At 32.8% G+C, this 71,445-nt stretch overlaps 1 protein-coding gene across 1 annotated transcript; it reads right to left on the minus strand.

Annotated features, from left to right (window-relative positions):
* Positions 1–28,640: 28,640 nt before the first annotated feature.
* On the minus strand, positions 28,641–60,045 carry LOC127870368 (prolactin-releasing peptide receptor-like). The gene is made up of 3 exons (XM_052412989.1): positions 58,846–60,045; positions 30,718–30,921; positions 28,641–29,869 (listed from the first exon to the last, which is right to left on the minus strand). Exons 1-3 carry the CDS (start codon positions 59,656–59,658, stop codon positions 29,483–29,485), a joined length of 1,404 nt encoding a protein of 467 aa, XP_052268949.1. The 5' UTR covers positions 59,659–60,045; the 3' UTR covers positions 28,641–29,482.
* Positions 60,046–71,445: the final 11,400 nt, after the last annotated feature.

A 71,445-nucleotide genomic window follows, 5' to 3' on the forward strand; every position in this document is an offset into this window, starting at 1 on the left:
ACAACACTGAACAATGATACAGGTGACACTCTTTGGTGTTATATAAGAAATAGTAAACTTCCCTTCGGTCCCAATGGCATTATAGTGACCAGCCAGGCAGCAAAAAGGGGGTTTACTATTTCTTAATTAAACAATCATGTTTTTTGGCGTTTAATAACCTTCAAGACAGCCCTAAAACAGCTAGAGGACATTATCCTTTAGCCTCGGCCCGCGTTATGTTTGATAGCTTATTGGTCGATCACTAAAACAGCGGGAGACCTTTAGTGGATTGTATTAGTTCTCAAGTAGTATATTCTTCATAGGTACGTTTGTTTCGAAAAAGAAATATATCAAAGAATCAAAGGCCAACATACTATCAGTCATTCGTAAAACATGATCAATCAACGCGCAACATAAGAGGTTTATGGTCAGGAAGTGTTCATTACATTAGATAAATATTTGTTAAATGAAACATTCCAACAGAAGAATAACCATGTAATAGAGTTTAAATATTTTGCACAAATAAGTAACAGTACCATGCGATGATTACGTCCTAAAGGTTACATGACGTTGATGGTTGTGCTACTGTGTCATAGTTGTAAGTTCCAGGATTTCTGTTTACACGTCGATGATGTTATTACAAGGGTAACAATCAATGACTCGATAGCTTACCTTCGTATACAATCATGTTAAAATTAGGCTCACAACAGAACATTTAAATTTCGATTTTTTCATCTATTTTGTTAAGACATAATATTTCGTACGTTTTTATCTTAAACAAATAACAAGCTATTCACGGCTGCACATATAGTGTTTCAAATAAACCATTCGATGATTGTGAAAATATTTACGAGATGGATGCACGATAAGCGAAGACATTAAATAAAAAGCTTAGTAAATTAGCATCATTTATGAATATTTGAATACTATACTTGTTTCTAATCACTGATATCGGCTAATTTAACCAAATTATGTCTTGAATATCACGACATAATCAGTGTAACATTCTTAAAATTTCTTATTTGAGAGAATTGCCATCTATAGATTAAGACTCTCTGTACATACTGTTAAAGTTGAAACAAAAACCAATAGCTATTCCTTCTAAAAAAACAATGTCCTGTATGTAATGTTTTAGAAGATGAATACCACTTGTTATGGATTGTACATTACATACGGATGTGAAACAATCTAATTCAAAACCAAGTTATTAAGTAAGACAAAATATGTTAAAGTTTATAGATTTATTGACCTCTTAAAATAGTAGTGTTGTTAAAGAAATACGTTGTTTATTCATAAAGCATGGGAAATAAGAAATATTTATAATACATATTACGATAAGGGTACGATTTTTTGGTACATATTTAGGCACTGCCTCTCGCTGTATATTGTCTTCTCTAAAAAATATCCAATGCTTTGTTTTACTATGTACCGAGTTATGTTTGATGTTTATAATTTGAATGACCTGTGACTTTGTGTTATGTATATTTTATGTGACTTTTATATACTAATGGGCTTATTTCCTAATGTATTATCTAATTAACTAAAACTATATGAATTATTAATGTGCATTAATTGTATTCTGCGAGTTATTTCTCACAAATCAAAGAGAATTTTCTATTCATTATTCGGTTCCTGGATACTGGTCTGACACAAGAGACCAGGTTCTCTTATTAACATGAGTCTGTACATACATGTGACGTCAAAACCAGACTGATGTATCATTTTTCTTTAATGCTTTGCTTAAAGCGCATTTTGGCTTTCAATAGAGGATAATCTGAAGATGGAAAGCAAGCATAGATTGACGTTATGTCAAGTTCAAGTGTAATTTTAAACGACAGTCAAGGTAAGTCTTACAAAACAGGAATATGTAAAAGATTTATTAAACGAGTATACCATATATCAATTTTATAGCAATTTTTTATTAACTCTCATATTATGTTCATTTGTAAACGGGAAATCCTTTTATTAAAAGATAAAAAATATCCGATTATCAGCTAGCTACACATGTGTATTCGGATTAAGCAGGTTGATGCAATGCTGTATATGGCTCAAATGTTAAACATAAGGCCCAGAGAAACAGATAAATACTTCGAATTACTTTTAAGATAACTTAGGAATGTACGTGTACGTATCCACAAAAATGATACAGTTAATAAATATAAACAAAGAAAAGCTCCAATTGCATGAGTATGAGTTAAATCTTCGAGGTTTTTCATGTATGGTAATTGACTTATTAGACAAACGAAAGAAGTGCATGACAATTCCACACGCCTTTAGAGAAAAAGTTGACACGTTGATTTGGCAAGGAATAACACTTATGGCACTCAGTTAATATGAGTTGTATTTCATTACAAAAAATGAAAAGAAATTACAATCATTCAAAATACCAATCTCTTGCTAAAGAGAGTTAAACATTATATTCGGTTAATATATTGAATCCGTTTGTGTATGTTCATGATTTCACGTTGTATTTATTATAAATGCTTTTTCAATCCGCACATATTGAAAAAATATACCGATACAACTTACGACCATGGTTAATAAAAGTATTGGTATTGCTTCACTATGAACAAAAGGTCGAATATATAAACACTCCTCGTCGCTGTTCTTCGAAAACCGCGTAAGTAAATTTTTACAACTTTTCAATAGGCAGAAAAAACATTTTTTAAATATAATAATTTAGATAGTCTAAAAAAGGAACAAAATATTAAAGAGAAAACTGCGTAAGTCCATTTTTAGAATAAAAATGACAACTACAGGCTTTTATATTTTCATAAATAAAAAGTATGCCCATTTTAATTAAGACTATCTAAATTCATATATTTTAAAACTTAAAAAAAATATTTTAAAAATGTTTTAGAAAAGTTGGAAAAATTGACTTACGCAGTTTTTGCAGAAACAATTAGTGCACCAATGAGTGTTCAGGATTTTCTCACGTGCTCATAACTGTGCCTTCCAATTGGATATGAAATCCAGTATTTTCGCAGAAAATGACCCGTTAACCCGCCGTTCTTATAAAAACAAATAACATTTTGCGCCAAATTTGACTTACGCGGTTTTCTAAGAACAGCGACGTCCTGTATTTTAATTAGATACTACACAGTTTACCTGTTAAATCTTGCACTCACAACAAGCGCATTTTTCAACGTAAACATCAACAGGGTGTGTTTTGATAAATGCGATTTAGTGTTTTGAACATATATTACTTATAACTCAGCATTAAATTATGAAGCAACCATCGTCGATACATTATTAACAACGCTTACGTAATACCAACCTAATCGGTTGATTAGATTTGCTATCATCCAAAAGCTTGAATCCAGCCTAATTGCCAATATGCGGTGTTAATGAAAACTGTAATGGGTAATAAGCAAACATGCGTCCGCGTAGTTATGTCATAGATAACAAATGTATTTTCGGGGGGAAAAAACATACTATATGACTCTTTTTAAATAAACAATTAATGATATTATACGCATCCAGATAAATGCATGTACCGATGTATCAGTGGAAGACACTTACGTGTTTACGGTAACTCCTAAAACATTCCATTTCATTCGGTAACTTACATTTAATTCATCATTAACAAGAAGTGCATATGTATGAATAATCTAGTCTTATAAAGGCTCACACAAACACTGTACGTTATTTTGAAAATGGTCTATCAGTGTTTACATCCGAATAAATATCATTGCAGTATATGGAATTTTATATTATCAAACGGTTTACTTTACGTGTGCTTTTTGACACAGCATGTAAATTGTGACTCTCATAAAAATATACAGATATACGAATTTTATGACATTTTAAAGTAAATATTATTTGTTTAAATGTATGCTGCATGCCCATGTAATACTTTGATATGTATAAAGTTGCATTCAAGAAAGATTGTACCATATAACATGGTGATAGAACATATTCCCATAAGGTTTTTTTTCACCAACATCTCATTACATCAATAAATGGGTTTTTCATATCGTACTTACACATATCAACCTAACATAAGTCTGCGCGTGACCTTCAAACGCGAGATGATGAATAGGCAAGATAGATAAACTCACGTAAGTAAAGGTCGTCCGTGATTAATCACTCTTTTGGAACTGTCTATGCTGAAGGTTATGTCAGGGTTAGTTAATCAGACAATTTTGGTAACTGTAACTTAGTTAAGGAAAATACGCATTATATATAATCGTACTTCACACATGTTCTGTATATTAATTTTGAGCAAAATTAAATTAAAAATTAATTACAGAATAATAGTAGACACTTTGACAAATGAAAAAAGACAGCAACTCATATACCTGTATGCATTATATTTTACATATTAATATTCATTAATTTTCAAAAAAGACCTAATAAGAAATTTTAAGGTCAAGTTCAAAACATTCTCACGATATCCACGAAAACAGACACTATGGGATTCCGGGACAATAAAACATAATTAGCCTTTGAAACTGGAATATACGGTTCAATTGGTCCAGGTGCGTGTATGTTACTTTGTATAAACCTAGAAACTGATTGGTGGATGATGAAACTTGGTACAGATCTGAGACGCGAGAATTCATAATCGGGATTCAAAGCAATCGCAATTTTATATGTTTTGTCCGGTTCACTCGTGTGTTGTGTCGTGGTTTGCCTTAGTTCACATACACATGTATGTTAACAAACGCATACATATATAAAAACACCAACGCACTGTAATACCAATACGACATAATTTGCTTCATTTTGTACATGCAAAAATGTAAGAATGTACTTTTCAGAAAAACTTAGAAAAAAAGAGAGATATTGATAAATGATATAAACCAATTATGCGGCAGGACAGACGTATATTCAAAGTATCCAATTCATTAACTTATAAAATGGCAGGAAACAATCGTATAACAAATACCACATTATCGAGTTGACAAAGCATTCGCATCCTACCGTGGGTATATTGTTCGTATTATTTTGGGGACATTCTGCGAAAATTGTACGGTGCTTCATTAAAATGTATGCGCACAAACAAGATGTTAATGTCATAGTACAGTTATCAAAGGTCCTAAATTCTGATTTAATAAACCTATTTTTACGTTAAAACAATAAAACGAAACATGTTATCGCTGAAATGTCGTTACTTTGCAAGGGAATGATCTGCCTGTCTGCCTGCCTGCCTGCCTGCCTGTCTGTCTGTCTGTCTGTCTGTCTGTCTGTCTGTCTGTCTGTCTGTCTGTCTGTCTGTCTGTCTGTCTGTCTGTCTGTCTGTCTGTCTGTCTGTCTGTCTGTCTGTCTGTCTGTCTGTATGTCTGTCTGTCTGTCTGTCTGCCTGCCTGCCTGCCTGCCTGTCTGTCTGTCTGTCTGTCTGTCTGTCTGTCTGTCTGTCTGTCTGTCTGTCTGTCTGTCTGTCTGTCTGTCTGTCTGTCTGTCTGTCTGTCTGTCTGTCTGTCTGTCTGTATGTCTGTCTGTCTGTCTGTCTGTCTGTCTGTCTGTCTGTCTGTCTGTCTGTCTTTCTGTCTGTCTGTCTGTCTGTCTGTCTGCCGGTCGGTCGGTCTGTCGGTCTGTCGGTCTGTCGGTCTGACGGTCTGTCTGTCTGTCTGTCCGTCAGTCTGTCTGTCTGTCTGTCCATAAAAATAAATGACACGTGTAATTGTTTTATAGTTTTTTACCACGGATCATTTGTAACGGGCGTTGATATAAGTAGAGTAAATGGTCTGGTTTATTGAATATCTGAATATGTCGAAAAAAGTAATAGACGAGGTGATAATATACGAAAACATTTTTTTAACATTTATGACGTTATACTGGAATCAAAGAACATGACAAAAATATTTAAACTGATTACATTTATGTTCACATGATATTTTTTGTTTCAAAAGAACTTATTTATTTTTGTTTTTTTAATATCTTGCGACGAAAATAGCCACCAATATCAGCGTGTTATATAACGCCTCATTACGTTAAAATCAAGGCGGCTGCTGTTAGCTGCCATGTAGAATGGTTTTCCAGACAGCCATAACACCACTTGGAAACAGAAACTTGACACTTCATTCCAATGTACAAGTACAGGGCAATTATATCTTATATAAAAGGGAAACCAGTAATAAACCCTTCTGATATTGGTACAATTTGGTGTTTTTACTTTTAATTCATTGGAACTATACAAACTTAGACTATTATTGGACTGATTTCATTTAATCGAGAGCATTGCTTGTCAGGCTGAATGCTTACAGGTATCATGAAAAGTAAATTTTCAAAACAAAACTAATAATTATCCGTGCTTAACGCTTGGTTCATAAAAAACAAGTATACAACACAAACATAACAATAAACACCATGAAAAAAAACATATACATGTAACAACTGTATAACATATGTATACAATTATTGTAAAGTTAAGCATTACATCAATATATTTGAGTACAAGATGCATATGTTGGTTAACCTGCACGGAAACGTTAGGTTATCAATATACGTGCAGATACAATAACATTTGTGTCCTAACCAGTCGACTTACAGACTGTCGGAAAATGCAGTGCCCTTGTTCGTTCACGTCAAATAAATATAATTTTATGACTTGCCTATGCATTCAGCGTTAAACAAAATGCCGTTAATATCGTCATATTGCCGCATTCACCGCTAAAAGTACATACAGATATATACAAACGCGTTCAAGGCGAACAAAACGTTTATGTCAGAGGTAATTTACAATACATGTGCTAAAATATTTTATCTTAGTAATAGCAGCAGAGTTTGGAATGTTGCCTGTGCATAACGTTCCGGAGGGCTGTTTTTTATAATGATAACAAGTCTAATGATAACTAATAAATACACAGGATCCGTGACATACTAGTTTAACGCAGTGCCACAAACAAGTAATTATAAGCGCTAACGTTATAGAATGTACTGGTAAAAACACTATATACTCTTGCTTTGTTATTCGTATAGAGGCCAGGACGTAACATTCGGATAAATATGCTTGGTTTACTAGTAGCAGTTTTAATTATACCTTTTCCTTTTTGTTTCCCGCTTATTGACAATGCTACTACAGCTCGTCTAAGTTATCATACCATGAAAAAATTATTCACAATCACGACCTATTTAAAAGACCGAGCCAGTCCGATTGAGTAAGCATAACCCGCTGATTATCATTGATAAAGGTAAAGGCAGCTTGGCCCCGTCCTCTTTCATATTTATCGAGACGTTCGGGACAGGAACCAGACACGAAACTGCCAGGTGGCAATTCAAACGCTGTGACGTTTGGAAAACCCAAAATGTAGTTATGTTTAGATTTGATCGAGAATGTAACCCGCCTCCCAGTTTTGCTGAATGGGTCAAGTTTCCCTCGGGTACTACTTCCCTGTAATCCAAATTTTGTTTCGTACACAAAATTGTTCATGCCCATTTTTTTATTTTTTTATTTTCGTACCCAAATTTTTTTTCGTACCCACATTTTTTGTCCTAACTAACTTTTTTTTCCTACCCAAAATGTTTTCGTACCCAATTTATTTTCGTACCCAAATTTGTTTTCGTACACAAATTTGTTTTCGTACCCAAATGTTTTTTTGTACCTAAATTATTGTTTCGTATCAAAATTTTTTTTTGACATTATTTTCTCGTACCCAAAATTGTCGTACCCATTTTGTTCGTACCCAACATTTTCGTACCCACATACACAAAATGTGGTGATGTAGATAAACTTAAATTGATGCATTTATATCAATCCTCTTCAAAAGCATCGTCACACCAATATTGTTAGTACTTTAAATGTTAACAAGTGTATAACTGTTAATCCGCGAATAATGTGAAGACGTTATTAGCATAAACTATAATTATAAAAAAACAGTTTAATTATATCAGTTGCATTCCCTAAATTACAACATTTACCTCATTCGATTGAGATAAAATGTGCCCGCTGCATAAATCATCGAAATAAATCTACGACACTAATGAGAATACAAATAAAGTTGTCCGTAAAAACACGTTTTTGGTGTTCGCATCATTAAATCAATAAGGCTTTCTTTTCATTGTTTCGAGACAGAAAGAAAAGACGATGGCTGAGAACCACTTAAATCATGACGTCATGAAATAAACATATAATTATTTCATTGTACTGCGTGTGTTTGGTTTGTCGAAACGTTTGAAAAAAATGCAGATAAGTTCAGTTGGGCATTAAATCGTCAATTCCGAAGGCGCGTAGCACTTTATAAATGTCTACTCTATTAAGTTAACATTAAAGATTTCCAAAAAAAAACGAAATTCACAAGATCTTGTCTTCTGGTATAGAAGTATCAATAACGACATTATTCCTATTTTATTATAATTGCTTATATTTTTAATCTTATAATATTTAATTATGTATACACTGTGTTTTCAGGAATCTTTACATGTAAACTGTATTTTTTAAACATACTTTTCAGAGGTTTTTGCCATGATTCACGGTTCCACTGAAATGGATTATGTAGTCAGTTCAAGAAAAGAACAATGCAACTTCTGTAATTATAATTATGTAAGGTGTAAAGCACGTTCTGCTTATCAATATTTGGTGTATCACATCGAATATCCCCTTTTTCATTATTGTCATCATTATGAAAACATTTAATTATTAAAAATGGTTCATGGAAGTGTATAGCTATGATGTGACGTGGAAATTATCAACAACGAGTACGCGGAGTGTTGGCATTGATTTCATTGCTATGGGTGTTGTTTTGAAAAACAAATTAAACTAGGGTTGTCTTGAAATTTATAGTTTTTAATAAAAAAGTTTAACGTTAACGTGCACTGTATTTTTATCGTAAAACCTAAAAATAATCTTTGGGTAAAACTATTTCCTGTAAAATAAAGCACAATATTATATTTAAAAAACAACGAATTGTAATGTTTCTAATTTTTTTTAACAATATTTGCAGTCGTCGCTTTAGTTTGGGTACATCACATGTTATTTTCATATTTTGGCACACAAATTCAACTGTATACGTCATAGATATGTTTGTTCTTTAGGACACTAGACTAAGTTGCCAAGTTGTTGTGCATGTTATGCGAAGAGCGCAAATATAATAACTAAAGCATGTACAATAAATGTACACTGTCAAAAGCAAACACTATCCGTTTATGATAAGTGTTTACCTGATTACAAAAGCTTTATTAATGGCTGTATAGTTTTATACTTATAGTAGTATATTATAGAAGTATATGAACTTGGCTCTAATTTCTGAAGACGAGTTTTAAATTTGATAATAAACAAAACTCAATGTGTTCTCTCTATCTCTTCTAATAGAGTGTGTATACTTGTAATATTACTTAGGGTTAAGCACATATAAGAGGCACGAAAGTAGTGACTGTTAATACTGGGAAATGCCTGTTTGATAAGCATATTAAGCTAAATGTTTATATATAAAATAACAGATGATTATGGTGCTATTCACGCCAAAAGTATATGTATACCCACAAAAACGTAACTGTTCTAGGTAATAGTTCGATCTGCCGTTCTGCCTGACAGCCAGGCATATAGAGATTCGCTTTTATCCCATACGAATCGTAAAAAGATGATAGACAATATGTAAATGTTAGTGTTTGTTTCAATCAGTTTAATCAAAATTATTATAAATTGTTTTGTTTTCAGCATTTTGCAAGATTTTTAAACAATCAGACCCGATATAAACTATGTATGTATAGTTTCGTTTTTCAAAATTGACATGAAAAAAGCAAACAATTGTTTGCTGACTCGTAATAAATAAACGCTTACTATTAATAAGACGATTGATATTTAGCATATAATGAGTAAACGTTCTAGTAAAATATGAAGTAGGAATGCATCATTTAAGACAGCTTATTATTTCTTGTAAACTTTAAAGGTTTAATGATAATCAGACTTATGATCTCAGAACAATGCAGATCGGACTGCAGAGACTTGTACTATTTTGTCGATCTTCGAGGTGAGTTGTGTTTACGTTTTGTAAAGTTTTGTCTGGGCATTCTCTGACAATTGTCCACATCTTAAAACATTATTTGACTAAACCGTACGTGTGTATGTCATGTAAATGATTAATTAACACTATATTGGAAATATTTTATTGAAAGTAAGCAGTACGAGTAAGACTTGTAACAATCGAAACCATGTCAAATATCGCCCAAGTAAGAAAAGGTTAACGACTTGATTGAATGTGAATTAGAATATTGAACTAATATATTACTCACATGGGACACTAATTATATCGACCCAACGACATGCTTTATATAAGTGTTTGCATAGCATCATGCTTGTATTATGCATTATATTCCGACGGAAATTTGCGTAGAACGAGTTATGCTATTTCTAAAATCATGGTTTGCTTTTAATAAATGTATATGTACTTATTGAAAATACTCAATGCGTGTTTATAGTTTTGCTATTCGGCGTTGTGTGCGTTTACAACGTTTAACAGTCCCTTGATACGTGTAAATGTGTTACAAAATTGTTCAAGAATTTACTAGACCTGTTGTGTCAAAACGCTGTATAGTTTCGTCATAAGATTAATGTTTTTTACACTTTGTCAAGGAAGAATTTAGATGGATCTTAAGATCAGTTCGATAACTGGACCATACATTCATAAGCATATATTAAGAACATTCGCTTTCAAAACTGTTCGTTAGTGCACCGCGGACAGACTATCCACGAGGTAATTGTATTTATTACTTACGCCATTCAATAGTCTCTACCTTCATTCAAAGGTAGGATTAATACTATCTTGCGATTAAATCAAGAACTAAAATATTCATCCTCCTTGATGAGAATGTAAAAAAGAATATTCAATAGTTAACTAAACGCTTTTCCTGCCTCAATCTGTAGTTTATGTCATGGTTAATGTTCACAGAACAGAACAGAAAGTATAGTAAATACAACATACACGCGAATCAAATAAAAAAACATTTCTTTCTTACAATTTATATACATTTATTAAACCATGTCAACGAAGATATATTTTCAAGAAATGAAAAATGCATTTCATTTATCTTTGGAGCACAACTTCATTTGTGCTGTTCACAAGTTTAATAAATGGCTTTTTTGGAGCAAAATCAGTTGGTTATTAAAGAATTGGGCGTTAAATCTTGTTAACAAATACATATTACGTTTTTAAATATGTTTCGCTTATAGATATGACATTTATATAAAGTTCCAACTTCATTGATACCTGTTCGCTGATATGTGGACTTGTTTCGTTTAGCTTAAGCCTATTAAAAAAAAAATTCGATCGCATTGAAATTCTTAGGCTTATTGAAACGCGTTCGATTCCGTTTCCTGGGACAAAGAACCACATCTTGATGTCTTTGAGGAAGTTTGAAAGAACGATCCCACAGGGATCGATTTTGTGACCTCCCGGCGGACACAATACCTACTACACCATGACAACCAGTATTTGAAACAAATAGTGAATACTAAGTATTTATTTAATGAACTTTTAGCAGAAAATATAGTGTGTGTTCGATGTTGACATAGAGGTCGGACGAATTAAGTGACGTCACAACTCTAAATTGCAATGAGTTAACAACGTAATCTAAATAAACTTGATAATACGACATCGCGGGTAGCACAAGAGGGAGTTATTTTCCATACCACGATAATCTTAACCAGCGGGTGAACATGCGTAGGCAAATGAGACATTAAAAGACTCACAGCTTAGACTGACACTATTAGAATGAAAACAAATGTTTTGCAATTTTGTTTCATCAATGTGATCTGTTACTGCTGATAATTCAAATTGTATTTGCACAGTAGGGGTAGAATTATGTATCATAATGGGCATATACCCTATTTATATAAGAGGGAAGATGTGTCATAAACGTACCTTTTTTATAATAAGTGCAATAGTAAACAGAAAGCCAGTATGCACAGTATCATATTTAGACAACCTAAATTAATTCTTTAGTCAAAGAAACATACGCTTAACTCGTAAAAAATTAATACTACTTCTGCTTCTTCTTAACGCTCAAGCGTTTCGCAATAGAGCCATCTCAAAGATTACTTAGACAATAGTTCGGGTTAATTTGTAATTAGTTTCGCAGACTTTGTATTACTTATATATCAGATTGGGATAAAAGTTGGTATCGGTTTTGACACGGATCAATCTGGATTTTATGTTTGTAAAACAAACTGTTCCCAAGAGCGCAATAAATGATCAGTGTTCAAAATCATAAGCATGAATATGTTGTGTTGTATACATAATTATTTTCTTGAAACAATAGCAACTGTAAAGCATTGCATAGTTCAAATCGAATAACATAAACAATTGATAATTGTTTTGATTCTGTCGGAATTTACAACTCGTCTGCTTGCAAATCTTGATGGCCCCGAATTCGGCAAAGATATGGAGCGAATCAATCATTTTGTTTGAAGACAGTATCCAACACACATGTAGCAGTGCATTAAATGACATATTTATTTGAAACAAATTGACCAATTTGGCGTCAATCTACATGTAATGATAGCATAAACATGACTCCTTTTTCAAACAGTATTAATCTTCAGCTTTGATGTTTTGGTTATTCACTACAGTACATACTTATACTTCTCTTCATAAGATGTTATTGCAGGTCCATGAATCGTTAATACCAATCGTAAAATCTTAATAGGAATAAAAAAAAATAATATTATAAAGTATTGTTTCATTCCGTGCTGAAGGTTACCTTACAATGAAATAATTTCCCTTATACATTACGATCATGCAAAATACACAGTTAATGCTTTATTTAATGTGTGAAGTTTGTATTTTAAGGAATTGATTTTATGGATCAAAATCGTTGGCCTGTTCTAGGCCTTACGTTAAATATGTATATCCGATGCATCTATGTCATCGACCGTTCCCGGTTAAAGTTGCCTTTATCAAATATACCATTTGGATAGCAAGTATGTGGAACAATTATGTTGTGTGTGTTTTTTTCAACATAAAATTTCGTATAAATGGTGTACATCCAAATATAATTAACAATAACTTGCATTTGTTTTCATATTGATATGAGAAATGACAAGAAAAAAGTGAACGTGACATAATAATAATCACACTGATGGGAATGCGGAGATTCGTTTTAACCCAGAGTCGGATGCTAGATGCATTGATTTACTTGCCCTTATTTATATATTTTTAACCATGTTTTTTGTCAACATGTGAGAACGATTTATTTAATTAAGCGTTGCTATCGAAACCTTAAACAAACAAAATAGGAACCATATTAACGTGTAACCCTTTCTTATTAATAGTAAAAAGCATCTCATTAGAGTGTGTGTTTTAGTTATAAACGATCATATTTGGTAGACTGAGTAACGCCAAAGAATCCTTTTTGGCAAGCTAGCACAAGTGAATAAAGAAGAGATCAATTCTGCATATGGATAATGTATTGTTAAAATGGTAAATATTGTAATGTATACATATATTATTCAAAGCATGATGTGAAATCTGCAGATATACGGGATGTTTATTAAATGGGAAAAACTTTATGTCTTCCATGATAGATAAAATCGTACATCGTTTCTTACAGATTCGAACGTATCTCTAACTGAATCAGACGCGCCGAATGTGCTCTGGGTTTTTTGTTTTTGGCCTGGGGCGTAGCCCCAAGGCCATAGTAATGATACCAGTTTTTGAGCCTATCCGAATTTGCTGGCTGCCAAAAACCAAATTCCCCAAACTCCGATTTACCTCTTTATCCATGCGCAATAAAAGTAGTTCTTCGCAGATCTAAATAACCCGCCTTGTAAATACAAAACATCACTATATAACATGACAGTGTCATAAAAAAGTGTAAAAAAATATTATTGAAGCGAAATGTCTAAGAGTTGGCTACGACATAGTTTTTATTGTTTACATATTTATGCGAGAATAAGTTCCTCACTTGACGGTGACTTTTTTTGAAGACATATATTGGGTATTTAAAAACATATTTTTAAAATATTGTTATTTTATTTTGCGTTAACAAGACATTCCAAAAAAGAAAATGAATAAAAAATTCAGAATCATTCTCGGAAATAGACGAAGTTACCGGATATGGTATTTCACTGCGCAGATCGAGCGCGCAAATTGAGCGCGAAAATTTTACGTGAGACAAAGTACACAATCTGTACACCGTCCTTTATCAGGGTAGGTGGATTTTCTTTTGTATGCACATTATAAAGAAAGTATGATTTTTTTCCTGATCTGTTAATTATGTGATAGAAAGCTATTTTTGGCTATTGAAAGTGATTTATTTGACGCCAACAATAACAGTTTTTTTGCGGCAATGTTGTTGTTGTTGTATATCTTCACCGCCTATGTAGACGAACCTAAAAAAGATCTGTAGAGTTGAACAAAAGGTTATCGTTCCCACTATAAGTATCGTGTAGTCCTCCACCGTCTATGTACACTTTAGTTTATACACAAATATTGTCTTTTCTTACAATCACTGAGCTATTACCCTCAACCGCTATGGTCAATCCGTATAAATTCGGACAAAGGGAGAAATTCGGATAATATAGCCAAAATGCACTTTACGTCACACTCAATCTAGCCCCAGGCCTTCAGCGCCTACGGCGCTTTTATTTTTTTCAATCACACACTGTGTTATTCTTATTAATTGTTCGCATGTAATAGAAATTCAAGCAGTATACTGATTTGACAATGTTAAGCATCTTTTTTATATACAAAGCATTTCAAACGTTTCTCGAGAAAACAAAGTTAGAGTAGCACGCACTTTATCTGCTAATCTCGTGAACTCTTCCTTTTGGAGTCGTAAAAGTAAGGTATATGTTGTTAAGAAATGAATAAACATGTTAATAGACTGTATGCGAATCCTTTTCTGAACACTTTGTCTAAATATCAACAGGCTCTGGCGCCACCACGGATATCCATAGATTTAAAGCAAAGCATTCGGTCGAATGTATTCAGCCACTCTCAAACAATGAAATTGTAGGAACATCGTCGATAAAACGGACTGAAAGTGTAAAAGAATTCCGCTATAGCGTTGTGAAAGTTACTACCTTTAAGATTGCTGCAACCAGACGGATAAGCATTCACATCGTAAATAAGATTTAATGAAAATAAACAAATAAAAGTGCATGATATATTAAGAGGACATTTGTTGATTTGTGCTGAATGTCAATTTTGATTCGGAGAGGTAGGAAAAAAAATGCTATTATATGTTTTATATTTCGAATGTTTTCCCCGTTTATTTACATGTGAAAAGAAATTAACTAGTAAATTGATGAACACTGATGGTTACCATAATGTTTCACTGTTATTGTTCACTGTTAGAAACAGTGGATCTTCGTGTCTTAATCATTGATATTTCCAAATATACCACAGAAAAGCATGACATCAATACACTTTAATTTAGTAACACGAACGATTATGACATTTTATAATCTCTCAATATATATGTTATTCTGCAATATTATGGCAAAGACAAAATAATGCTAACACTGTATACATCAGCCATTTGGTATGTTGACATGTTTATATTATGTGTAAGCATTTTTATGCAAACACTTGTTTTAACACAGTATAAGTCATATGTTCGCTACACTAGACGTAATAGCAGCTTGCACGTGGCTATACGTGCTTTTCCATTCACCATGTTGGCAGTTTAACGTTCTAATGCCAAAAAGGAACTATACACGTAATTAGCATACGTTTTTTTCCTATTGCTCACGTTGTCAAGGTAAACAAAATAATGCTAAACTTTGGGTTAAAGGCCTAGTTTAACATTTATATAATTGACCCCCTCCCCTTAAAAACAGCGCTAAATCAATATGTGTATTTGCAACCTGGTGTGGTGCTGAATAGTTAATCAGCTCAATACACGAGCCTGTGGCCACTGTAAGGAGAACAATGGATTACTACCCATATGACAGATGGCCTTTATAATAATATGTAATTAAATGTCCATCTTAAAAACACACAAGCTTGTATTTTAGCAACATCACTCTAATAATTTAATAACATTGCAGTACTATCACACAAATCTAACACATTTCGTAGAGTTACCGGTAATATACACATATTTATAAACGCACAGACCCGTAAACAATATCAGTAATCATACGCAACTTATTCATTGCGCATGCCGTTACCCTCAAGAGTTTTCTACACTCGGATCTGAATTGGCACTCACTGAGAGTTGTACATTCAAAGGTTTAGTCTAATGTAGTTATGTTCTAATGCAAGCAAAACACGGTGCCCGTTAAACGAGCCATTAGTTAATTTACCATTCGGAATGTTAACCATGTTTTCGTATTCGCGCCTGTTCCGGTACGTCTCGTTCTGATTACGTTGGTAGGCGCGCTGAACCTGCACGGATAGTATCTGGTAAGTCCCATTTATGTTCATGTCCAGCAGCATGGCATTTTAATGACCTAAAAGTCATCACTGGATCAGGTAGCGGACCCGAGCTCTCATGTACTGTCCGCAATATGTTTATGGGTTGACTGATCAGTCACTTAAAGGGAAGAAAACGCTAAGTTGTGTTTACTAGTTCTTTAATAAAACATTATTCAATAGTATAGTGTGTTTTTAAAATGTGCAATATATCAGAGACTATATTATATATCAACATTATATCAATCACTAATACAGCATAATAGTTCAATGCGCTCTATTTGAGGCTTTCACAAATCAAACCGCGAACACAAGGGTTCAATTTACGGTCAGCAATTGTTCATTCCATTAGTTAAATATTTGAAAAATTGCACATGCCAAGAATGCCAACAAAAGAATAGCAACTCAATATAGTTTTAATATTTTCATTTCTTAGTAACAGAATCATCTAATGACTATATGCTTTTAGAAAATTAAGGTTATTATGCCGTTCTTATTTTCATTTGATCATATTACCATGTGTCCGTAACAAGATTACTTTCCACTTGTCGAGAGGTAATTAAAAGGGTTTCTTTAACACAGACAAAGGTTCCATAATGGCCGATGCGTTGGCTTATATTGTTCAATCATTTCTTCCTGTCGGCAATAGTTCTTGTCAATTTATTGACACTGTGCATGGGAGTGAGTAAATGCATTGATTTGATGTTGGAATATAGAATTCATTGTCCCAGAACTATCTATTGCATTAATGCATGTAGGTTGCAAGAGTGCGATATGCAAAATCATCATTATAATTATTTTAGTTTTGTTGTTGTTGTTGTTTTTTCAAGAAGGAAGCTTGATGCATTTACATGACGTAACGTTTTAAAACAAACTTCATACATTAACTGCTTTACCTGATTGAACTGATGCGTCTACGGTTGCTGCCAACATTTCTTAAAATCAATTGATGGTGTGGTATTTCTACTTTCCAAATCTCGTGCGACTTATTGTCAAAGGGTTTCTATCGATATTTCTAAAATGGGTCTTGTGACATTTACTTGTGTATTAGTTGTTTCTACGACAAGCCAGAGTATTTGCAGACATTTCTACCGTTGTTCTATTGTCATGGAAATATTCTGCGTGATTTGTAAACCCGTTTTGCAATAAACTTATTTTAAAACGGGTTGGAGTGTCTTATTGCTTTTTGATTTTTTACAACAACCCGTTTTGCAATAAACCCGCAAAACGGGTTGGAGTGTCTTATTGCAAAACGGGTTGGAGTGTCTCATTGCAATGTGAAAATTTTATAACAACCCGTTTTGCAATAAAATCATCATAACTATTGTATTAATTAATTTAAATTGGAAGCGTTTAACTTGAGTTTCAAGGGTTGTATTTAAATCAAATTGTTTTTCAAAAAAGACAAACCTGTGAGCTTACACTTAAAACTAAAATTCATGGAAGGTGATGAATTTCGAGATTTAATACGATTATTTCTTAATATGTAAACGCTATACGGGTCAATTATCACTTATAATAGAAAATCGAACAATGGTACATTGAGGATATCTTCAAATAAAAAGTTGTAAACGCTAATTATTCCTTATGTGAAACAAAAAGCCGTTTTTATATAAAACGCGTGTTTCTAGTTTGGATGTGTATTGTTTTTTTTTACATGCGGTTTGCTCGGCATAATGTTGAGGTTTCTGCTCAAACACTCGACAACAAGTTGATATATTTAATAAAATTTTGTAAATATGAGACACGCCATGTGGAAAAGGGGTTTAATGCGGAAAAGAGGTTTAATGCATGTGCGTAAAGTGCCATTCCAGATTACCCTGTTCAATCCGCACAGGCTAATTAGAGACGAAACTTTCCGCCTTAACTGGATTTTTGCAAAGAAGAGATTTTCTGTAAACGAAAAATACCATAAAAGAGGAAAGTGTCGTCCGTGATAAGCCTAATCTGGGACGACACTACGCACATTCATTAAACCCCCTTTTCACAGAGAACGGTCCATATATACGATGTATCCAGACCACACTAAGAATTCTGATGTATTTTGTGGAACGAGATCATGGTATATTTACTAGAATAATCGTTTCCTTGTAATACCCACAAGTGAATTACACTATTGTTACGAACTAAAATGATCGAATATAAATACTTTGATTGGAATTCAATATTGGAATTATTGTAATAGAAGGCAAGGTCACGGTAATGTAAATTAAACATATATTTTGTGCGCGAGTTAATTTTATTAAACTCTCTATGCATATATTACATGTACTTTAACTCTTCACTATGAGGTTTACTGGGTTGTGATCAGTGAATTGTATTCAATAAAAACTGATTAATGGAAATTTGAGCGTTTGAACTGGTATATCCTAGTTATAATTTGAACAACCATGCTTGAGATTACATATGAATCTGGAGCTGAAAAGGTCTAGAACACTCTTACTAATTACAGCGAAATAGTTTTTCCTAAATAACGGCAGAAAACATATAGCTAATGTTTCACATAACAACTTTTCAAATATTAATATGTATATGCACACAAAAGGACTTTCGGATATTAGAAAACCAAGACACATAGCATTACTATAAAATATATTTGCGATGTATTAATTATTTAAACTCATACGTAACACGTGCATTTATTTGACGATGTATTAGTCTGATTGTGAATTAATTTTGTGAATAATTTATTGTATTTTAATAACAATGTTAAAGATAAATGTTATCTCCTACGTTTTGTTTTTAAACACGATAGACGAGCATATCTTGGAGTTAAGCAGGATGCTTTACATAACTGACCTTCACTGCCCGAAATACTGACGCTTAAGGTTGTAAGTTAAATATTCGACGAATATCATACTTGAATTACTAATTTGCATTAATTACATTATGCGCGCATGTTTCTAACAAATCGAAGAGAACGTTCAATTCATTCTTCGGTCCCTCGACGCTGGTCTGACACAAGATACCAGGTTCCTCTATATCAAGAGTCAGTACATATAAAATTTGACCTCAAAACCATACTGATTTATCATTTATCTTTGTACCTTTGCTTTAACCGCATTCTGGCTTTCAATAGATGATAATCAGAAGATGAAAATCAAGCGTAGATGGACATTATGTCATGTTCAAGTGAAATTAAAAACGACAGTCTAGGTAAGTCTTACAAAACAAGAATATGAAAACAAATTAAACGTGTATACCATATGTAAATTATATTGCAATTTTATATTGTAACACTTTCGCAATACGTTCATTTGTAAACTGGAAATCCTATTTAAAGATAAAACATATCCAAATTTAAGAATGTCATATGTGTATTCGGATTGAGTAGGATGATGCAATTCAGTATATGGCTCAAATGTTAAACATAATGCTCGGGAATACAAAGAAATACTTCGAAGTACTTTTAAGGTCACTAACGAATGTACGAGTATGTATGCACAATAATGATACTGTTAATGAATATGAACAAAGTAAACTCCAATTGCATCAGTAGGAGTTAAATCTTCGTGCTTCTTTAGGTATTGCAATTGACTTATAAGACACAAGGAAGAAGTGCATGGCAATTCCAATACCAATAGAGAAAACGTTGACACATTGGTTTGGCACGCAATAACAATAATGGCACTCAATAAATATTGGTTATATTTTATTTAAAAATTAAAAGAAATTATAATCATACACACTAACAATCTCTTGCTTATGACAGTACAACGTTATATTCAGTTAATATTTAATCCAATCTTTTATGTTCATGATTTGACATTTTATTTATTGTAAATGTTGTTTCAATCCGCACATATTGAAAATAACTACCGATACAACTTACGAGTATGTGAAATAAAATTATTGGTTTTGCGTTACTATGAAAATAAAGTATCATAGATAAACACTCGAGTATTTCAATGAGTTACTACACAGTAAACCTGTTAAATCTTGCACTGACTACAAGTGCATTGTTCCAAATAAACATCAACTGTGCTGTGTTTTGATAAATGCGATTTAATGTTCGAACAAATATTATTTTATAACTCAGTATTTAGTTCTGAAGAAAATTTCTGGAAATGTATATGTCTTGCAATATTTTTACAAATGCTGGGTCAACTTTTAAGAAATAACACGATACACAACACGCATGACCCAGTTGACAGTGATCATGTATTCTTTATGAATGAAATCTCCAGTTGTAAAGACACACCTCCGCATTGGACCAATGAAATCACTCGTATGTTTAAAATGTCAGTTAGTTGAAATGTATGTAAACAAAGGTTTCAAACGGCGCTGGACAGTTAGTCTTGATGCAGAATGTAACGACAAGAACGGTAATACTGTTTTTTTCATACGTTTTATTGAATTATGGTATCGAACTACATGAACTTTGTAGGGAAGTTGCCCTTTACTCCGTGAAGATTTCAGTCTTAAAGACAGCATGATCACTGTCAACTGGGTCATGCGTGTTGTGTATCGTGTTATTTCTTAAAAGTTGACCCAGCATTTGTTAAAATATTGCAAGACATATACATTTCCAGAAAGGAAATCCATTTCTGCGTTGAATAAGACCGAGATCGTGAAAATAGCTGCAAAATTTATGAAGATATGGCTGTTCAAAGCGATGCACCCCGTTTTGGGCTGATTTTGAGTTGCATACCTTGTTATATATATATTTGATAGTGAAATTATTTTTTTTTCAGAAAATTTAATTTTTCGTTATAATATGATTATTTATCATTCAAAATGATGTTTTCACTTATTAATATCATAGCCACACGCTAACCACCTGTGAAATTTAACTGTTGTTTGTTTTTGTTTGTTTTGTTAATATTTTCTAAACGGGTTCAGTTTCGAATGTTAAACGCAATATGAACTTATTTATTAATTTGGGAATAAAATCGCAATATGAATTAATTAATATCAAATTTGAAGTGTCTATCGCGTGAATTGTCTCCTTGGGTTGAATTGTGTTTGGGTTGCTATTAACGCTATTAACGCTTCCGGCGAGAACTCATTTTATAGCGATTGCGCAATAAAAAACACCACTTTTTCGTAATTTTATCAAAAACTGGACTTTTCCCAGATATGACGAATACGCCATCGTGTAGATCGAGTTCTGGTCCATATACAGGTCAAATTTCAGGCACAGTGTTGGGCCAGTTTTCATGGCCCACAAATCGCGGCTATACCCTGGAGCTTAACGAAACTTAGCCCCCTTTATCATTCGTTCGATTGAACGTCATCAATGATGACGTCCAATACATCACTCATTCCATAATTTTTAACAGTGTTTGCAGTCGACGCTCTAGTTCGGGTACATTACAGGTTATTTTCAAATTCGTTGGCGAACATATTGAACTGTATACGTCATAGATATGTTTGTACTTTAGGACACTATATGTAGTTGCCAAGTTGTTGTGCATGTTATGCGAAGAGCGCACATATATTAATAAAAACATGTGCAATAAATATACACTGTCAAAAGCAAAACCTATCCGTTTATGATAAGTGTTTACCTTATTACAAAAGTTTTATTAACGGCTGTATAGTATTATACTTAGAGTATTCTATATGAGGCATATAGAACATGTTTTCAACAATTATTGTGTATTATCTTCGTCCCTGATACACAAATACCGAATTTACTCTTACAATATTTACGATGTTTAGTGGTATTGCGTTTTATTTAGACCAAGTGCAGAATTTCATAAACATATTTTCAAATCATGTGCACTCTAAGCACTATTACCGTGTTTTCTTTAAATATAATATCTAGTTATGAATTGAAAATATAGACAAACACTTTATAGCATAAACGTAATATGTTTATTTTACATTTTAAAGCTTTTATGTGGTTATTTTGTTTAAATGAAGTATATACTTTCGAGTTGAATAACGTGTGTTGTCAGAGAAATCATATTCACACGGCTTGTGCAGAGTACCATAAACAGCTTTTACATTTTTGTAAACATGAATAGAAATGAAACTGCCATCATGTTCAGGGACTTTGCGATCTATGTTCATCTCTACAAAGGAGCAACGTGTATTCCATAGTACCGAAACAAACAACTGTTTATTATTGTGTTGGCGTTACGTACCAATAACATATTTATGAATGTTATCGTAACTGATTTATTGCATTGTCTTATTGTGCCCTTAATCGATTATGTACGTGGCTCTAATTTCTGGAAGCGAGTTTAAAATTTGATAATAAGCATACCTCAATGAGATCTTTCTATCTCTTCTGGTAAAGTGTGTGTACTTGTAAAACTACTATGAGTTAAGTACATGTTAGAGGCACAAAAGCAGACACTGTAAACACTGGGAAATGCTTGTTTTTAAAGCATAAGTTAAATGTTAATAATATAAAATAACAGCCTAGTATTTGTTGCAATCTGTTGTCCTAAAGTTTCGCCGCTTAAACGCCTAATGCGATGGTCGTGCGATTCACGTCGAAAGTCTGTGTATACCAACAAAAACGTACCTTTTCTATGTAACATTTCGATCCACCGGTCTGCCGGACGGTCAGTTAGGCGTGGTGTTGATGTCTATTATTTCGATTGATAAAACGCAGGTACAACTTGAAACAATTTAAGTTCGAGACAAAATATTATCATACAGCGCACGACACTTTGGATGAAACCAATAGGTAACGATATGAATTACCGTATAACTAGAGTCATTTTCGATTTTGGTTAAAAAACACTACATGTTGAGTGAGTTATGAAGCGTCTGCAACTTTACATTTAATGTTAAAACTTTGTTTTCTAATTTCAAGCCAAAATATATCTTTTATAGTAATAGACATTTGTGTACACATGTGTAAAATCATTATATTCTGGTTTACTAGATTGTGATTCTTAGCACTTTATTGCAGCTTTTAATTACTGGATCGAACACAAATGCCATCTGAATTCCTTAACAAAAACAAATTCACATGTTCCATCAAAATAAACTGAAATGGCAAAAATGCACATTTCTTATGTCTTTTCAATACACTGGCATTTTAAAACTAGTGCATACCGAGGCTGTTATAGGTTTATGTTATATATGTTGCCAAATTATCTAATAAACACAATCTTTATAAACTGGTTCCTTTATGTTAAAACAACCAGACATTTCCATAAGTGCGTTTTTTCAAGAAGATATTTTTTAAGACGGGGTAACGGAATAAGAGTTTTCATGTGGGGTCTATTTCGTAAAGGTTATTAACGTATCAGTTTTACTTTATTAGAATTATATGTAACAGCTGCCTGATTTAGACCTCGTACTTGTTGATGTTATGTTTTTGTTTACGCTTTAGTGTAAGCAGCTGTTTACCCTTTATTTTAACCAACTGTTTACATTATTGTTTATGCTGTGCTTCTGAAAGATTTGCAGTCGTTTCTGTTGTGAATGCTGCCCAATATTTGTATTGCTTAATAGTCATGAAAAGATGCGCTTTTATCCCATACAACTCGTAAAAGGATGAAAACCAATACGTAAATGATTGTATTTGTTCCAGTCAGTTTAATCAAAAGTATTATAAATTGTTTCAGCACTTTCCAAGATATCAATACATCTGACCCGATATAAATTATGTATGTATAGGTTCGTTTTACAAAATTGACATGAAAAATGCAAACACATTTTTACTGACGCGTTATAAATAAACGTTTACTTCTTAATAAGCCGATTGATATTTAGCATATTATGAGTAAACGTGCTTGTAAAATATGAAGTAGGCGTGCATCATTTAAGACAAATTCCTATTTCTCGTAAACTTAAAATAATGAACAAAGCTTAAATGATATTCAGACATGTAATCTCAGACTTTCTTCTAGCAGTGTTGTGTTTAAATTTTATAGAGTTATATCTTGACAATTTCTAACAATATGCCATATCTTAAAACATCATTTGACTTAACCCTAAGTGTGTATGTCATATAAGTGATTAATTAACACTAAATCGGATTTTGTTTATTATGTCCTCCAGTCTTTAATGGGGGACAACTTGTTTTTGCCCTGTCTGTTTGTTGGTTTGTTGATTTGTTTGCGTCAAACTTTAATATTGACCATAACTTTTGCAGAATTGAAGATAGCGACTTGATATTTGGCATGCATTTGTATCTCATGGAGCTGCACATTTTGGGTGGTGAAAGGTCAAGGTCAATGCCATCCTTTAAGGTCAAATGTCAAATATATGGGGGACATAGTGTTTCACAAAGACATCTGGTTGAAAGTACGAAGGACGAGTAAGATTCGCAACAGTCGAAACAATGTCAAATATTGCCTAGTCAGAAAAGGTTATCGACTTAATTGAATTTGAATTGGATTTGTTAACCCATGTATATCTCACATGGGACAGTAATTATATTGACTCAATAGCATGCTTAATATAAGTATTTGTATAGATACATGAGCGTATTAGGCATTATATTCCGACGGACATTCGAGCAGAACGAGTATGAGTTATGCACGTTTTTCTGAGACATCGACTTAATTTTTCAAATCATGGTTGCTTTTAATTAATCTATATGTACGTATGTATATTACTCAATGCATGTTTATAGTTTTGCATGTCAGTGTTGTGCGCGTTTACGACGTTTAACAGTCCCTTGAAACGTGTTCATATTTTACAAAAAAATAGTTTGTAATGATTTCAAGCATTTACTTAACCTTTTCTTAAAACGTATGCAATTGTACGCTGAATGGTTTCCGCATAAGAGTTTGTTTAATTATTCAAGGTAACAATGGGGCGTCTCTTAATATCAGTTCGATTACTGTACCATACATTCATAAGCATATAACAAAATGCGATTGAAGCACTGTAGTTGTAAATTGATGCACCGCGGACAGACGATTCACAAGGTTCATTGTATTTTTGTACTTATGCCAATCAATAGTCTCTACCTTGATTCAAAGGTACGATTAATTATATCCTAAGATTAAATCAAGATTAAATCAAGAACTGAAATATGAATCTCCTTGATGAAAATGTAAGAACGAATCTTTAAAAGTTAACTGAATGCTTTACTGGTATCAATCTGTAGTTTATGTCATGGTTCATGTTTACAGACCAGAACAGAAGGTTTATTAAAGACTGCCTTTCCAAAATATAACAAATACGCGAATCAAATGACAAACATGTTTTCAAAAAATAATGTATATTATTAAACCATATCAACGAAGATATGTTGTCAAGAATCGAAAAAAGTATTTTTACAATTCTATGGAATACACTTCATGTGTGCTTTTCACAAGGGTCATCAAGGCAGCAAAACCATTTAGTTATATAAGGATTGGGCGTTAACTTTTGTTTACAAATACATGTTAATTCCAATGTCGTTGATAAGTAAGAGCTGATACGTGCAGTATTATAATTAGGCTTACACCTATTTATTTTAGTGCAGTTAGTTTCAAAGCCGTTTCTGGGAATTACGAACTAGTACTTTTTTGTCTTTGATGACGATCATAATAACGCCCCCACATTGAAGATCGAACTCGTGACCTTCCGGCGGACAGCATATCCACTACACCACGATGACCTGTATTTGAAACAAATATTGTATACTAAGTATTTATTGCATGCACTTTAAGCCGAACATATTGTGTGTGTTTGATGCTGACATAGTGATCGGACGAATGAAGTGACGTCACAACCCTGAAATGCATTGCTTTATGCGTTAACTACGTAATCTTAGTGAACTTGATAACACGACATTGCGGATAGCACACGAGGGAGTTATTTTCCATGCCAGGATCATCTTAACCAGCGAGGGAACATGTGTAGGCAAATGATACATTTAACGACGCACACCTTAGGCTGACACTATTGGAATGGATACATGTTTTGCAAGTTCGTTTCATCAATGTGGTCTGTCTCTGCTGGCTAATCAATTTTTACTTGCACTGTTTGTGTATAAAAATGAATCATTATGAATACACATATACCCTGATAATAAAATATCGAAGATGTATCATTAACGAACACTTGTTTTGTTTATAATTGCAAAGGTAAACAAAAAAATCAGTATGCAAATAATTATATCCAGACGACGTAAACGAATATTTTTGACAAAGATACATACACCTATTTCGTTAAAATGGAAACACTACTTCTGCTACTACTTCACGCTCAAGCGTTACGCAATACGTCGAGGCCAAACATAACTTATATAATTATTAGGGTTAATTTGTAATTAGTTTCATAGACTTTCAATGACCTATATAATAATTTCGGATTAAAGCTGGTATCGGTTTTGACGTCGATCAAGCTGGATTTATCTTTGAGAACTGCTTCGAAAAGCACAATAATTGTTCCGTGCCCACAGTTATGAGCAAGAATATGTGCTGTTGTATAAAAAAATGTTTTCTTCAAACATTAGCAATTTGAAAGCGTTGTATAGTTCCGATCGAACTACATCAACAATAGAAAATTGTTTCGATTTTGTCGAAAAGTACAACTCGTCTGATTGCAAACCGTAATGGTCCTGAGTTTGGCAAAGATATGGAGCGAATATAGCATTTTGTTTGAATACAATATCCAACAACTATGTAGCGTTGCATTTGATGGCATATTTATTTGATTCAAATCGACCACTTTAGCATTAATCTACAGCTACTGATAGCATTTACATTACGCCTTTTTCAAACAGTATTTATCTTAAATTTACTGTCAACCACGACGACAAAGAAAAATTGTAAAATACCGTATTTTAATCTATATAAACTTATAATTGTAAAACATGCGGTATTTTACAACTATTATTTTCTTCGTCGTCGTGGTTGACAGTCCCTTTAAGCTTTGATGTTTTGATTATTCGGTACAGTACATACTTATACTTCTCTTCATAAGATGTTATTGCAGGTCCATGAATCGTTAATGCCATCGTACAATCTTAATATGGATATTTTTCAATAAATAATATGAATGAAAGTATTTTTATCTTTCCGTATTGAATGTTATCTTACACTGAAATAATGTCCATTATACATAACGATCATGCAAAATACAAAGCTAATGCTTTATGGATGCTTATTTAATAAGAATGGCTTTATGTCTTTCATGATAGATACAATCATACATCGTTTCTTAGAGATGCAAACGTATCTCTTACTGAATCAGACACGGCGATGTGCTCTGTGTTTTTCATTTTTTTCTATATACGTGATAATTAAAACGTAACAATGTTTGAAATGTTTTGAAAAAGTAAATGCTCTTTTGTATTTTGCCTATTTGTATTTTTTCAATCACACAATGTGTTATTCTTATTAGTAGTTCGCATTTAATAAAAATGCGAGTAATATACTGATTGACAATGTTAAGCATATTTTTTATATACAAAGCATTTCAAACGTTTCTCGAGAAAAAAGGGTAGCACGCACTTTAAAGGCTATTCTCGTGAACTCTTCCTTTTGGAGTCGTATAAGTAAGGTATATGTTGTTAAGAAATGAACAATGAAAGAGCATGCAAATAGACTGTATGAGATTCCTTTTCGGATCAGTTTGTCTACATATCAACAGGCTCTGTCGCCACCACGGATATCTATAGATTTTAAACAAAGCATTCGGCCATATGGATTCAGCCACTCTCAAACAGCGAAGTTTTAGGAATAAAGTCTATATAACGGACTGAAAGCGTAATAGAATTCAACGTTAGCGTTGTTAAAAGTTAATACATTTAAGATTGCTGCATCCAGACGGATAAGCATTCACATCGTAAATAAAATTTTAGCAGACTATACAAATAAAAGTGCATGATATATTTAGAGTACATTTGTTGATTTCTGCAGAATGTCAATGTTGATTTGGAGAGGTTGAAAAAAATAATGCTATTATAGGTTTTTATTATTTGAATGTTTTCCCCGTTTATTTACATTTGAAAATAAATAAACTAGCAATTTGATGTCCTGACGTACACAACGAATTCATGTATCAGGAAAACACTGAATGATTATCGAAATGTTTGACTGTTATTGTTCACTTTTCGAAACATTGGATGCTATTTGTTAATCATTGATTGTTCCAAATATACCAGAGAAAAGCATGACATAGATAAATATAGGATCTGGCACGAGTTGTCATATCATACCATTTTTTATTAAACGAGTTCATGAATTTTGTTAGTAAGCTCACCAAAGGCTCGCTTACTAACACATTTCCTTGACGAGTTTAATAAAATATGGTATGATATGACAACGAGTGTCACATCTTTTTTATCACATGCTTTTAAATGAGCAAATTAAATAAATATTTACGCAAACATAATGATAAATCCCGAATGTTGTTTACATTTCGTGACGTCATTTGACGTTGCAACGTCATTTCAGCAAAAATTACAAAATGTGATTGGTCAATAAACAAAAACTAAGCCAATGAAAACGTTGTATTACACATGTGCAATATAAAAAAATATGTAATGGTTATATTACATGGAAAACAGGGTATAGCATGTGATAATCAGTAACACGAACGATTATGACATTTTAGAATCTCTTAATATATATGTTATTCTGCAATATTATGGCAAGACAATAAAAACGCTTACAATGTATACATTAGCCATTTGGCATGTTGACATGTTTATATTCTGTGTAAGCATTTTTATGCAAACACCTGTTTGTACACAGTATAAGTCATACGTTCGCTACACTAGACGTAATAGCAGCTTGCACGTGGCTATACGTTGCTTTTCCATTCATCATGTTGGCAGTTTAACGTTCTAATACCATAAAAGAATTAGACATGCAATATTTTCAGCATATATTTTTTCCTATTGCTCATGTTGTCAAGGTAAACAAACGAATGCAAAACTTTGGGTTAAAGGCCCAGTTTAACATTTAAATAATTGACCCAGCTCCCCTTAAAAAACACTAAATTACTATGTGTATTTGCAACCTGTTGTGGTGCTAAATAGTTAATCAGCTCAATACACGAGCCAGTGGCCACAGAAAGGAAAACAATGGATTACTGCCCATATGACAGATTGCATTTATTTGTAAATTGTGAGTTTAAAACATACAATGATATGTAACTAAATGTCCATCTTAAAAACACACACGTTTGCTTTTTAGCAACTTCACTTCAATAATTTAATAACATTACAATAATATCACAAAATATAACACCTTTGGTAGAGCTACCGGTAATATACATATATTTATAAAAGCACAACCCGTAAACAAAATCAGTAAACATACGCAACCAATTCATCGCGTACGCCGTTACCCTCAAGAGTTTGCAATACTCGGATCTGAATTGGCACTCACGGAGAGTCTCACATTCAATGGTTTCAGCCTAGTGTAGTCATTGTCTATTGCAAGCAAAACACGGTGTCCGTTTAATGAACCATTAGTTAATTTACCATTCGGATTGTTAACCATGTTTTCGTATTCGCGCCTGTTCCGGTACGCCCCGTACTGGTTACGTTGGTCGGCGCGCTGAACCTGCACGGATCGTATCTGGTAAGTCCCATTTATGTTGATGCCTTTCTTGTACAGGCTCTGTCGACGAAAGACCACCGACTCGTTCGTTGAACCGCTCGAATATCTCGGCATCATCTTCGTAAGACAGACGCAACACGGGAACCACATGTAGAAAAGTGTGACAAGATCAGCCTAAAAGCGTATTTCAAAATGATTATTCAATCATCATGTTTGATTTCCTATAAATCATGTTATTGTTATATAATGTAAAAAGGTATAGCGTTTGATTCATACTCGTTTAATGAGGGGGTGAAGGTAAGCAAAATATAAACCAACAACGACGGATTTCCGCTATGTTTTTATGTTTTACACCGTATGATATGTTGCAATTGGCTGTAATTCATGTTGACTTAATACTTATTTGCACGATCTTAAGTTTTTATGTACCATAGGTTTACATGATGTATCTACCGGAATGGAGAAAATCTACGATTGTCTGGTACCAATTAGTGTTATTTCTTGCATGAACTATACCAGTAAGTAAGAATCGATGTGTTGTTTATGCAAGTATATGCCAAAAAATGATTATCGCAATGTTCAGGTTTTTGTGCAATTAACACATGTTGAACTTTTCCTTTAACGAAACTTACGTTTCTGTGTAGTCTTTTTTACATTACAATGATTTAATATAGACATTCTTCCCTTTGCAATAATGTGTAAATATAGAGTATTTTATATTTACATGGTAATTTCATGGTTAATACATATCAACGACCACATACGTGCGTACTGAATGCATGCAGTCTGAGAGTTTATAGTGATACGATAAAATAATTATTAGACATCGGTTGCTAATATCATTGGTACACTAAAGGTACTAAACGTAAAACAAACTTACCAGCCACACTGAACCTCCCATTTGTATTGTAATAGGTATATTAAAACTTAAAATATATTGATACAAAACGACAAAATGTACATAATTGTATCGATAAATCGGTAGGTTATATGAGAAAATATCAAGGTAAAAATATACTTACTCTAAAGCTCTCGTTGGTGAATCCGTATATAATAGGATTAGCAAAACTATTGGACATGGCTAGCCAGTGACAACCGATGAAGATAGCAGTGAGCGTGTTATATGACAGCTCGACAGGGACGAAATCATAGATCAGAGTGAACACGTGCAGTGGTAACCAACACAGTCCAAACATCGCCACCACTATCACAAGCATCTTAAGTACCTGAAAATAACACAAAAATAATAAACACTATGATCATATATATATATACCTGCAAAAAGCAGGAAGATGTTTAAATCATAGCTCAAATGTGAACCTGAAAATAATATCAACATTTTAAAACACTGCAAAAAGTACACGAAAACAGCATGAATGGGCTAAATACGGCTAAAATATGTACCTGAAGATAGTTTGATATGGCAATTCCTGACAGTGCTTTAAATGTTGTAGGTTAGCACCGAACACAACCATCAATTGGCTATAAACAACTACATTTGAAAAAAGTTGAACATGTTTCCGGTTCTCATTTAAAAAATCGTACACCTATAGAACGATAATGCTTCAAAATGTTCTTAGAAAAATGGAGTGATTGTTGTTTCTATATCTTTCTACATAATTTAATCAGTTACAAAATAATGAATAGGCGGTATAATAAAAGAAATATTAAACACACCATTTTGGGCGTTTAATGACCTTTAAGCCTGCCCTGAAACAGATGGTGGACATCAGCCTTTAGCCGTGGCACGTTTTATGTTTACAGGCTGACTTGTCGGTCACTTAAACAGCAGGAAACCTTAAGGGGGTTGTACTAGTTCTTAAGTGGTATATTCTTCAAATGTACGTATGTTTCGACAAAGAAATATTCAAGAATACAAGGTTGACATACTATCAGTCATCCTTAAAACAGGATCAATCAACGCGCTTTTCTATCAAGGCTTTTACAAATTAAAACGCGGACATAGAAGGTTCAATTTACGGTCAGGATTTGTTCATTACATAAGTTAAATATTTGATGAATGAAACATTCCAGCAGAAGAATAACCAGGATATAGAGTTGAACTGTTTTGCAAAAAAAGTAACATGAGTATGCGATGAATATATACTAAAAGTCCATAGGGTTATCTGACGTTTATGGTTGTGCTATCGTGTCATATTTGTAAGTTCAAGGATTTTTTTTTACACGTCTACGATGTTACTACAAGGGTTTCATTCACACTTGCCTATTACTTGGATGCATTTCAAAGTATTCTATCAATAACTCGATAGCTTACCTTTGTACACAATCATGTTACAATGGAATTTTTTTTTTCATCTATTTTGTTAAGACATATGTCGTATGTATTTATCTTTAACAAATAACAACGTATTCACGGATGCACATGTAATGTCTCAAATAAACCATTCAATGATTAAAACAATATTTATGACATGGATACACAATTAGCGAAGACATAAACTAAAACTAAATAAGCTAGCGTCATTTATTAATATTTGAACACTATTCTACGGGTGTAGTTAATAATTACTTTTATCGGCTAATTTAACCACGGTATTTCGTGAATATCACGACATACTCTGTTTTCAATTCATATAGTTTTTTTAATTGAGAATGTCAACCATTTTTCATAAAATCATGTTTCTGGTTTTGGGGTACATCGTTTGTTGTGCAGGCGGTCGGTTTGTGGTAATGTATTGTGGTTTCTGCTGAATAACTTGAGAACGGGTGTATATATTTAAATGTAATTTTGTACGTATATATTTTATATCAAGATCTCATTTGGAAGTCGAATGTGATTGGTGGGATGAAGAGCGAATTAAGATAATGTCACGAAATTTCGCTTAAGACTATATGGAATGAATGGTTATACGTTCAAGGAAAGAGTTTTCAAAATAGACTTATGGATTCCGAGAGAGTTATTTTAATTACCCTTTCTTAGTTTTTATAACGTATGTTCAGCCCTCACTTTGGATTGCTTATGGGGTATGTTGGGTTTTTTAGCAATGTCACCTATGATAAATGATATAAATGTTTTGAGAAAGATTGAGCTATTTTAATGTTACTACACAATTATAATAAACTTTTGGTTGTGATTTCATATTATTTGGAAGTGCAAAAGTCTATTTTATTTATATGAGGTAGTGCAAAATAGTTTATGTTAAATATCTATATGACATATTGAACTTATGCACAACCAACATATATTAAAAGTTATATGTTTTTAATATATTATTATTGATATTAATTCATTTAAAACACATTCTGCATTTATTTACATTGTTATGTTTCGATTAAGTCTGATTGTGAAAAAATACTTTGAATTATTTAAATTAACGTAAATGTAATTGTTAATGATAAATCTTCTATCATACATTTTGTCCTTAAAAAGCATAAAGGAGCATCCGAATATGTGGGCGATAAGAATGATGCTTTACTAGCCATAACTGACCGAATTGCTGACACGTTCAATCGTTCGAGATGATATATATTCGACGCATCTCATACATGAATTAATAATTTGCATTAATTATATTCTGTGCGTATGTTTCTCACAAATCGAAGAGAACGTTCCATTCATTATTCGGTTCCTGGACAATGGTCTGACACAAGAGACCAGGTTTCACTATAACATGAGTCTGTACATATAAAATGTAACCTCAAAACCAGGCTGAGTTATCATTTGTCTTTGTACCTATGGTTGTGTCGCATCGTGGCTTTCAATAGATAATAATCAGAAGATGGAAAGCATTCGCATAGGGACACTGCGTTCAAGTGAAATTCAATATGACAATATATGGAATTCTAACAAAACAGGCACATCAAAGAGGATCACGCAACGTGTATGCCACATGTCAGTTATATAGAAATTGTATGTATTTGTATATAACGCGTTGCAATATGTTCATTGGGTAAGATGAATATCCGCTTAGCAGATGATAATGTAGTGTGTACCTCATACACACATTTGTTTAAGTGTATTTAGATTTCGCAAGGTGATGCAAACCAGTGGTTTCAGATGGTCAATATAATGCACATGTATACACATAAATAGTACAGTCTTTTAAAATTCTACATCTGTGTACATTTCCATTAAGTGTGTATATATGCAAAAAATATATATTGATTTTAAAATATGTGAAACTCCATATTGAAACTCCATTTGCATCAGCAGGAGTGACATCTTCGCTGTTCGTCAGATATCGCAAGTGAACGTTTAAACGCAGGACAGAAGTGTATTCCAAACCCATACAACAAATTATTAAACTGGGATACGCTGTTTTGCAAACGGATAAAAATGATACGATTCGGATATGAGTAGCTATTAGTTATATTTAATAAGACAAACTCGAAAAAACTCGAATAAAAAATAACTGTCTTACAAGACTGTACAACAGTTTACGGATTAGGATTTGATCCCATTTTTTACGTTTATGATTTTATGTTCGATTTCTGGTAAATGTTATTTCCGACCGTATATTTTAATATGGAAATAGCCAAAAATTATCGATGCAGCTTACGAAAATGGAAATGTAATAATTGGTCAAAAACCATACCTTCGTTAAGTTGAAAGTTAATTCTAAAAGGTACACATGTGTTTACCAAGTTAACCTCTTTATGCCTAGCGTCTAGAAAAAAGGACTTGGCAAACAGCGTAGATCCAGATATGACGCCGCATGATGCGGCGTCTCATCAGGGTCTGCGCTGTTTGCTTAAAGGAATTTCTGTAGGAAATATTCTAAATATAGAAATCAATATACTAGACATCCCTAATGTTGGAAATAAATTGATCCAATTTAGAAGGATGGGAGAGTCCACTAGGCATAAATGGGTTAACCTCTTAAATCGTGCACTGACAACAACTAAACTATTTTTCTCTACAATTCAAGCCAATGCATATTTTGATTTATACAATTCAGCGATTCTAACGAAGACAATTTATAACGAAATATTTTGTAATGAAGCAGCGCTCCTCGAAACTATTATTACACAGCTTACGTAATATTCAAAACTTAACTAGCTGATCAGATTTTCTATCATTCAACAGCTTGAATCCAGACTTCTACCAAGAAGCGTGGTTAATAGAAGATGTATTGGGCAATTAGCAAACACGCGTCCACGTGTTTATGTAATAGATAACAAATGTGTTTTCTGGATAAATACAGACTCTATGACTCTTTTTCTGAATGAATAACATAATGTTTTTTCTAAGAATCCGAAGAAAACAAGAACCGATGTATCAATGAATGACACTAACGTGTTTACGGTAACTCATTAGGCATTCCATATGAGTGTGCCACTTTAACATGATTCATTGAAAGCAAATATCTTATATTAAATACGTTGATTATTTCGTCTTGATATTAATGAATATACTAGTCATTTAAAGGGACTGTCAACCGCGATTGACGAAAACAGAAAGTTCTAAAATACCGTATTTTTTACAATTATTAGTTTATATTGATTAAAATATCACGACTGGTATATAACATTACTTGAAAAAAGATGTTAGGTTTTCATATTTTCAGTGTATTCGGTAATACATTTTACTGGGTATGTCTACCAGGTAATTACCAGTTAACTATAAATACCGCAAGTAGATTGATCATCATCGTCACGTGGTTAACCCAGGAATGCAAATTGTGCATGCGTAGTGAATCGTATATATTTTATATATAAAATGATCAATCTACTTGCGTTATTTAAAATTAGTTTATCGTTATGTCACCTATTTTTGCGATTTACTTTCGATTTCATATCGCGCAATTTTATTACCGAATATACTGAAAATATGAACTTTTTTCAAGTAATGTAATATACCAGTCGTGATATTTTAACCAATATAAACTAATAATTGTAAAATAATACGGTATTTTATAACTTTTCTTTTTTCGTCAATCGCGGTTGACAGTCCCTTTAAAGGCTTACACATATTAAGTATAAAATTATGAAAATGGTTTATCGTGTATGTGTGTATTTCGAAGTTTATGGGGTCCTTTCCGAACCAGAGGCTACATTATGTGTACCATTTTGGTAGTAATATATTGTAACTTAGTAACGGCAAATGACGGTGATAACGAAGTGTACTTCAAAAATATTGTTTATATAAATTTCAATAATACTTAAATTAAAATATAATTAAAATATAACAGTTGACACTTTGAACAGTAGAAATAATATTTGCATAATATGTTACTTAAAACTGTACAAGGCTTTTCGATTAAGACCTCAGAAAGAATTAAAAGTTCATGTAAAAAACTGTCTTATGATATACGCTTAAGAAGACACCGTAGGATTTCAACACAAAATAACATGTTTAGCCTTTGTAACTGGAATATACGGATCAATTGTTCAAGGTGTTTGCATGTTACTTCGTAAAATGTTAGACACTTATTGGTGGAGAACAAAACTTGGTAAAGATCTGAGACGCATATATTGATAGCTGAGAGGCAAAGCAAGCCAAATTTTAATATGTTGTATTGCGTTTATTTGTGTGTTGTGCCATGTTATGTCTTAGTTTACATACAAATAAATGTAAATGTATGTGCAAAACATATTAATACCTAAATAACTGCATCGCACTGTTATAAGGTAGTTGCATAATGTTAGTTACACAAGTGCTTCATTGTTATACATGCTAAGATATCCAAATTAACTTTTCAGAAGATCCCATTCCGACCTAAAGTGAGGTATTACTCAAAGGTTTTTTTTTCACGTTTTGGTAAATCGACAAAATTGAGAAAAAAAATATGATTCGCAAATGTTCGTTGTTGTTAAGATATTTGCGAGGAAATAGTATTAGTGAACGTTTACCATGTTCTTAAGTATCAATTATATACATCTTGTGCATATTTTTCAACCTTAAAATTACAGAGCGTTACAAACGCGAAACGATTGAATAATAAGAAGAGTTATGTTGTTATACTTATTTTTTGTAACATTACGAGGATTGCTGATTTGAAGTATACAATACACCACTTAATGCATGAGCACGGATGGCCGAGTGTTTTAAGTGCTAGACTTTTGGGAACTGTCGTTCAATTCATATTACAAATCTTGCGCAAACGTTATGTACTATATTCCTAGTTATTTTTAGGGGATATTCCGCAAAACTTTTACCGCGCTTCATTACGATGTGTGGTGCGCATACACTTACTTAGTGTTATAAGGTATCCAAATAGAAGTCTCACGTAAATCAACATATACTTACATAACAAAAACAATAAAACGAATAATTTTAGCAATTAATTACTTTGGAAGAACATGATACTGCTACAAATAAAAGTATATGGCATATTTTCATTACATTATAATTATATCTTACTGTGATCTGAAAAAAATACTAACAATACTAGGGTGTTTAGTGGTTAATGTATAAATATGTATGTCTTTGGATAGATGTATTGTTGATATAAATAGTGTATTAATCCATGTACTTTAACGTTTATGGATTGTTGAACATCCCGTTGTAATAGAAGTGTCGATGTTTGACAATGTGTTCCTTGACATTGATAACGGACACTATTCTATAATAAGGTTGTGTGCTGATGGTGAAGCTAAAGTTTCATTGTGTTTATAGGTAATATTTTATTCATATTGGTACAAATAAAAGTAATCCAAACGTTATTTTCAACTTTGTTTAATTTCTTCCGTTCACTTAACATAGCCAAGCTTAAATGGTTAAAACAGTCAGCACCATGGTTCAATAAAATCTTTATCAGAGCTTCTTATGCAAACTTTAGCAACGAATGTAGAAACCACTTGCCTAAAAATATCACACGAATCATGAAAACTACTTAAACTAAAAAGTAAACGACTTTCAATTGGCGACTTTTTTTCAGATGACTGTTTACAGACATATCTAAGCAAAAGAAGAAGTATATTTAAATTGTTCAGTTCTATTATTTATCTTGCGTGTCGAATGCCCGTTTAAACAAATTCGTAATTAGTCGTAGATTCTCAAAGAACAATGATGGATACGTGTTGTTAAACAATAATAATAATGTTGGGTCGATGTCCGTTGGAGTTGATGTATATATATATATATATCGAGTTATACCAGAAGCAAATGAAATAAGCATATCAATCAATAGTAATGACAATAATATATTAAAGATACAACAGACGAAAAAAGTCTTGCATAAGCTTATTCGTATATAATTATTATTCCTTAGTCGTTTATTATTGTTGCTTACAATTTAATGTGACACTAAATGTTAATAAAGATATTATAAAACGTATTTTTGTAGAATTGATGGTGGTAGTAGTAGTATTTGTTGTTGAAGCATTTCTGACGTACCCTTTAAGTAAGTTGTACTAAAAGCTTTTAGATTTACACAATAACTTCAAATTGTTATTTATACCAAATACAATATAAAATTATTATCATCGAAACAATGGTAACTTGCACAACCGTAATCACAGTTACACAGATATGGCTTCGGTTGAAGCAATTACTTCTATATACGATTGTTTGCGTGGGTGTTTTTTGACCTGCAGTAGTAATTTGAACAATAATAATAATACATATAAGAAATTTCCTAATACTAAAAGCGACATCCATAAGTACTGATTTAAACTCATATTCAGTTGCCGACTAATTGTTTTTCCAACGGTCATATAAACAACATTTACAAAGTACCAAACCAAATCATAATATACTGAAATAAAAGCGCGGAAAAATATACAAATACTTATTTTGTGTGCATTATCTGAAAGATAATATGACATTAAATACAAGATGTAGTAAATATAATTTAATATTAACTATTGTTTAATAATCTTCAGATATGTAGGTTATATTCATAATGTGAACATATTAATAAATAAATATTTTGTGTTTTTTTTAAATAGTATCGCATAACTCCGTCCGTCCGTATGTCGGTCCGTCTGTCTGTCTGTATGTCTGTCTGTCAGTAGTTTGGTAACGGCAAACAACAAATAGTGCATTTACTAAAATTCTTCATAATTTCATAGAAAGAATTATGGCAGAAGCAGCATATGTACATATAAAAATTATCGTTTTGTAATAGCATTGTAAGTGTCAAAAACGTTTTCTTTCTGTTTTCTCCATCAAATTAATGATACACGTAATAAGTTAATTGTGTTTCATTATGGATCGTTTGTAACGCTCGTTGATATAAATACAGTAAATTGTCTGGAATATGGAATATCTGAATAAATCAATACAGTTATAGAATAGGTGTTCAAATAGCAATTCATTTTCTTTGAACATTTAATACGTTATGCTGGAATCATTAATCATAACAAAAAAATATTTTACCTAACCTTCTATATTTATCTTCACAAGATTTTCTCTCTTTTTTCAAAAGAAATTATTTCTATTATTCACTTTTTGTTTGGCTGACTAGTCAATTTTGTGAATCTGTCAGAAAGCAAGTATTGTTTATACACATTTATTGCTGCCAAACCATTAGTTACGAAAATAACCCCAATATCAGTGTGTTCTATAACGCTTCATTACATAAACATCATGACGGATGCTGTTACCTGCCATGAGAGGTTTTCCAGACAGTCATTATGTTACAAAGTTTGCAAACAGAAACATACACTTTATTCCATTATACAACGCAGTGGCAATACTATCTTGAATTAAAGAAAAACACAGAGTTAGCTTTTCACTTTTATGATCTACAACCTGTCTGGTATTGGAAAAATGAGCGTTTTACTTTGAATTAATAGGACCTTGCCAGCAATTATAGATTTTGTCTATTCTGTTCTGATTTAATTTTAACTACAGCTATTCGCGAAAGTAAAAAGTTAAAACAAAATGAATAATTTTCGGTGCATGCCATCTGAGTATTCAAAAAATACTATCCAATTAAGACTAATCAGTACACAATATAAAATAGAAGCACACATTAAAATGTTAGAAAACATGTTTATATAATTTTTGTTAAACGGGATATGATTAACAGCATGAATGGACATGATCTTCCTGTATTTGTTAAATGCATACAAATTGGACAATTGGTTTTTTATTCTATCATTTTGTGAGCGAAGTTTAATAAACTACATAAAATCACGTTGTATATTGAGGATTTCAATTTAAACGAATCCATATATGCAATCAATAATTGTACTTTCAGATGTTTCCGTATTATTTCAGCAATACAAATATTGTTAATAGCCATGTCATCAAGAGATAAGGGAACATGTTGCATATGTGGGAACATCTACATCTGAAAGGTGAGGTTAACAATATCCTTGAAGGCATAATGACATGTATGTGTAATGTTGAAACCTAACCAAAATCTCACTCAATAATATTAAGGTCTTTCAGAAACGCTCTTTTCCTACTTTGTTAACATGATACCAACGGAATTGCATGCCTTGACGTTGCATTCAAAGTTTCACAAAATGGCATTCATGTCGTCGTATTGCCGCGTTCACAGTGTATAAAACAAACACTTAAATACAAAAGCGTGTAACAAAAAGATGAACACAAAAGCATATGACATAGGAAATATACAATTCAGATGTTTAGGAACTTTGTCTAAGTTACAGTAGCAGAGTTTGTCATTGTTTCCTGTGTATGATACAAACGCTGAACACTATAGCATAATTCAGTTCAAAGAGAAAAAAACTTATCATTTATGCGCTCAATTTAATGTTGTTAATGTACTGTATTCAAATATGAGTCTTCAGAATTATTTATCTGTTTATAATGTGTTCGCGTGTTTCAGAGTTTGATACCTTTTTAACCGAAGTTTGCAAAGTCTTTAGGAGACATTACTATATTTAATATGTTACGACCTGCAATATTAAATAGTATCAATGACATTCGGGTTCCTTATTATAATATAAAATGAAAAACTGACATATGCCAGTATCAATCGATTTAAAAGTCTTAAAGTGTCATTAACATCTCCGCAAATATATTAATTTCAGATATATGGTATTGCTTTTATGGTTCATGGTTTGAACAGAACTCAGAGAAACTGTGTGTGAAACAAAACAAGGAAGAAAATAGTTTTATTTGGCAAATAAATGCCTCCGGAAATAACACATGACCTACACATATTTCAGATTATATTCTGGTGTATGTGTCCAATAAATATAATATTCTGTATGTGCATCTGTTCGACCTATAAGTTATTTAATCAATGAAAATCATACACTCATATAGATGTATTACTGTTTGTTATAGTTTTAATAAAACAATATACTGATTTAAAAAGCTGTTTTTCGGATTTTGTTTCCATGATCGTCCGTCAATCTATATAAAATTAAGAAGGTTTCAGTTCCATTATACAAACTTAACATATAATTTGTCCGTAGTTGCAAACACTTAGGGCATTCAAAGCATCCAAGCATACAAGATAGTCACATTATATTACCGATTTATAAAATGTATCTTTGAAACAAATGAGATTTTCTCTAGTGACATGAAATAATTCGAATTCTTCCTCGGCTTGTCTCTTTCTACCAAGTTCTTTGTTCTTTGGGGAATTGAATATGATCAATGTGACAAGCAAGTTACAAAAGATAAAGAATACTAAAATTAATATCATCAATGAAAGATGCAATATTTGACAGAAGCGACTGACTTTGTGTAGCCAAACCGATATCACCGGTTTCCATTCAATAGCTAGAGTGGCAAGACCAATGATACATTGAAGGGAATCGCTATCAGGTTTACTCATTTTAAATTTGTGTTTCATTTTGCCTTAGATGTACATTTTCCCAGCAACATTTTATCATCGGCGTCTAGTATAATTCAAATCAGTTTATTGATACGATTCGAATAGGTTCCGAATCTATATCAAATAAATATCATCCAGTATGTGAAATCATAAACGCTTTAATAGCAAATCACTAACCTATATTATTTTATATTAGAATTTCGAATTTATTCTCTTGACGATTTTTTAACGCAACTTTTTCTTTGAAAACAAAACAAATACAATGTAATTCTTATGAAGTTGTTGCATGGCGGGTACCTCAGCTGAAAGTGTTTGATATTGTGCCGTATGTATTGTTAGAGGAATGTTGAACACATTTATGTCCTGATAGTGTTTGTGGAGTGGCATTGTTCCTTTAATAATGTATAACAAAACTTATATTGTTTTAAGACAATAAAATAAGAATGTACTTGTTATACATACTCAATAACATTTTGTGAATACATCGTATTATTGGATACTAAACATTTACAATCGCCTTAAATAATACAAAAAAAAGAAACATTTCATCATTTTGTCTAAATTCATTAATTTAATTTTTGCCAATTAAGTATTCGTACAAATATAATCCGAATTTAAAATGAAAAATGTTTTAGAATGTGTTTCATTTAAACAAAAATGTTGTTGACGCTGAACACATATATCATGGAATGAATAAAAACCATTAAGCAACGTGATTGATACTGTTGTGCGAACGTCGCTGACACCGAACAAATTATTGACCTGTGTAAGCTGATTCTTTCATACCAAAGACGCTTGTTGATGGTGTTCGCTTATCAATTATTAATGCAAGTTATCCGGTCTGTGTCACTCCAATAGAGCTTTTAATATGCTCTATGGATCGACGCCCGTTAGTTACTTTGTACTTTCACACGAGTTCTGTCCCTCAGGAATCATCCCGATCAAAACTACTTACGAACGCGTTTCCGACCAATACTTAAATATACAAGACATCGACAAATATGTACCGCTTGTTTCCGGTTACAAGGTGATACAAACACTTGGTGGTGAAATAGTTTATTAATATTAAGGTTGATACTACATGATTAAGTTGAAATTGTTATATTCAAAACATATATTAGACGTACAAAATTGATTTTAGTCCTCATTTTCCTTCAGTTTTCTTTATTGTACGTGCAGACAAATATAAGCAGCATTTGAAAATGAAATATCATCAATTCGACATGTTGAAAAAAGATGCAATACAGCGTACTCTTAAAACAAATCCAACCGCAATTGCAATTGTATTCACACTTTACTGTACGGTTACACAATTTTAAATTCCCAATTTATTAATAGCTTTTTTAATGATTCTTTGTTCTCAAATAGTAAAGTGTTTATTAGCAGAACGTTAACGGGCGCTATTTTTAGAATGAAAAGCTAATTAATGACAAGGTTACATACGAATTAAAAAAGTGAGATAAAACAATAAAAGCTTTAATTTTTATAATATGTGCTTGTGAACACACTTATCAATACTAGCATACAATGCTTATTGAGAAAAGTATGTTATAATCGTCTGGAGCCCACATGTCAGCATCGTCTTAGTTGTTTGTATATAGCCCAGATATCTTCTATTTCTTACCATTCAGTGCAGGGCTCCACTGGAGCAGTGACGCACTTTGACTCTACAAGGAGTCTTTGGACCTATGTAGAACCAGTAATTCGTGAATTTTGGAGATATCTCAAGAACGTTCCCACTGTGGGGATCAAACCCGTTACCTCCCGATCGCTAGGCGGACACCTTATCCAATACGCCACGGCGTTATGATAGTTGTTTGCGTTATTTGAACGAAACATTCGGCAATGTGTGCAAATATTAAACTCGGTTCTATAGGATTATTTAATATTCCTAATTGTTAAACGCTTATTAAAGGCGTTTTAAACTTCTCATCCTGAAACACTATTTAGCCTTCATGGGTGTACGTTAAACAATTAAATTAGTTCAGTAAGTTATTAAATCTAGTGTATTCCTCATTCAATTGGCATATACAAAATTCCTCTGAGCAATGTATATTTTTTTAATATGTCAGCAAGAAGCATGGACAGCAGCGTCAAAAAAAAAGCTTAAGTAAAACATTAGTAACCTTAAAGAAACTTAATTAAATGTTTTAGATAAGTTAAATCAGAGAGTCATAAAAACTTAATTTCGGGGTTAATTAAAAAATATCTGCAGTCAACACGTTTTTGTTATTCTATTTATGCTAGTATTATGTTTTGTTCTGTCATTTTTTTATGGAGAGAAAAAAGACAAAGGCGAAAAAGTCTCGTGAAACATGAGGCCGCGTTATGAAAACCAAATTATGTCCGCGTCTGATTTATTTTTTTCAACAAGTTTGAAAAAGAAAAGGAGCTGTAAATCCGTAAATGCACGCATTTAATACATTTTGAAGATCAATCTCAGACAGTAAAAAACATTGACAAAAAACGCAGTCCTTACATGTAGTAATGTGAAATAAATCCATTCGGAGTTGTGATTGATGAAAATCAAATTATAAGACTAGAAATGGCGCGACAGAGGCCGACGCGCATCCCGACGCCGCATGTCTGACCCAGGGGCGCCCCAAGGTTGGTAATGAGGCCATGCATAGTTGACTGTATTGTCATAAGAGATGTTCAGTATCATTTTGAAGTAATTCGGTGTACAAATCAAGACGTTAATGTAAAATAACCTAACACAATGAGTGAAAATCTCTGACCCGGCCCCACTCCAACCCCCATAACTTTTTGACCCATGGGTCAGATCAAAATTCCAAATAGTAAACTGTCGCACATTTTCTCATAGCTACCATGTGTGTAAGTTTCAAGGTTCTAGTGCTAATAGTGTTAGAGGAAATAGTGGACAGGACGGACGAACGGCGGAGATAACCATATAATAGATTTCAAAATCTTAACGCGGACCCTAAATTCATGGTCAAGGTCAAATGGTTCAAAATTGTATGCGTATGGAAAGCTCTTGTCCAGATACACATGCGTATCAAACATGAAAGCAATATCTGAACGGACACAGACGGTATGAGCTTGTTTGAATCGCGGTCGCAGATTTCGAAACCTGAACGCGGATCCCAAGTTCAAAAATGTCATGCGCATGGAAAGGTGTTGTCCAGATACACATGCGTATCAATTATGAAAGCAAATTCTGAAGGGACACAGTAGGTAGGAGCCTTTTTCGAATCGCGGTCGCAATTTTGAAACCTGAACAGTTCAAGGCCAAGGTCACAGGGATCAAAACTGTCATGCGCATGGAAAGTTGTTGTCTAGATACACATGCATACCAAATATGAAATCAATACCTGAAGGGACACAGTAGTTATGAGCCTTTTTCGAATCACGTTCGCAGAAAAATCTCTGACCTGGCCCCACCCCAACACCCATAACTTTTCACCCAGGGGTCACATCAAAATTCCAAATAGTGCACCGTCGCACATATGCTCAAAGCTACCATGTATGTAAGTTTCAAGGTCCTAGTGCTAAAAGTGTATGAGGAGATAGTGACTAGGACGGACGGACGGCGGAGATAACCACATAATCCCCACTTTTTCTCCAAAAAGCGTGGATATAAAAATCGTGATACCAGTAAAATGGTGCAATCGTTTTGTTCACTATGTGTTAATCTGCCCCTACATTTTTGTAACGATAAGCATTGCTTTAAGCATTGCTTTCTATTTAGATCATTTTGAAAGCAGTACAAACTGAAACACTGCGGGCAGGGCATTTTACATCATAAGATGAAAACGAAGGAATTCCCGCCTTAGAAATTAATCTCATACAATTTTAGCACTCGTTTTGATCGACTTAATACGTTACAAGAATCGGAAAATGTTAACCTTTTATTTTCATTTAACTTGAGCATTCGTTTACAGTGATAGCATAAGTATCGTAACTGACAACGATGCTGTAACAGCCTTTTCACTGTAAGTGCTTTCATCTCACCCGGGAAAAATATGAACGCGATAATGATGCTGCCAGTGAGTGTTTTCTTCCTTTGTTGAACAAATGGGCCTTTACTCACAAAAACGCCTTCGGAAATGTCGAACGTTAGATGTAGATTAACCATTCAAAACAAACGAGACTGTATCTTAGATGTGAAGGTTAGAATAATTCTATTAATGTTCAACACACCTTCCAATTTTGGGAGATATCACACATGCATAAACGTGTAGTTAGATTAAGCAATGTGATTCAAACCAGCGTACGGTTCAAGATGTTTAAATAAGGCAAACGGTAAACACACAATTAAATTAAAGTTTTTTAAAGTCTATAAAGTATGACGTTTTTTAAATGTGCAATTATTTAAAAAAAAATATATATAATATAAGTCGCGTTCTGATAAAACTGGGATTAATGCATGTGCGTAAAGTGTCGTGCCAGATTAGCCTGTGCAGTCCGCACAGGCTTATCTGGGACTACACTTTCCGCCTTAACAAGATTTTCGGTAAGAAGGGACTTCTTTTAAACGAAAAATACCATAGAAGCGGAAAGTATCGTCCCTAATTAGCCTGTGCGGATTGCACAGGCTAATCTGGGACGAAACTTTACGCACATGCATTTAGCCCAATTTTCTCAGAACAAGACACATATCTATGCGGTTCCTCAGTTATAGCAAGTGACCGATTCCACTACCGACTAGTCACAGGTCAGAAGTGCACGACAAATCAATACATTAATTGATAACACTGTTACGCTGCTTTGGAACGGAGGAAAATTATAGTACTTAATTATTAAGAGTTATATTATATTTACACAAAATCATAAGAAACTGCACTCATACACAATTATCTTTTTTATGTTCATGATTTAACGTTTTTTTTCTGTTAAATGTCATTTGCAAACTCATATTTTAATATTGAAATAAACAAACACTGATACAGCTTGCGAAAAACGTGAAGACATTTTTCGAAAACCATGCTTACTTTATTATCAATGTTTATGTAGACACTCATCAATTTTAAACAGTTACGTAACAATTAACCTGTTAAATCTTGAACTGAAACAAGTGCAGCTTTTTCCATTGAAATACCATGTAAGGCATTTCGTATAAACAAAGTGTAAGGTAACGTTTTGTTCATAAGCAACAGTCCTCTAAAATGTAATCAAAAGCTTACGCAATGTCAATTGACGCAATATATCAGGTTTGCTTAGCATTCAACAGCTTGAATCCAGCCTTCTTGCCAATCTGCAATGTTTATGGGAAGTGTGTGGGTCAATTAGCAAACGTGCATCCGAGTGTTTATGTCATGGATAACAGAAGTGTTGGGGATAAATACAGACTTTCTGACTCTTTTCTGAATGAACAACATACACATCCGAACAAACTCAGGTACCGACCTATCAATAACTGACACTAACTTGTTTACGGTAATTCTTAAAAATTCCAGTTTATTTGGCCACTTCAACTTGATTCATTGGAAACAAACGCTTCTTAATAAGTTGAGTTTGTTTCTTAATATGTATTAATACATTATTCTTTGAAAGGTTTTCAGAAAAAATGTACTTTTTGTAAATTGGTATATCAGTGTTAACTCTTGAACACATATTTTATCCCATTTTCAACGCGACATTGACGGTATAACACCTTATGGAATATACTAGCCTGTATTCAACCTTGTGGGATATACCTGTCGCGTGCACGGACAACTTTTTACTTTACCACTGAATGATTTTTCATAATTAATAAAATCGAGAAAACTTTAGCTTCAAAATTATACGACCTTCAACCTTTAAATCTAGTCATATGACATAATTTTTTCGCCATCCGTATAATGAATCAGCTGATTGATGGCGTCATAAAATAAAACTTATTGCGTCGTTTTCATAAAAAAAAATTGACGATTTATTATAAACGCGACTTATTTAACATGTACATGTACTGTATATCGACATGCGGTATTTGAATTGTCAATTTATCACATTTTCCTTATTTCGTGTAATGTGAATTGTTTATAATCCATGCATATACTTTTGAAATTTAAGAATGTACAACAAGCCATACAAATATCGCACAATTCATAAATAATCTGCAATATTTGCTATCCGATTTAATTCACGTTAAGCATAAAGCTGTGTAAAGTATAAGATGGTAAAAATAGCACCACACTGGAATTCGGAACGTCCCATTTTGTACACATATATTATCCACTGATTTATCTGTTGTGTAATGGAATGTTTTCCATTCTTTGTTTATTTATATATTAAATTATTTTATTGTACAATAAGGGCATTTACCATAGACAAATAACATTGTGCAAGTTTAAACATAATTATGTTTGTATGCAGAAATCTGCAAATGCAACCGAGTTTACCAACGGCTATTATTTGATAAACTGCTCCGGTTCATTTTAACAGCAGTAATGTACATTGAGTACATGACGTAGCGTGTGACGAAGAAGAAAGTTTATAGAGTTCATAAATTCATTTGAAAATAGTGATAGGATGGCATAAGGGTCTTTTTTTAACTATGCTAAAATAATTATTAAAGACCCTAGATGCAAAATCGCCAATTATTGAGTTAAATGGATTATTAGATGGACTTTAAAGGATAATTAAAGGTAAGATACTAGTTCGAACGTGTTTTGGTTTTTTGTTTGTACTTTTGTCGTTCCCTGACCCTGTTCTCGGGGAAATGATTTTAACATGGGCGCCATTGATGCATTGGATCACACACGGCATACCCATAACATTATATAAAAAACACGTTCTGCGCGTCCTCAAATTCGTCGTCCGAAGTCGGAAAACGTATTGCCCTGCATATTTAGTCAGATTAAGTGTCAGTCGCTGCAATTGTCTGTTTACTCGTCGATAGTGTAAATGTAGAATTTATGTTGACATCGACATCATTTTGTCAGGAGCAATCGCCGCCATATTGGATTTTGATCATTTTCTTTCGAAAATAAAATGAATTATAGTAAAGTAAAATCTTCTTTTCGCGGTCGTAATGTGTTACAATTCGCATGCTGCGTAAAATTGAATCGAGGCATATGGTGATATTTTTACTACTTTTACAGTTTGGGTGTGAATTTTTTAAAGACTATTTTGCGTATCAGAACAAAAACATTTATATCACTACGCATGGTTACATTCGTTAGATTTTAAGCGATTTTAAAGAATGAATTAAAATTATTGTTAGGCTAAGGTTATTATAACGTTGAAAAAATCAAATGGGATAAATAGAATACTAGGATTAGCGTTGAATACAGAGAAGTTTATGTTGCTCGGCTCGAACACCGAAAGCGCTCGCCAAGGCTCGCGCTCCCGGCGTTCTAAGCCTCGCAACATAAACTTCTCTGTATTCAACGCTAACCTAGTATTCTCTATTAATTTCATGGATTTAAGATGGTTCTTTTTTCAAATATTTTAGTGTGCATGTGCATTTGTTGTCACAACATGTGAATTATAACAAATGTTATAATATTTAGATAGAAAATAGATATATTAGAAAAAAATGGTTTAAAAATATTTAGCATTTATACTGCAATTTTGTATGTTAATATGTATATACATAATTATAATGTAAATAAAGGTACTATCTTGCATTAATTAAAAGTTTTTTTCCAACCAGCTTTTTAAATTATTTTACATCAATTAACGGATTATGCGAATGGCACAAAACTAATACATATCAACTTAACATAAGCGTATCATCAGATGCGTCTGACGTTCACACGAGAGATGAATATTCAATATGGATAAACTGATATCAGTAAAGGGCGTCCGTGATGAATTACTATATTTAAGCTGTCCATGTTGAATGTCATGCCAGGGTTAGTTAATCAACTCAAGTGTCATTAAATGTTTGCATTTTGGTAGAAATATATATTATATCTTAGTAAAGGCAACTATGCATACTATATTAGTGTACTTCATATATGCTAATTACTATATCAAATTCAATTTTACTTGAATTAAAAGTTAATTAAAATAATGGTCACCTAACAGATAGCAAAAGTAATGAGAGCAATATATGTTCCATTTCCATAGCATTTTACATAAAAGTATATAACATTTTGACGAATAACACCTCAGAAGGAATTCCTAGGTCAAGTTCAAAACAGTCTCACAATCTCCGTTGAAACATACAGCAAATGATGTGGATTCAATAAAAATTGGAATGTACGTGGTAATTGATCAAGGTGTGTGTATGTTATTATGTAAAACGTTAGAATCTTATTGGTGAATAAAGTACTTGGTAGAGACCTCGTAAGAATTGAGACGCAATGTATTCTAACGTGTGTATGTATTGTCGTGTTCTATGTAATGTGTTCTGCCGTGTTCTGACATTCTATAAACGATATTGAAAATCCATGTAAACAAACCAATAAATTGTTAAATAAAACAATCACACTGTAACAATGTAGTGACACAATGTTCTTTACAAAAATGATTGATTGTTTTATATTCAATTAATCGGAATGACAGACAAAAAGTGTAATATTTCTTAATAGAATAAACCAAATAACCCTTTATTTGACAGGACGGACGCATTCCTCAATATCAGTTCAATATCAAAGTACTCAAAGTACTGGTGGGGCGATTTTGCTCCAATTTTGTGGTCGTTAAACACTATACACCGTCATGCCAACCAATCACCTTGTTTTAGAAAACAGATGGAAGTAAGGAAGGGTGACAGGCTTTCAAAATTTAATTTATATGTAAATGCTGCTTTTAAAAACAAATCGTTGTCGTACTTGCCAATTGATAGCTAAACTGGGAAGATATAATACACTTACCCAGTTCCAAACTTGACATAGATTTGATAAAGACAAGCATTGCAGTTATTTCTAATTATTACAGTAATGTTTATGGATGGTTCTTGCCTAAGTACATGGGCCTCGGTGTGTGTCAAAGTATTAATAAATCCATTCAGTATCAAGTAAGATACGGCAAATGTTTGTTTTTGAGCAATTGGATACTAAAGGTCAACGTCAACCAGGGTTCAAGGTAAACATAGTCAACCCAGTTCCAAACTTGGCATACATTTGATAAAGACAAGCATTGCAGTAATTTCTACTTAGTACAGTAAGGTTTCTTGATCGTTCTTGCCTAAGTACACGGGCCTCCGTGTGTGTCAAAGTATACAGTTAATCCAGTCAGTATCAAGTAAGATACAGAAAATGTTAGTTTTTGAGCAATTGGATACTAAAGGTCATTGTCAACCAGGGGTCAAGCTAAAAAAGTCAACAGAAAGGTCTTGTCCAAAAAGGTGCTCTGTCCAATAATTAATTAAATCCATTCAATAATGTGGAAAAAATATCACCCTATGTGGTACTCGAACCCACGACCGGTGTTTAACGGTATCGCAGTCTACCGGCTGAGCTAGCTGGGCGGACACATTCATCTCCGCAAAATGTATTATTTAAAAAAGCAAACAATTTTCGACAGCCTTGAAATCTTCTGATTGATCAATGTTTGTAACGGAAAATACCGATGTACTTCGTCACAGTGTTTTTTGTGGCTCATTAATACTAATACTATGCGATCGGAGCTATTCTGTTTGCGAATGCAGTATCTGGAGATGCATAGCGGTTGGTTGCAGTAACGGACTTCTTTCTTCAGTATACGTATATTATGTTACCTATGGGGCGAATTGCAGAAGGCAATCGTCCCAAAAACGAAAACAGTCGTACAAACTACTCAGTAATTTTTGAATGGGAGGATGTCGTTTATTTCCTTTATACAAACTGTGCAGCCTTTCTGCAATGCATTTTTCGGACTATTTGATGGGGTATTTCGCAAAATTTGCACGATATTTCATTAACATTTAGATGCGCAAAAAATTACTTAGTGTAACATGAAGTTATACAAATCTTAAATGAACCAAACTGTATTGACGTTCACGGCAATAAAACATAACATTTTATCATTGAATTGTCATTACTTTGGAAGAAAATGATCCTTCAACAATCAAAACATGTACGGAATTTTTAATAGTATATATTTTACTGTGATTTGGAAATAACCAGTTCATTTTCTGTTATTTTTATTAAACACGTATGAATAACATTCCGTTTGATAGATGTAGTGTTAGTAAGTTTATTTTGTAAATCCACTTTAAACTGGCTTTAAGGAATGTAAACATCATAGTAGTATAAGTATCGTTTTTTGGAACTGGTCCCTGCCATAAATCAAAGACATTATTATGTAATTAAGTGTCATCCTTTCTGGGGACGCTAAAGTTAAACTTTGTTTATAGTTTATATTTTATTCATACTCGTATTGAAACAAATACAAGTAATACAATCATTACCTGCAAGCATACTTTCAATGGTTCCGTTCACTTAATTAAAACATATCTAAAATGAGCAAAAATGGTCAGAACCATAGTTCTACCTGAGCTCTATCTTAAAGTGTCATATAAAACACTTGAATCACGTCGGCTAAAAACTTAGGCATAACAGATATTTAAAAAGTCTTTGAAGACTTTGAAGTGGAAATTGGTTTCAAAAGACTGTTCACAGACAAAACAAAGCAAATGAAAAAAAAAGATAATTAAATTGTTCAGTTCTATTATTTACCTGAAAGGTTGAATGCTCGTTACAGAAATGTGTAATTAGCCGTAGATACTCGAAGAAAAAATAATTGTTGAACAATAATAATAATCTTAGGGGTTCAAAAAGGTGCGTTATTATTTGCTTTACCTAAATGAAGGCTCATTTCTATGTTGTACGTTTAATCAAAGTGACCAGCGTGTGATACAATAAGCAAAGGGAATGAGCAAAACAATAACAAATTCAAGACCTAACATTAATTGATAAATAAGTTTAGAATCATTTAATCCGTTTTTTTATCATTATTTCTTAGTCTTGTTTTGTAAATGCGCACAACTTAATGTGAAAATAAATGTAATAAAAATACTATAATAGAAGAAGTTTGTGTACGATTATGAGTTAAAGTTGTTGTCTACTTTTATATGCGATATTGAGCTTCGGATCCATAATAAAAAAAATCCCAACGAGTTATATATATAAAAAACACAGATTTGTTAAGAATTAATATATACAAATAAAACAAATATTCGCCGTAACATCTCTTATTATTACCGCAAATAGTGCAAATATACAAAAAAAAGCAAAGTAGTTTTACACCAAGTTTAACATGCATTAGTTTATTGAAAAACGAAATCTAAATATACGACATTTGTCAAGTGATACCATAAGAAACATCCATATATAAAGATTATCAGTTGCTAATGAAGTTTGTTTTATAGTTCAGTTGAAAAAAAAAACAGTTACGCAATGTGCCAAAACCAGACATGAAGCATTCACTTGCATGAAGCATTCATATAAACGTATCATTTCTGGTGGGTCCATCAACATAAATGATACAAGTTAATGCTTAATTGTCTTAGCCAGTGGATCATTTGTATTGTGCGTTGATATTAGTAGAGTACATTGCCTGGTAAGAGAAATCTTTGATAATGGTAAAACAAGTAATAGAAGAGGTGTTAATAGGCGAATAGGTTTCTCTGACATCGAAGACGTATTACTCGAATAATAAATAATGACAAGGGAACATTTAACCTAACTGTGTATATCTTTACAAGATCTTCTTTCTTTTCAAATAAAATATTTATTTGATTCGATTTTCATTTCGCTGACTAGTCTATTTTGCAAAATTGTCCGATTCGACGTTAAGTTTATACACATGTATTGTTGTTGGATTAATTGCTACGAAAATACCCCCAATATCAGCGTGTTGTATTACGCCTCATTACATAAACATCAGGACTGCCACTATAACCTGCCACATAAAGAGGTTTTCAAGGCAGCTATTATATTGGGTTACACAATTAGGAAACAGAAACATACACTAAATTCCATTGCACAACTCATAGGACAATTATATCTTGAATACAAGATAAACCAGTTTAAGCTTTTTAGTTTTATGTTTTTCAACCTGTCTGGTTTTGGAGCAATGGCCTTTTTACTTGTATTTGTTTGGAACTGTGGTAACTTAACCATCAATTATATAGTTTGATTATAATATTCTGATTAAATTTAAACGACAGTAATGCTTTGCAGCATGAATGGGCAATATATCCATTTATTTATTTCATTCATAACAATTTGTTGTTTAAATTGTTTCCTTATACGATGATGTTTAGATTTAAGTTAAGCAGAATGAATAAAACGTGTTTAATAATCATGTTGATCATTCAATCGTAGCTATATCATAGATCTCTAAGATTTCTCCGTATTATTTTAGAAATACACTTATTAAAGGTTATGTCGTCAAGTGATGTGTGCACATGTTATATATGTGGGTACATCTGCACGGAAACTTGAAGTAAACAAACTAAACGTTCAGATATAATGACATGTATGTGGTAATGTTGGAACATATCCATTTATCTTACTGAATATTGTTACGGTCTTCCAGAAACGCCATGTTCTTGTTCTTGAACCTGATACCCACGGAATTTCATGACTTTCCGATGTTTTCAAGGTCACGCAAAATGACGTTAATATTGTTGTATCGCCGCATTCACAGCTAAAAGAACATGCACAACAACGCAGATACAAGAGCATGAAACGAAGAGACAAACACGAACGCTTATGACTTACAACACAGATGGTCAGGCAGATTGCCTTCGTAACAGCAGCAGACTTTGGCATTGTTTCATTCGTATAATACATTTGTTAACGTAAGATTAATAATGTTAATAAAATGTTTGATTTTATTCGAACATGTGTATTCCTAATACCAAATTTATTTGAAAATGTGTTCAAGTGTTTAAAAGTATAATATAATAATATAATAATGGGGTTCAATTCAAATGCTTTTTATGGTAGGACTTGTTTTATTAAATATAATAAACGACTCTCATGGAGCTAAATTTACCAAATTAATTATTTACATATGCCAGTATAAATCGAATTTAAAAGTCTGAAATTGGCATTATCATCTGTGCAAATACGATTATTGCGTATCATGCGTCTGTCGAGTGCAGAAACATTCCCAAATGAAGTCATGCAAGTGTGTTGATGTGTTTGCTCATTCATTAACCTTAAATTTTAATACTGTTAAACCAATATATACATTGTGAATACCTTTCATTTATGATATTTATAATATGGTACACGGTAAATTACTTGAGGCACTAAACATAAACTGTTGAAACAGTGTGTGAACGGAACAAGGCAGAATCTTGGTTTATTTTGGAAATAAATGCCTCCGGAAATGTCACATGGTCTCCACAAATTAATATATTCTAATGTATCACATAACTATATAACTTTGTACATTCATCTTTTCGACTAGTAAGTAATAAAATCAATGCAAGTTTTGCATTCATATAAATGTTTAACTGTCATAGATTGCATATAACAATTTCTCTGATATAAACAGCTATTTTCGGATTGTTATTCATGTTTGTCAGCAAAAAATCTATAAAAAAAAATAAGAGGATAAGTCTTCCAAAGAGATCTTTTTAATTTAGGCATTCAAAGCCTCATGAAAGTAACATTCTATTACCGATTTATTTCATACATCAATAAAAATAGACACATCCTCTGGTGACATGAAATGTATAACTTTGACTATTTCTGTTTCTTGTTTCTTCGTGCGAATTTATATTGCCTTTGCGGAATTCAACAAGATCAAGCAAGTAACAAGAGGCAAAAAATAAGAAAATTATTGTAATGAATTATAGATACATCATTTGACAGAAGTGATTTAATTGGACTAGCCGAAACGGTACTCTCATTTTCCATTCAATAATTTTAGTGTCCAAGACCAACAAGACAACAAAGTGAATCGCAATCAGGTTCACCCATACATATTTGTGTTTAATTGTGCCTTATATGTACATTTTTCCTGCAACGATTTACTTTCGGCGTCCAGTGTGACTCGAATCAAGTTCGTACAATACTTACGCTATAAGGTTCTGATGCTTTACCACACACATTTTCCTCTAGTTTACGAATATATAATCACGATAATAGCGAATAACTGACATATTATATGTTATAATATCAATATGGATGCATCGAGCTGAGCATTTGTAAACAAACGCTTTTTGCTTTGAAAAACACATAATTATAAGACAATCATTATTATGTTTTTTGTGGCGGTGAACCCAGATTTATTCAGAGCAATGTTTGATGTTGTGATGTATGTTCTGCCAGAAAATGGGTACAAATATTGAACAGATAATGTTTCAAGGGTTGCACTGATCCTTTGTATGATCGCAACATCCATTTATTTCTTTTGGTCAATAAAATAAGCTGTTACTCGTTACACACAGTACATTTTACTTGTGAATAAGTTATGTTATTAGCAACTTAACTTTTTAAATAAAATTGTAAATAGTCTCAAATAATACCACATAGTTATGATTAAAATTAACAATTATTAGCAACTTAACTTTTTAAATAAAATTGTAAATAGTCTCAAATAATACCACATAGTTATGATTAAAATTAAATTTTATCATTTCAATATCGTGTTCAAGTAAATTAATAGAACTGTGCGTCCATATATTATGTGTACTATTATAAATGTAAACACTATTTAAAATACAACGTTAATGTTTGTTAGAGCCATTGTTTGAATAAGTAACCATTTAGCAATTATATTAAAACTGTTGTGTGGACGACGCGATTTCAAATCAAATCTTTGACCTGCGTGATGTAAGCTTATTCGTTCATTCAAAAGACGCTTGTTCGTGGTGTTAGCTTATCAATTATTAAGGGAAGCTATCCGATTTTGTCACTCCAATACAGCGTTTTCTGCGTTTTATGGCTCAATGTCTGTTCAATACTTTATGTTTTAACACGAGTTATCTCCCTTTGGAATCCCGATGAAAAGTACTTACGAACGCGTTTCCGAATAATCCTTAACTATACAAGACATCCACACATATGTTGTTTTTGTTTTCCGATTACTTGGCGAAACACAAATTGCTGGTTGATTGGTGCATTAATAGTAAGTTTCATACTACACGATTTGTTAGAAATATTGAAAAGCAAATTTAAATTTATACTAGAAATATTGAAAACCATATTTAAATTCAAAAATCTTTTTAATTGGTCTTCGTACCACTTCATATAACTTGAATAAACATTTAAGAAGCATTCAAGATTAAATAAGATGAAATGGATAAGTGGACAAAAAAGTTTTAATTATAACTTATGCTCAATAGAACGCTACATTAAAATGTTAAATCCCCATTTATTAAAAACTTGATTTCATGATTGTTATTTCGCCAATTGATGCGTGTTTATTCTCATAACGTTACTGCATGCAGTTTCTTAAAAGTTTACAAATTAATTAATTGGACCCGTAACGTACGAGTTTAACTCAGTGGTAAAAAGAGTAATTGTATGCCCTGCATCTATAGTATGTGCTTGTCAAAACACTACATACTGCTACTGACAGACAATCGTAAGATCTTTGAGTCCGTCTGTCAGCATCGTTTTTGTTATTTGTATTTAGGCCATATATAATAGTGTTGTTTGTTTCATGATCATTACATGCTATTCGGAAATGTGTGGATCATTTTATTCGGTTCTATAGAAGAAGTGTTATATGGACCTATCATTTTATATTAACCGCTTAGTTTAAGCATCCTTAATCAAAAATCAAGCAACCATATTGAGGTTTAACAATGATAAAAATATATTATTTTAATTAGTTAGTTTTTTCTCTAAATTGACATGTTATCATTTCAATTTCGGTATAATTTTCCCCGCTGCATTACTGATTGAAATAATCTAAATTGACAATTGACGAAATACGTTTAAGTAATCAAAACAATATATACCTTTTAATAACATGTTGCTTTATCATTCATTAAAAGTAATAAAATAGGTATCAGAACTCAGAAACGAACATGTTTACTATAACGTCCTACTTCCTTGTAAGTGCTTTCATATCACCAAGAAAAAAAAAGATGATCGCGGTTATGGTCAGTGGGTGTATAATGTTTTCTTCCCTAGTATAACAAAAGGAACTTTACTAAAAAAAACGCCTTCAGAAATATCGAACTTCAGATGGATGGTTGGCATGTTTGTATTCTTGTTTAAACATAACATTACATTGGGAAGGATATCACTGTCTTAAGTTTAATTTTAATGGCTAGCATATAATACAACGAGCATATCATGAGCAACGAAAAATAATACATTGTTCGCATTGTATGTTATTTAAGAAATATTAAAGTACGTAAGTCTAATAGCGCCCTTTATTCAATAAAAAATCCGTAAAGGTCATGACTTAGACGGTGAATCGATTCGTCACCAAAATACGAATATTTCTTAATAAAGTCATAGGAATCATTCCTCGAAAAGTTCATGTAAATAAGATCAAAATGTCCCGTGAAAATGAACAAATATGCAAAAAGACAAACAATCATTGAGATCATATATCATCGATTCTAACACGATACAAGAAGATGTGCTCTGGACGACATGTTCATTGTTTATCAAGTCGAAAATGCAAATATTGTACCGAAACATGTAGATTTAAATGTTATAGCCGAATGTCTGTGTGATGTTGATATAGATCATTGTTGTTGACCGGCAAATAACAGGTTGCAGGATCACGTGACGTTTTGTGGGTTCCACCTTTTAACTTTATTCGATTTAGTGGACGTTAAGTGATTCTTCATTTCAAATAACTTTTTTTAACACATTTTTATAACAATTTCAACTAGTGCATATAAGACAGAGTTTTATGCTGTTTATGGCAATGTGAAATACATCAGAATTACTTTATTATATAAGCATGTGTTCTTGTTAAAATGTCCTTGTTTACTGCATTCATTGTACACAATAAAGTTTCACGCAACGTGAAATTTTGTCACCGATTTTAGACGTATTTAAGGATTTCATCTTATACCTTAAGATATCGCCAAAAACTGCTTGAAAAACTGTTTTTATGCTCTATATATTTTTGGAAACGTATTTCAATAACTTCGATATTTGCAAAAATTTCTTAACAATGTGATTACACTCTGTTCAGTTCGTGTGTAAATCCCTGAAAACACCGTTGATTCTGCACCCTGAATTAGCATACTAGCGGGTATAGTGCCTATGCATTAGAAGTCAGAATGTAAATAAAAACACGATTAAGGTCTCACCATCGACAAAAAAACTACGAAGAATATCATTGTTTTACAACACGAAACATTTATCTGATCAAAAAAGTTGTGTTCATTGCAAGAAACATAATTTAATAAAATTTCATGCATGTCTGTGTAGATTGCAAAAGCATGTTCTAAAACCGTTTAAAGAAATTGTCAAATTTTCGTGTTTTGCAAATATTGGATAAAAACCGTTAAAGACTTTCCCATAATAACAATTAGCCTATCCAAGGCTTTAAAAAAAATAATTATTAGGCATCCATATTTTGTATTACTTATAGCGCTTAAATCGTGTTAAAACTATAATTGGCCAACTTGTTTTGTGAATAAAACGTGCATTCTGGTACATTGTAAAAATGCGTTACCTTTCTTTTAGATCGCAACTGGTGTAGGTCACGAGTTCGATCCTTGTTACCGGGAGACGTGCGTTTCCATAGCAATATTCCGACAATGGAGTATGTGACGGACAGTGTCAGTAATGGAATCATGTAGGTAATCACAAAAATAAAGATCGTGAATGTCTTTCTTTGGTCTTCATTTGACCATCTCTCTTGACAAGTTTGACTCCCGTCGGGTTTGTCGTGAGCGCGCCCGACGTGGAACTGCACAGACGACAATACGGTGGCGGCTGCCCAAATGCCGACGAGGACGTATTTTGCCCGTTTCTTCGTCAGGCGTGACCGTAGCGGAAACATAACAGCCGAAAACCTGTCTACGCCGATGGCCATATTCGTGAACACGCTTCCGGAAACGGAGAGCATTTGTACGAATAAAACTATGGTGCACATGGGTTTAGAAAATATCCAGTCGTTGAGCACTGTGAACACAAACGTGAAGGGCATACACATAACAGCCATGAGCAGGTCTGACACTGCTAGATTTATCAAGAAAGGCCGAAGGTCAGTTCGAGATCTTCTTCCGCGCGCGAATACTAAGATAACAAAGAAATTACCCACAACAGACAATATTGTCGTAAACGTGTACAGAAATATAAGACCCGCCGTGGATTCGTTGGATAATAGTTGCGCGTTGGTCAAGTTATCATACTGAGTTGAGTTGGACTCGTTGACAGGCTCAGTATGTGATGACGTCCCAACAAATGACGTCAAGTTAGGGTCTTGGAACTTTATCATTTCTGTTACGTTGAAATACGAGCATGCGTACTCACTGCACGGCATTTTGTATCGGTATTTTAGATAAAAATAATTCCATTACATCGCGATACATCCATCAGCATTTAAAGATATTTCTTATGTTATTTCATTAGGTAGTAGGTTGGCAACACAATTTAAACAAAAATACGAATTTATATTTCACTTCAAAATCAAGCATGCTCCAAACAATATTGTGTTTTGTACTGTGTATTTTTAATTAACACAAACGCATCATGTTGATAATATATTCCATTTTTCAATAAATTATGTTACGTTTTCATTTGTTTTTATAAGACCGCTTCGTGACTGTTATTACAACACAAATCATTAATCATCTATTAATCAGTAATGTATCCGGTATTTATCCGCGCTCAGATCAGTTCAAATGTTTGATCACTAAATAGCAGTCACTTAACGCTTCTAGTACCACCGCGCGTATGCAGGAACTTCTGTTTGCTTCTCTGCCAGATAAATTCCAATCCTCTGCTACGCGATGCTATTGGAAATCAACACGGTGCGCCCGTGCTGACTCTTTTTGCTCCTGAACGTTTTACGAACCTTTCTTATTAACAAATGGAATTTAATTCATTTCGTATTCATTTTGCTGTATATTATCTCTACTGACCGCTTGCTTGATAGATTGCTTGATAGATTGCTTGATAGATTGATTGTGTTTTTTTAACCTTCATTCATGAAGGTTTACCCTGCTTGCTTGGACGCTTACATACAATCTATAGCTTTACTGACCATTTCTGTAAAATATCAATTTCACCCTCAATATACCCCATGTATGTAACTTAGCTCCCTATTAAATGATTGCATATGTAAGGTTATGTTGTACAATTTCACCCTCAATTTACCCCATGTATGTAACTAAGCTCCCTGTTTAATGATTGCAAATGTAAGGTTATGTTGTACATTTTGTATCGTTGTGGCAATATGTCACTTACCCTTATGAAATACCCTGTGGTGAAAATCCTTATTTTTTAAATGCAAACGGCTGTTGATATATGTATTCCTGGATGAAGTATATTCTATGACATTCTTGTAAGGTCTTAGATAGATAATAACGAATTTCTAAGTGTGATAAGCCTCTAGTACACGAATCATGCTGTCGTGTGGTATTGTATACATTCTTAAAATGTTCTTAAAAATATTTTCTCTCTACGGTACAGTATTTACTTTGCCATATAAGCTAAAACATATTATATATCACTTGAAATGTTAAAGTTATACTTTTTTTCTTACAAAATATGTATTTTTCTGATGAAACATATTAATAAAACTTTTTCCAAATATATACGGTGAACATGAGCAAGAACTAACATATACATATACGTACATATGCAATATTAGATGGTAAGCTGGTAATACATACGGAATATAACGCTAGTCAATTGTTCCTGGAGTTCGTATTCAGTCGAGTGGCTTGTGTGATGACGTATCACACGAAAGGCGGAGCCTCGAGTGTGATGCGAAATAGCACAAGGTACGAGACTGAATACAAACTCTTGGAACAATTGGCTAACGTAATATTCCTTTTATTATATACAAAAACTAACGAAAACAGTTAACAATTGTATTTTTGCTTAAACAAAACTGACAAAACAATGACTTAAACGGTAAGCAATAGTTTATTTAAGACGCGTATGAATACAGTTTATGTAAATCACCGTCTAAATAATTGAACCGGGAAAACACAGGATTCCGCACGCTAACCTTAATAAAATCGTTAATCCAATGTATATGGCAATTAAGTTGACAACTTTCATCCGATGTTTATAACAAAAGCGTTGACACGATATGCACTTCCACTTCTGTTCTTCCATGTCTTTATCGAAACTAACATATAGTTTAAACCACACTATTTAATTGTTTTCCTATCGAAATTTACATTTATGCATGAAAAACACACACTCCGAAAAACGTTCTGTATTCGTTCGTTTTTAACTAATAGTTTACTGTTAAAAAACACCACGTCCGATATGTCCTTAATTTCCAAAAACACTAAATAAAACTATTGTGTTTCGTCACAGAAATGACGTCACACGATGTAGTACGTAATATATTGCGTAATATGGGGGTTTCCTATTTTCGGTGCGCGTCATGTGACGTCATTTAATGGGCTGAAGAAAGTAGTCCGGCTAGTATGGTAATACGGAATTGGAAACAGCGAGTAGCGTAATACGGGATTTTTTATTTCAACGATTGATACATCCTGTATTTTGTTAAAAGCATTTAACAGGTATAAAATAAATTATGATAAGTCAAAGCCAGAAATATATTGTATTTTAAAGAATCACTTTATTGATAATATCATGTTGTGTATTGTATCTCACTTTAAATGATGTATTTAATAGTATATTGTATAAAACTTATCAATCTATAATGTATGATTTGCAATATTAATGTAAAATGACACATGTATTTTGTACATTTCCTTAAAATTGAGATCTTTCTCAAAATAGCTTTAGCGGAAAAAAAATCACGGCGACCTTTCAATAACTTAATTCATATCTCATTCGAGTATACTTTTCTAATTGAATATAAGTTCAAGCACTTGTGCTTAAAAATGCAAACAATATGTGCATGAATTTCTTGTCAGGAAATTGTACATGACATACATTTCTTACACTAAAAGGTTGGTCAACTCTTAATGTCCCCTAATATCTATTCTGCGTTTCCATTTGGTTTGTTGTTGTTTTTTCAATATCAAACAAAGACGAATATATGCAAGTTTATAAAGTTTGTTTAATATAGGATCATGCATGAGTGGTCGTTTGGTATTGAATTTATTAGAAAATTCATATAAATGAAGATAAATACGAGGCTTGCCGAGTTTTTATCTTTATTTAGATGACGAGTTTAATAAATTCAATACAAAATGACCACTAATCTAAGATTCTATTTATAACATGACCAACACATTTGATTTTTATTTTATGCTCTTTTTACCGTTTATTCACATTGTAAAAGAGTTTTACTGAAGAAATATGCTGGAATAATGACGTCATTTCGACAAAAAAAATGACGTCATTTCACAGTTATATAACTAGTGTAATAACATTCGTGTAATAAACAAAATTGAGCATTAAGTTATTTCAATCCTGGAGCGTAGATAACACATATTGTTTTCTTTATCACAATCCACGATTACCCCTATTTTTTCTAATATTTGTGACGCATATATCTAGAGACGGGATATACAGAAAAAATCTAAAATTCTGCATTATTTTGAAAACATGCATGAAACGACCATACATCCTTATGTTTCCGTTCAACAGGTTAATAAATAGTAGTAAAAGTGTCGGACTTTCATCCTTTGCTCATGGCCAAATGATAATTATTTCAAGAGGGATTTTATTGCCAAAAATGCATTGTAGTGCTTACTAATAACACGGAAGCATTTGATTTGTCGCAGTTGGAAAGTGTATCTTAATTCGACATTATTGCCACCGTATGATTTTAACAGCGACGTTATTGAGGAACAATTTGACGACTTTTGTTTATTGTATTATCAATGGCATACCAAACATTAAAAAGGTCTTTGAATCGTCAATACAAGGATAGTTCAAAGCGTACTAATCTGCAAAATGTATCAGTGCCAAGAGACTGAAAGAATATAACAGTCATGGTTAAATAGCAGTTAACCAAGGCTTAAATCTAACAAAACTACCCCAAACATTACAAATTCATAAAAAGGAAAACAGTTATAAATTGTTGGGAAGTCATGTGGTTAGATGGACCTATCTGATAGCTATCATTTTTTGTTTTATTTTATAGCATACACATTGTTTATTGCAATACACATGTAAAAAACCAAGCCGTACCACCTATCCATAAATTATTAATGTAGTCGTGATTATAACACATGTAAATATGCGTATCGTGTTATCATATCGCTTGTGTGCACCAACAAAAGCCCCTATAACAAAAGTCCATTAAATGCGTAATATATAAATAAATATATATATATATATATATATATATATATATATAACTATGCTGACGGCTTATTGATGTCAATGGGAAAAGGCCTATTTGTATATTGTCGTATAACAAGCTTAATGATTACTTATACTAACATTTATGTTTTTGTTAATCTCGGTGTTAAAAGGCAATAAGGTAAACCAAATGTACTCACGGCTTCAATAGAGCAAATAGTGGTTAATAATAAACACTTACAAACTGATTGTGCATAATAAGATAATACATATATGCTTGACAGGAAATATATTTAAGTGTTATGACACCACAGTTCTTTGATGGGAAGTTGACTGGTGGTAATTCGCATGGCAGCAAGCTTGATTGAAGGTGCAGACAAAATCGAATGAAGAATTATCATGCATTATCTTGCAAAGCTTTTCATTCCGTTGAACCGTAAAAATCACGTTTGATTGCCTCCAAAAAGTCTGGAAATTTACGCAAATAATAAGTACACGTGTTGGGTGTGCTTTGTATTTGTTGCTGTTTTCTTCTGGTAGTGTCTGTTGCGTATGTCGGAGAGAGTTGGTTGGTCTTTAGATTTCTACATGTTTTACGAACGATTCCGATTGTATCATCATTTGTGTATGTTGAGAGATAATACACGTCTAGTGTTCTAAAAAGAAAAACCAACATTAACATATTAAGAATGTTGTTATTTTAAGGCATTCATTATTATCTGCTGTCAGATATTCACCTTTCCATAAAATCAAAGTGTTATTAGAATTAACACATAACCTTAAACATATAGTTGAACCATGTGGCAAATAGTAGAGACAGTTTGATATATGTACGGGTAAAGGTAATTGGTTGTTCAATATTAGTATGTTCATTCGTATGAATAAACAATACACTGAATACAACATGGGAGAAATAGAAAGAGTTTCTTCTGATAAATGCAAGGGGCGCAAGTATAGACAAACCTATTTCCTCAACCTTACACGATTCCCCTCCGTGACATATCATTATGTTAACAAAAACAGAAACTTAACTATCTTAAATCAGTTTCGCTTCAAGACGTGTATTAACTCATAAAACAGCTGCAACCTTCAAAACAGGGCCCAATGCGGGTTTTTTATTTTATTAAAGCTTTTTCTAGAGAATAATAACAATGCACTGTGGAATGCTTGAATATGATATAGAAAAGCGAATATTTATCTAGCTATACAAATTCGAGTAAAAAATTTTTTATTGAACATTAAATTGAAACCTGGCACCCGTGTGAACAGATGTTGATGTTTTGTTCCATTAATAAGTTTAGATTGGGTTCATTGTCTGATAATATTGATATGTAGGGATTTTCTTGCGAAAGTTTTTTCCCGCTGTCCCGCTTTCCGGATTATACGAAACAAAACTGATCTTCGTCTGCAAACATTTGCAAAATAACATTCAATCAAAATAGCAAAACAATTAAGAAATATAACTGTCCACTTCTTTCGGACAACATCCTTTCGTTCGACTCCACTGGCAACTCGTAATAGACAACAAGAAGATGACATCGACATCATACTCTACGATCTGCCTATAGGAGGGCACAAAGCACAGATTAAAGACCGCACCTTCACCACACTTTTCATCGCATCACAAAATGATACAAGATTACGTCGGTAAAATGTCCACGGGGGATGCGTATAAGTGCATATTCTCCGCCGTGAGTTTATGCTCCAAGTTATTCACCATTTTGTCCCCATGATAGAAGATACATAAATCAATACAAGATATGACGTTTATTCAGACACGAAGGACACTCTTGGTATAACCTCACAATATGATAAAATCAAGCAGATTAAACTGCGATCGGCCACTAGAAATATATATTCATTCTGATCCTAAGCTTCAAATCGTCTTATTTCTCTATTCAGTTTATGGGTACATACCATTTATCTTTTCAAGTTTGATGGTATATTGTTTGGTGAATTGGCTGTCGGCTCGTGACTAAATAATGTGATTTCTTATCAATAACTTGAAATCGGTTGATATATTTACATGTCACATAGTTAATATATACCTTTTAGTTATCTCTTGGGATTTATATTTGATTGGTGGAACCGAGATTCAAATAACTTTAACCGAACACATTGATTCCGTTTAATTAAATAATAGCGAATTAAGATATTACAATATTAAATTTCAATAGCAGGACCTGGTAAAAGACTTCGCTTGGTAGCGCATGTGGGGTGAATTGGTATCAAGTCAAGACCAGAGTATTAAAAATACACAAATTGTTCCTGCACTATAAGCTATTCTAATGAATCTTTATCTATATAGATACCTTATGGCAAGATGTCGCTTGGGATTGCGTGATAGGGCTATAATCAATGTCTCAATGTCAATTATACATGGCATGTGAGGAGAAAAAAAGAGCTATTGTTATTTGTTATTGTATACTTACTTAATTATTTAAAACCGTGCTTAAGGTTGCATATGTATTAGTATGCATTGGTCTAGATCAGTCTTACAAAGCCAGAACAGTTTGCTGCTTTTAACCTGCTAAACATTTTGAGCTAATGGTGTTACATTAATACATTTCTAACATTTACATACATTTCGGATGTCAGTATACCAAGATTGGTAACATAACGAAAATGTTAAGTGTGATAAATTAATAATCAAACATATATAAAAACATTGTTCATTCATTTTATTCCGTATGCTTCGACATATTCTGTAAATAAATAAAATGTAGTATTTAGTGTAATTTCATATTAAAAGTACGGAAAGATATTATATCGTACCTTGTGTTCTGAAAAACTAAAGAGGAAAAACCGCATAAATGGGACGTTAAAAGGACGCTTGCCTCTAATGGCCTTCGCTGACAGGATTACTGACTCTTTACATCATATTTGATATATTGAACTCATCGCATACTTGATATTATAATTTGCATTTATAATATTATGCGCGTATGTTTCTCACAAATTGAAGAGAATGTTCTATGCATTCTTGGTTCCACAAGTCACTGGTCTGACAAAGCGACCACGTTCCCCTATAATATGATAGATCAATATTGAGATGTGACCTCAACACTTGACTGAATTATCATTGTCTTTGTACATGTACTTGTGCCGTGTTATGACTTTCAATAAATAATAAGAATATATAAATGAATGACAAGAACAAGAATTCAATTTGAATCGACAACATCATCTCGATTCATAAAAGACAAACGATGCTTAATAAGATGATTTTTGTCTTTATAAGAATTAATAAATAATTATTGTTCAAGTTTATAGAAACAAAGTACAAATATTACATTGAAGACGTAACACTGTGTATTATTAATCAAGACAAAGAAAAATATTTAATGTTTACATTGATCTTCACAAGATCTTATGTTTTTCAAAAGACATTCTTTTGTTATCGCTTTTCATTTCGCTGACTTGTCTATGTTGCAACACTGTCATATAACATATTGTTTATACACATTTATTGTTGCGGAATCAATTGCTTCCAATGTCAACGTAATAGCAGTGAGTTATATAACGCATCAGTACATAAAAATCATCACGGCAGATGTTACCTGCCACTTGAAGAGGTTTTTCAGACAGCTATTCTGTGCGGTTACACAATTTGGGAACAGAAACACACATTTATTTTATGTAGCAAATAAGGGGCAATTAAATATTGGGGCAAATAAGAGGCAATTATATATTGAATAGAAAAGAAACCAGATTTAGCTTTTAGATGCATGCTCTACAACCTGTCTGGTATTGGAATCTTAGCTTCTAACGTTTTATTAAATTACAACCTGTCTGGTATCGGAATCTTAGCTTCTAACGTTTTATTAAATTACAACCTGTCTGGTATTGGAATCTTAGCTTCTAACGTTTTATTAAATTACAACCTGTCTGGTATTGGAATCTTAGCTTCTAACGTTTTATTAAATTACAACCTGTCTGGTATTGGAATCTTAGCTTCTAACGTTTTATTAAATTACAACCTGTCTGGTATTGGAATCTGAGCTTCTAACGTTTTATTAAATTACAACCTGTCTGGTATTGGAATCTGAGCTTCTAACGTTTTATTAAATTACAACCTGTCTGGTATTGGAATCTGAGCTTCTAACGTTTTATTAAATTACAACCTGTCTGGTATTGGAATCTGAGCTTCTAACGTTTTATTAAATTACAACCTGTCTGGTATTGGAATCTGAGCTTCTAACGTTTTATTAAATTGGATATTAGACAACTTTACCAGCCATTACATAGTTTTGAAATCATGTTCTTATTTAATTAAAATAACAACAATTTGCGTTTGTTTGAATACATACACAATTTCAAAACAACTTATAAATTATGAATAATTTTCAGTTAATTACACTTTATTGATCACAATTATTATACAACGAAGACTTAACGAAAACCAATAGAAAAGTAGGTGTATTCATTAAAATATTGCACAACATATACTCATCCTTTTTGAAATAGTGATATGCTTTGTATCATGAATGGACACGAACTCCATTTTTCATTTAATTCATTAAATAGTGTTTCTTTGTTTTTCCTATTCGATCAAGTTTTAACAGAATGAATAAAGTCGCCTTGTACAAGCATAATTTTTATTCCAACGTAACTATATTTGCATTCAATAATCGCTCTCTCAGATTTCTCCGTATTATTTAAGCGAAACAATTATTAAATGAAGGATGCAATCACGAGATTTTTGTACATGTTACATAGGTGGGTACATCGGCACGGTAACTTGAGGTAAACAATAAACGTGTAAATATAATGACATTTATGTGATATTGTTGAAACATATCCACATATCTTACTGAATAATGTAACGGTCTGCCAGAAACGCCGAATATTCTGGATATTTTGAACACATGCATAAATCGTGCATACATACATGTGTTTCCGTTCAACAGGTTAATGAATAGCCATAACAGTGTCTGACTTTCATCCACTTTTCATGGCAAGCAGATAATAATTTCAAGCAGGGATTGTATTGCCTATAATAGATAAAAATGCTTATTATTTAAGCGGAAATGGCAAAATTGACCGCAATAGTTCCTACAATATGCCGTATAATACAGCAGCGATGAGGAAGATGCAGTTGGAAAGTTTATCATACACCGATGATTATACCAGCGACGTTATTAAGGCACTGTTTTACGAGTGCTTTTTTGTTGTTAATTGATGGCAAGCCTAAAATAAAAAAGGTCTTTAAATCGTCAGACATAAGATGTTTCAAAGAGAACGATTGTGAAAATTGTATCAGTGCCAAGAGGCGTAACAGTTAAAATAGTCTTAGTGAAATAGCAGTTTATCAAGGCTAACATGTAACAACAATTATACCAAAAATTACGAATGTATTAGCCATATGCATAGATGCAACTATCTTATTGTGTTGTATTGAAAATCATACATATGATAACTTATATAATACCATATCCATTGATAATATAAACGATTGATAAATAAGATCCATCATATTCCCAAATATCGTCTATTGGCATGTATTTTACGTGATGCAATACTAGTCTTATCATGCGATGACTTGATAGAACACTCGACAGTACACAATGTCAATTGCGCTCGCCATATCTCCTACGCATGCGAATATGCGTATCGTGTTGTCAAATCGCTATTGCACGCAAACTAATGGCCCCATAAGACGAAAGACCATTGATTGCGAGATTTGTTTACAAATCAGGACAATTTAGTTTTATATTAACGACTCCTGGATGTTAATTAAAAAACAACTGTATTGCTAATGTTTCATAATTAATATTAAAAATTAATTTCTATGAAAATTAATTGCTTTTATTTGAAGTAACGAATACATATATCCGGTAGATAAAGGTTTAAATATCGTATCGATCATAAGATACAAGCAGACGACAATAATCCATGCGTGAAATCGATTTCAGTACTGACTGTTTTACGTCACTAATGCTGTATATAAGCTCGAGTTTCACGTACATCGTTCTTTTTGCGAAGTAGCTTTCATTGAGAAACACCACCCACCCGCCCAGATAGATTATTGTTTATTTTGTTTAACCTTTTTGTAATGTTCGAATGTACTGCCAAGATATTTATTACATAATTGCTGTCAATCTGTTACGGGCAACCACGGCACACGCTCGGGTTACATTCACTAACTGTACGAGACTCTTATGCAAGACGTCGTTTTTATCGTCGGGTCTCAAACAGTGGAGAGCGTCGGCGCCATGGCAGGGATACATCGCTATCGTGCAGAATAAGGTCAATCTCTAGGATGTCGCTGGGACGCGTCATTAGTGTATGGAAATTCAGGAAAACAAAGTGTCACCCAATGTGTTTTGAGTGTTTCGGCTACTTAACTTTCCGCGTAAAAAGTGATGTAATCTGTGCCTTCTTAAAACAAAATTAATGTGTATTAATTGGTTATTTTGTTGTTGCATAACTATGTGAGATGTTGTTCTCACCACGACAGTTAATTATTAACATTTATGTCAAACGGACACCATAACGTGTATGTCTTTCTTAACTTATTTTGTGTTTGATACTTTATTCCAATATGTCACTTAGGCGGAATGTCTTGGAGGTGATCGGAAGCATTAAAAGCATAAACATGTAACTATATAATGATAAACATACGTCCGGGGGAGGTTAACTTAGCATTTTGTTGTCATATATCATGAAGTGCTAGTCTGAATTATTTAATATATGTTGCACTGGACATTCTACGGAACGGCGTACCGAGAATTAATTTGGCCGGTTGCGGTGGCCTTAGCGATTGCGCATGTACAATATGTTGCACGGTACGGTACGGCGTACCGATAAGTTATTTGGCCGGTTGCGATGGCCTTAGCGATTGCCCGTGTATAATATCTATTTCCGAACCAGCCGATGTTCGTTGAAATAGGAATTGCATAAAAAAAATATGAGCACATGGCGGAGTTCTTGCGAAATAGCATATAATGCGGTGCATTATCTGGTGGCGATGATTGCATAAACGAAAAGCTAAATCAATAGTGCAACTGTGGTTGGGCTATCTTTAGGGCAGTACTTCCGGTCGCCTCCTCGACATGCCTCAGTTATAGAGCTAGTCTATAGCTGAGGTTTATTTACTCTAGTGCTAGTCTGGTGTAAATTATATTCCGCAATTTGGCCATTAAATTCCATTTATCTTTTTCTATTTTTTCTTTCATATGTTTTGTATTGTTCAAAGATACAATTTAAAAATGTGTTTACGAAATTTATCACATTTAAAATTATAACAAACATGTAACTGAACAATTTTGCCTAAGTAGTAATTATTCATCAGCTTTTACTCTAATAGGATAAAGGAATCGAATCATGGTTAACGAATTGGGTACTGAGCTGCTTTCTGAAATAAAACAAATTATATTGTCCTATTGCAAACTGTGTGATTACTTATCATGACATTAATGTATTATTGGGCGTGTTTGTTTAAAGGCAATAAACAACAACATCAGAGCACAATCCTTAAGTTGTGCAATTAGTGGTTAATTACGAACACTTCAAATGCTGATTCTTCATAATGGGATAAGACATAAAGGCATGTCAGGAAAACATGTTAACGCTTGTTACATCAAAATTCTGGATAGCGAAAGAATTGTGCATTTGATTCGAGATAGAGTGGTGGTAATTCTTATATTAGCATGCTTGATTCAAAGTCGAGACAAAATCTTTAATCGAATTATCGTGCATTATCGTGTCAAGCTCTACATTCCGTTTAACCGAACAAAACACCATTAATGCATCAGCAATGTTTGGGAAAGAATAATATATGTATGTGTTGCATTTAGCAGTTTAATGATTTGGCAACATAGTGTAAGTTGTAAATTTCTAATGTTTTTTCTTTCAGTGTGTGTTT

This window comes from Dreissena polymorpha, chromosome 2 (genome assembly GCF_020536995.1).
Source record: "Dreissena polymorpha isolate Duluth1 chromosome 2, UMN_Dpol_1.0, whole genome shotgun sequence".
NCBI classification, from domain to species: Eukaryota; Metazoa; Mollusca; class Bivalvia; order Myida; family Dreissenidae; genus Dreissena; species Dreissena polymorpha.

Coding starts and splice junctions, on each gene's coding strand:
- LOC127870368 (XM_052412989.1), bottom strand. CDS start 59,658: ATGCCGTGCAGTGAGTACGCATGCTCGTATTTCAACGTAACAGAAATG. Junction 30,922..58,845: donor AGTTGCGATCTAAAAGAAAG/GTAACGCATTTT, acceptor TGTTATTTTCAG/GTACTTAAGATGCTTGTGAT. Junction 29,870..30,717: donor TCACCAACGAGAGCTTTAGA/GTAAGTATATTT, acceptor ATACGCTTTTAG/GCTGATCTTGTCACACTTTT.